This window comes from Chlorocebus sabaeus, chromosome 7 (assembly GCF_047675955.1).
Source record: "Chlorocebus sabaeus isolate Y175 chromosome 7, mChlSab1.0.hap1, whole genome shotgun sequence".
In the NCBI taxonomy this organism is placed as follows: domain Eukaryota; kingdom Metazoa; phylum Chordata; class Mammalia; order Primates; family Cercopithecidae; genus Chlorocebus; species Chlorocebus sabaeus.
In genome coordinates this window covers 8,072,011-8,144,099 of record NC_132910.1, presented here as the reverse complement: position 1 = coordinate 8,144,099, position 72,089 = coordinate 8,072,011, and positions in this window count along the sequence as shown.

Genomic DNA, 72,089 nt, shown 5'->3' with positions numbered 1-72,089 from the left:
TCTGGGAATGGAAAGAGTTGGAGTGTAAGGCCAATTTTCCAGCTTTTTGAAGGGCAGACCATGGACTGGTTTCTGTCTCATCCTACTAGGAGTGCTGATGGGACCTGGCATACTATAGATGGCTGAAGGCTGCTGAGAACAAAAACATCTTGGTTGCATGCTGTTGCTCCAGAGAATGTGCAGTGAGGCTGACAGAAGCCAATGTAGCTGAGCAGCTTCTCCCTCAAGGGGTAAAAAGAAGAGTGGAGCATGCATCCAACATTCTAGCATTTTTTGTTTGTTTGTTTGTTTGTTTGTTTGTTTGTTTTTATTATACTTTATATTCTAGGGTACATGTGCACAACGTTCAGGTTTGTTACATATGTATATATGTGCCATGTTGGTGTGCCGCATGTGATACATATGCTCATGTGATGCACCATACAATGCTTATATGATGCACCATCAAACAGAGGAATATACACAGAAAAATTCCAGAAGGAGAGAGAGGAAGGGAGTACAAAGCTTCTTTGAAGAAATAATGGCCAAAAACTTCTGAAATCCGGGGAAGGAAATGAATATGCAAATTCAAGAAGTCCAATGAGGTTGGGCATGGTGGTTCACTCCTGTAATCCCAGCACTTTGGGAGGCCAAGGCAGTGGATCACTGGAAGCCAGGAGTTTGAGACCAGCCTGGCCAACATGGTGAAACCCCGTCTCCACCAAAAATACAAAAATTAGCCAGGCATGGTGGTGCATGCCTGCATTCCCAGCTACTCAGGAAGCTAATGCAGGAGAATCACTTGAACCCAGGAGACAGAGGTTGCAGTGAGCCGAGATCACACCACTGCACTCCAGCCTGGATAACAGAGAAAGACACCATCTCAAAAACAAACAAACAGAAGGAAGCCCAGTGAATCTCAACTAGGAGGAACTAAAAAAGGCCCACAACAAGACACTTTATAATCAAATTATCAAAGTCAAAAACACAGAGAAAAACTTGAAAGCAGAATGAGAAAATCAACTTGACACAAATGAGGGAGTCTTCATAAGACTATTAACAGATTTTTGGCAAAAACCTTGTGCTGAGGGGAAAAATGCCAAACAACACTGTATCCAGAAAAACTGCTATTTAAAAATAAAGGAGAAATAGACTTTCTCAAATAAACAAAGGCTGAGGGAAAGCATTAGTACTAGATTTACCTTAGAAGAAATGCTGACATTGGTCAAGTTGAAATAAAAGGATGCTGGAAAGCAACACGAAAGCATATGAAGATATAAAGTTTACTGGTCAAGATAAATATGTAGGCAAATGCAGAATATTAGATTACTCTGATGGTTGCATATAAATCACATTTACTTTGGTATAGAAGTTAAAAAAAAACAGTATAAAAACCAACTGTAACTATAAAAAATATGTGAATGGATCCACAATATATAAAGATGTCATTTGTGGCATCAATAATGTAAAGTTTGTGGGAGAAGTAAAAGAACAGAGTTTTCACATGCCATTAAATTTAAGTTGGTATTACTTTAAAACAGATTGTTATCATTACAAGATGTTTTATGCAAGCCTCATGGTAATTAAAAACACCTATAAAACATACACAAAAGAAAATGAGAATGGAATCGAAGCATGTCACTACAAAAAATCAAAGAAACACTATGGAGGAGAACAAGAGAAAAACAGGAACAAAAAAGCTGCAACACAGAAAACAACAAAATGACAATAGCATGATTCTTATCAATAATTACTATAAACATGCATGGATTCAGTTCCTCCATTAAAGACATACAGTGGCTGAATGAATTAAAAAGAAAGACAAAATTATATGCTGTCTACAAGAGACTCACCTTAAATGGAGCACATGTATGCTGAAAGTGAAAAGATAGGAAAAGGTATTACATGAAAATAACAACCAAAAGAAAGCAGGGTGGCCATACTTTTATCAGACAAAATAAACTTTAAGTCAGAAACTGTCACAAGAAATAAAGACCCTGTATAGTACTGAAATAGTCAATTCAGCAAGAAGATTTCATAATTACAAATACATACACAGTAATCATCAGCTCACCCAAATGTATAAAGCAAGCATTGACAGAAGTAAAGAAAGAAATAGACAGCAACACAACATAGGGGATTTCAATACCACAGTTTTAACAATGGATAGAATATACAAATACATCAATAAAGAAATAGAGGACCTCAACAGTGCTATAGACCAAATAAACTTAACAGACATATACAGAACACTCCACCCAACAAGAGCAGAATCTACACTCTTCACAGCACACATAGGACATTCCCCAAAATAGATCGCTTTCTAAGTCACAAAGTAGACACTTCTCAAAAGAAGACATAAAAATGGCTAAGAAGTATATGAAATGATGCTCAATATTGCTAATCACTGGGTAAATGCAAATTATAATGAAATATCCCTTTACAACTCTTAAGATGATCATCATCAAAAAAAAATTAAAAGAAGAGCAGAAGAAACAAGTGGTGGTGAAGATGCGGATAACTGGAACCCTCATGCACTATTGGCAGGAATGTAAAATGGTGTAGACATTATGAAAAGCAGTATGACTGTTCCTTAAAAATAAAACTACCATATGATCCAGCAATCTCACTCCTGAGTATTTATCCAAAAGAATTGAAATCAGAATCTCAAAGATATTTACATTCTCATATTCATTGTAGCATTATTCACAATAGTCAAGAGGTGAAAACAATCAAGTGTCTATCAAAAATGAAGAAAGTGGTGTGTGTAAATACATATATATGGAATAAATAATGAAATATATAAAGGAATGGAATATGGAATATATATTATATATAATATTCCATATATGGAATATATAATGGGATAGAATATATTATATATAATATTCTACATATATAATAGATAATGGGATGGAATATAGAATATATATGTGTGTATATATATATATGGAATATTTTTCAGCCTTTTTCAAAAAGAAAATCCTGCCATCTGCAAAAACATGAATGAACCTAGAGGACATTGTGCTAAGTAAAATAAGCCAATCACAAAGTAAATCCTGCATGATTCCATTCATATGAAGTATATTATCGAAGTATAACATCAAAACGGAAAGTAGAATGGTGGTTACCACAATGGTGAAAGGGGTGGCAATGGGAAGTTGTTGTTTCATCAGTAAAGAGTTTCAGTCATGCTAGATGGAAAAGCTCTAGAGATCTGCTGTACAGTAATGTATGTGTAGTTAAATGCACACTTAAAAATTTAAGTGTAAATTTCATGTTACATGTTTTAGCAACAATGAACCAGTTATTTTGCCTAAATATCCTATTTAAATATTTTTAAATAGGATAAATGTATCTATGTCATAAATTTATTATGAGGATTTATTTGCTAATATATGTAGAACTCATAGAACAGTGCCAGGAAAGTTCTCAGATGTTAATTTTATATAAATGTATATATAAATATAAACAAAATTTATTGTTCATTTTTGTTGCTATATAAATTACTGATTCTTAATACATTTTGATGATTGATTGATAATAAAGTATTCAAAGATATCAATAAGTAATTGAACCAAGCACTAACAGGGATATCAATTAAACCAATGGCAAAATTCTCTAGCACGGTAAAATTTTAAAAGATGATTGAGTCAGTGTATATGGTAACCTATTATACTTTTATCATTTTGTTGTTGTTGTCTTTTTTTTTTTTTTTTTTTTTGAAATGAGGTTCTCACTCTTCCACCCAGGCTGGGGTGCAGTGGTGTGACCATGGCTCACTGCAGCCTCAACCTCCTGGGTTTAGGTGATCCTCCAACCTCAGCCTCCTGAGTAGCTGGGACCACTGGTATGCAGCACCACACCCACCTAATTTATTTTTATTTTTTGTACAGACGAGGTCTTCCTATATTGCCCAGGCTGGTCTCAAACTCCTGGACTCAAGGGCTCCTCCCACCTTAGCCTCATAAAGTGCTGGCATCACAGGTGTGAGCCACTACACCTAGCATCATTGTTTTTTGTTTTTTTGGGTTTTGTTTTTTGTTTATTTTTCTAATTTATATTTTTAATTCAACAGCTTTCGTGGTGCAAGTAGTTTTTGGTTACATGAATCAATTGTATAGTAGTGAAGTCTGAGACTTGCCATTGTTAATCTTTGTTCAAAGCAACTGGTAACAGATCTATTACTATTATTCATTATTTCCTCTTATATTAACATTCAATCCATTGTTTTATCTTACCTAACTTCAATTTAATGACATTCAATAATAAACTGAGTATATTAACACCATGCAACTGTGTAGCATTAACTGAGATTATATGTAGATTTTGAAGCAGGAGCAAGAACCTTGGAACTAGTGCTGGATTTTCCCTATTAGCTGTGTGGCTTCAGGCAAATTACTTAACCTTATCTGGCTCACTTGGAAAACGAAGGTGCCTTCCAGACAAGTGTTTTCTCCTGAGGAACCTCAGTACCCGGGCCTTGCTGCTTCTGCCTTGCAGCACATTTCCACATACCATCACATTCAACTAATAAAAGTTTCACATTCCAAATGCACTGAAATGTATTTTTACTCAAGTTTCTGAAGACAAAGGGAGGTACATTGCATGACACATAGTAAATGCTCTAGAATTTTTCTTTGCTACATTCTGTCCTCCAAATATCCCCTCTCTCTGACCCCATATTTTACTTCCAAAACTATTTCTTCTCAAACCTGCCTTTAATGAGTCAGCATTTGCTTTTGTTGTAACATGCTCTCTCACTGCTCCCTTCCACATTCAGTCATATGTTATGTAGATCAATTTAGTCTCTTCAGATTTCAATCAATTATTTTTATGAATTATTCCAATTGGCCCCACGGAACAAAGAAAACATTTATAAATTCTTTTCCTTTTTATCTGTGTGAAAATTTTAAAGTTTGCCAACAATTCTCTGTGTCCCAATTCTCACACAATCATGTATAACATTGAACATAATCCTAAGGAATATCCTTGAAAAGGGACTCATAGCTTTGGCAGTACCAAGAGCAGCATTACTGCCAGACACAAAATGTGTCATTAAAATAGAATGACACAATGCTTTTTTTTTAAGCAAAAATGTAGTTGTTTAAAGAATGCATTGCAGAGCTCAAATCTTGGCTATGAAATAGAAAATAATAAATGAGTTAGAGCTATCCTTTCTTCCATTTGCAGGAGATTCTTCCATTATGTTTGTGCTCAAAATAAGATACAATCTTCTTAACGATATTGCTTTTTGAAATAGATTGCAAAATTTGTTATCAAATATCACAATAAATGAATTACAAATACTTTCAGAAATAATCTTCCCATCATTTTTGGCTACTTTTATTTTTATTTATTTATGTTTATTAGATAAGAACTATTTAACTGTTGCTACATGTACTCAGAGACACAGTCTTAAAATAAGGAACTCCAATGATATGGAAAAACTCAATTGACTAAAAGTCATTCATTTATTATTTCAGAGAATAAGACACTGAAATGATATGGAGACTTACCTAAAGCAAAGGTTGAGATGCTAGTATTTCACATTTCACTCTCGTTGGCCAATCTTGTTTTTTTTTTTTTAAAAAAAAAAAAAAAAAAAAAAAAAAACCCACACAAAAAAACAGTAGGTGTAATACAAGTTTCAAAGATCTTTTCAAGACTTTTGACATTTCTAGGCATTGTAGTTGAATTTCCAAACTTACCAAATTTACTTCTCAATCATCATGGGCCCAAATAGCTAGAATATTATTTTTATCAACTCAGGTATACAGTGGCTTGTCCTTCAGTAAATTAAGAAGGCATTTATAGACTTTTCTAAATGGAATACTATTTTTGCTCTATATCCACAATTTCAGATTTTCAAAACAAGATATTTTGGTCCAATATAAGCCCATTAAAAAAAACAAAACAAAACGAAACAAGAAGTCATGCCTTTCTCCCACATAGTTGTAGCTACTAACCAGAAAAATACATACACACACACACGCATATGCACACACAAGATATAAGCACCTAACTATGAGTTTTTGGACCTTTGTTCTCTGGTAGTATTTTGCTTTTTTCTCACAGTTCTTTTTATATATTTTAGTAGAAATAACCAACCATAAGAAAAATGGCACATAGCTGTACCAGCATGCCAATTCTGATATCTGGTACTCTCATGGTTCCAGTTAAGTGAAACCATTTTACTCACAGCTCCTCACAAGGAGGTAGCTTTAGAAGGCTGGGACTTGTGCAACGTGACTTAGCTCTCTGTTGGCCAAACCAGAAACAGGCACTTAATTCAAGTTCAACAATAATCTATAGATTGTTGTCCAGTAACACATGATGTTGCCTGCTGAAACAAGGTAAGCTTAATTAAGCTGATTTTCTCTGGAATGTCTGCCTGGAAACAATTGAGTAATTAATAGATGGAGCTATAATTGAGTAATTAATAGATGGAGCTAAAGCTGAACAGATACATACACATGATCAAGAAGGTATAATCTGGGCTTAGATGCAGAAATCAAATCTGAGAATGAAGAATTACAGAAAGCCAAATTCATGAGCACACAGAAGTTATGAGCTACAGAAAAGTTGAGTAAAGGAAGGAGAATAAATACTGAGTCAGAAGCAAAGGAAATACCGAAAAAAGGAGAATAACAGAGTTAATGATTTGACACTCGATAAAAGGTATATGCCCGCTCCATTTGGAGTACCGCAATAGCATCCTAATTGTTGCCTTGTCAGGCTAGCTCACTAGGATCCACTTAGTCTCCTACAATAGCCAGTGTAGACTTTTAAATTAAGCATCCTTTCACTTGGCACCCTTGCTTGAAATCCTCTAAGATCTTCACATTTTACTGAGAATACAATCTAAGGTCCTGTATGAGCTACCCAGTTCCTCCTGCTCCAGCCCATCTTGTACCATTCTCTCTTCCTGCTCAGTTAGCATCTGTATTTTAAACATTTTGTCTCCAAATCTTCTCTGTATTCAGAACTCTGATCAAATGTCAGCCCTTCTCAGAGGACTTCCCAAACCGCCCATTCTAAGTGGTACCACTCTCAGATACCACCACTACCCCCCTAAACCCTCTACCGCTCACTTATACATAACCTAGTTGTATTCTCTTTTTAGTACTTGTCGCTAGCTGCAGTTCTCTTATATGTTTACCAGTGAAGGTTTTCAGCCTTTCACCTCCTAGGAAATGTAGGTAAAGACCTTGCCTGTATTCCCAGTGCTTAGAACATAGTAGTAACTAAGTAAAATGCTGAAGAAAGGAATGATGAAAAGATAAAAGGAGTAGAGGATGAAAAGAGGGAGGTAGGGAGAAATGAAGGGAGAGTGGGAGGACTGAGGAAATGTAATTCCTTTTGAAGAAATCTAGAGTGCTGCGTTGGAGTCTGTTTCTTATTGGAGTCTGTTTCTTATTACAGATACTGCTTTTCCTCCATGAGATCTTGAATTTTCTATAGTCCCGCAGTTTCTGCTTTGTCTGTGTCCTGATGGTCTACGTTTTCCTGGTCTTCTGATGAACCTAGAGCTTAATAAATTCGTACTTATACGAAGTAACTTGCATATATTTCAATTCTTCCTTTATAACAGAAGGAAGAAAATCTGATAAGAGTAGCAGTAATGGCAGAGAAAAACTGACCATTTAAGGATACAACAGTTCTACTTATTTTTTCACTGATAAAAAAGCAAAAAAAAAAGTTTAAATAATTTTATTTGGTTCTAGTTTCTATTATATCCTACAAATTATTTCATCAAAAGTTTCTAAGAAAAAGCAAAACTATTATAATCTTACCACCCATGGAATATTACTGATAATGCTTTTTGCATGCATTTTGAATAAATATTAAATCACAATGGCTGAAATTATTTGTAACCTGATTTTTTACTTATTAACATATCAATAATATTTGCATATATTTATTCTTCTGTATGCTTCTTTTTATGCCTATAGTTTATTTTATACAATGTGAATGATGTCATGTGGCTTACCATTAAGTTTTTCCTTTAGATTATGTTGAAATGTTCACAAGTATAAATAATACTGAGATGAACTTTTACAAAATTAGATTTTTATATACATCCATAATTTTTCCTTGGGATAAATTCAATGAATTACACTTTGCCATGTATTTTAATGTCATCTGAGTCACAATCATATAACTTTAAAATAACAAAAATTCAACAATCAAAATTCAATTGAATTACGTTCCTTGTTAAAAAATGGATAAGAAATAATATTTGTAGGCGGCATGAAATAGCTGACTCTTTTATTTTTTTTACATTATTGTAGCACAGTGCAGATATAATGACCAGTTTCAATAGCAGAGGAGAAAAATACTGCCTCAAAATATGCACACGAGGAACGTTAACAGGACTTTAATGAGCCGTTCTTAATTGTCTGGGTTTTAAAAGAACAAAATCTATAGTGAGGAAAGAAATATAAGATAAAGTTGCCAATCAAATGACAGATTGGCAGAATTCTTATTCACAATCATAGATGCCATTAAAGTTTGCCTATCAACATCCATTAAATACAATTTTCTAAAAAACTCTGAACATCCCCAGTGACTTGAGATCAGTGCCTATGTTCCTTCAATTAAAACAAGACAAACCAGGGGAAAGGAAGCAGAGAATAGATCCAGAAAGAATATATCCTTTCCGTCCATTTTTTAAATTAGCCCTGAGTTTGAAATCCACTGAAAGAACTGCCTCACATGCTGAAGAGATGAGGATAGGCCTTTCTTAATCAGGGATGACACAAAATCAAGACATTTCAGGGCAATACCTGCAGGAAAGGATAAGTATTCCGACAACGTCAATGTCTGCAAACATCCTCTAATGCCACCAGGTAAAAAATAATCACCATCAGCAGTATCCAATGCTTATTCAGCAAGCCATGGACCTAAATGACCCTCACTCAGTTTTCTGCTGTAAGATTTACAGAGATAAAGAAGCTGAAATTTAGCTTAAAAAGAAAAGTCACTAAAAAATAACTCAAAATCAGATATATGATCACTAATAATCAGTGGTGTCCAAACTGCCAAATAGAAGGCAGTCGGTATGCACCCTTTATTTATTGTTTCAGAACTTGCCATAGTGTCGTGAAAAGCATTTTGAAGGATGTAGAAACTGTATGTATACAATTAATTCTAATGGTGTGGTAAAACCAATGCCACAGCACATATCGACTGTCTCTTCCTAACTCTGTTTCTTTAGTGAAACCACAATGGTAGCTGAAAATTGGTCATGATGGAAGTATTTACATGAAAATTTCCAAACACTAGATATTGTAACTCTTTTTTTCCCATAATGCCAATTGTTAATATATTAGTACAACCTTGGAATCCTAATTGTATTTTTGTGGATTATACACTCACATACTATCTCCTGATGGATAAAGTTTACAATAAAAGAAGTAGTCATGGGCTATGTTGGTTAGTGATGTTCATATTAGGTACAGAAAATGAATTTTTGGCTGGGTGTGGTGACTCACACCTGGAATCCCAGCACTTTGGGAGGCCAAGGAGGATGGATCATTTGAGGTCAGGAGTTGGAGACCAGCCTGACCAACAAGGTGAAACCCCCATCTCTACTAAAAATAGAAAAAAATTAGTGGGGCATGGTGGTGCACGCCTGTAACACCAGCTACTCAAGAGGCTGAGGCAGGAGAGTTGCTTGAACCCAGGAGGTGGAGGTTGCAGTGAGCCAAGATCATGTCGCTGCACTCCAGCCTGGGCAACACAGTGAGACTCTCCCTGAAAACAACAACAACAACAACAGCAACAACAACAACAACAACAAAAACACATTTTTAATCCAGACTCCAGTGTCAGCCAAAGAAGCAACTTGATTTTTGCTTAAGTATGTTGTCTGTCTGCTGGGATGATAATTTGCAAATACAGTTTTTATGATTATATAATTTAATTGATGTGTATTTTACTTAATGTAAAATGCACAGATCTTAATACGGCTCCATGAGTTTTAACAGATGTATAACTCATGTAACTTACAATAAAATCAAGGCACAGAGAATTCCTATTATCTCTGAATGTTCTTTTGTTTCTTTTCCAGTCAAGAACCAAACTCATCTTGCTCAGGCAACCATAGTCTGATTTCTAACATTATAGATTTAGCTTTATTTGTTCTAGGACACCATCTAAAAGGGATATTATAGTGAGTACGTCTTGGTGTCTGACTTATTTCACCCAGAATAATATTTTGAAACTCATTCTTGTTTCTTAATGGAAATAAGACTTACTCTTGTTTCTTTTTTTAAAAAATTAATCTTTTTATTTGCAAGTAATTTTAAATTTACAGAAAAGTAACAAGAATTAGAGTAATACCACAAACAACTTTATGCCTATTAGCCAGATGTATATATCTGTTTTACAATTTGCATGTGCTCTCTCTCTTGTTTTATACATGTATATATACACACACATACATATACACACATACATAGTTATACATATATGTAAATATCTCCACATATATATTTTTATATAATAAATAGAACTTTTTTGAAACATTTGAAGAGTTACATGCATTATGACACTTTATCGATATATATTCAGCATGCTGCTTAAAAATAGGTTTTCTCTTAGAAAATCTCATTACATTTTCAACTTAGGTAATTTTGTTTTCAGCAAGGTTTTTTAATAAACTACACCATATTCTCATTTTTTCAATAGACCTGGTAATGCTCTATAAGCTATCCTTTTCTCCTATACAGTGTCCATTCTAGAATCAGACTTCTTTTTCATTGCAGAGGAGTATTTTTTATATGATTTAAGTTGTTTATTTATGCATTCTTAGAGAGATATTTGGTTTGTGTCAAGTTTAAGGCTATTATAAATAAAACTGTTGTAAACATTTTCGGCCACATTCTTTTCAGGACGTGAGATATCATTCCACCAGACAAATAACTAGCAGTAAAATTGTTGAGTCATAGGATAGATGTTTTAACTATTTAAGAATTACTACACAGTTTTCTAAAGTACTTGTGCAATTTTACAGACCCCAGAAATAAAAGAGCATTCCAGTTGCTCCATACTCTCACAAACATTTATTATTGTCAGTCTTTAAATTTCAACAATCTAGAACAATGTGAACTGGAATATCTCATTGTAGTTTATTTAACACATAGTGCCCTGATGACAAATAATGTTAAGCAACGTTTCATGGCTTATTGGCCATTTTTTATATTTTCTTTTGTAATAATCTGCTCAAGCCTTTTTTTCCCCATCATTTTGTTGATTTTGTTTTTATTATTGACTTGTAGATATTCTTCATATATCATTCATTACAGTCCTTTATTAGTTATACATATTGTGAATGTTTCCCCATTATTTGGCTTGCTTTTCTGGCAAAGATGACTTTTTATAAAGAAAATTGAAAATTTTTCATTAATTGCCCTTTTTATTTTTCTAAGAAATATTGTACTAATATAAGGTCTAGAACCTATTGTTTTTGCTTATATAATTAGTTCTATAATCTGTCTTAATTTTGGAAAATGTTATTCAAAACAGTCAACATGCTTCTTTTCCCCCATAGTTATGTACTTGTTTCAGAAACATTTGTTCAAAAGGTTTCCTTTCCCATGGTATGGTATTGGCACATTTTAAAAAAATACTTCATCATATATTGTAGAAATGTTTATGTACCTTGAACTATTTGTCTGTGCTAGTGCTAATACCACACTGTCCAGATCATTGGTAAGCTTAAAGCAAGTCTTGGACTTAGATAATATATATCCTCTCTATTCTTTTTCAATATTATTTTCTTTTTTCTTGGGTCCCTTTGTTTTCCTATACAATGAAGTATCAGCTTATTTTTTAAAGAAAATCTTATTTTCTGGGAATGTGATAGGATTTTCATTGTATCTGTAGCTAAATGTGAAGTGAATTTACATCTTGAGACTTCCAACTGAGTACTCTGCATATTTCTCCATTTATTTAGTGATTTTTAAATTTGTCTCAACAATGCACTGTAGTATTATGTAGCACTATGCAATGTATACACAAATTTAATTATCTTTTATAAATTGATTTTATGTCATAGGAAGGTGCTAAATTCAATCTTTATGCTTTTCATTTCTTTATTTTGACTGATAAGACCTCAAGAGCAATGTTGGGGGCAGGGCATAGCTCAACAAAAGGAAGCAGAAAGTTCTGCAGACTTAAACGGCCCTGCCTGACAGCTTTGAAGAGAGTAGTGGTTCTCCCAGTACAGAGTTTGAGATCTGAGAATGGACAGACTGCCTCCTCAAGTGGGGCGCTGAACCCCGAGTAGCCTAACTGGGAGGCATCTCCTGGTAGGGCCAACTGACACCTCATACGGCCAGGTACCCCTCTGAGACGAAGCTTCCAGAGGAACGATCAGACAGCAACATTTGCCATTCTGCAATATTTGCTGTTCTGCAACCTCTGCTGGTGGTACCCAAGCAAACATGGTCTGGAGGGAACCTCCAGCAAACTCCAACAGACCAGCAGCTGAGGGTACTGACTGCTAGAAGGAAAACTAACAAACAGAAAGGACATACATACCAAAACCCCATCTGTACATCACCATCATTAAAGACCAAAGGTAGATAAAACCACAAAGATGGGGAGAAACCAGAGCAGAAAAGCTGAAAATTCTAAAAATCAGAGCGCCTCTTCTCCTCCAAAGGAAGGCAGCTCCTTGCCAGCAACAGAACAAAGCTGGACAGAGAATGACTTTGACGAGTTGAGAAAAGAAGACTTCAGACAATTGGTAATAACAAACTTCTCCGAGCTAAAGGAGGATGTTCAAACCCATCACAAAGAAGCTAAAAACCTTGAAAAAACATTAGATGAATGGCTAACTAGAATAAACAGTGTAGAGAAGACCTTAAATGACCTGATGGAGCTGAAAACCATGGCACAAGAACTACGTGATGCATGCACAAGCTTCAGTAGCCAATTCGATCACCTGGAAGAAAGGGTATCAGTGATTGAAGATCAAATGAATTCAATGAAGTGAGAAGAGAAGTTTAGAGAAAAAAGAATAAAAGGAAACAAAGTCTCCAAGAAATATGGGACTATGTGAAAGACCAAATCTATGTCTGATTGGTGTACCTGAAACTGACGGGGAGAATGGAACCAAGTTGGAAAACACTCTTAGGGATATTATCCAGGGGAACTTCCCCAACCTAGCAAGGCAGGCCAACATTCAAATTAAGGAAATACAGAGAATGCCACAAAAACACTCCTTGAGAAGAGCAACTCCAAGACACATAATTGTCAGATTCACCAAAGTTGAAATGAAGGAAAAAATATTAAGGGCAGCCAGAGAGAAAGGTTGGGTTACACACAAAGGGAAGCCCATCAGACTAACAGCGGATCTCTCAGCAGAAACTCTACAAGACAGAAGAGTGTGGGGGCCAATATTCAACATTCTTAAAGAAAAGAATTTTCAACCCAGAATTTCATATCCAGCCAAATTAAGCTTCATAAGTGAAGTAAAAATAAAATCCTTTACAGACAAGCAAATGCTTAGAGATCTTGTCATCACCAGGCCTGCCTTACAAGAGTTCCTGAAGGAAGCACTAAACATGGAAAGGAACAACCGGTACCAGCCACTGCAAAAACATGCTGAATTGTAAAGACCATCTATACTAGGAAGAAACTGCATCAACTAATGAGCAAAATAACCAGCTAACATCATAATAACAGTATCAGATTCACACATAACAATATTAACCTTAAATGTAAATGGGATAAATGCTCCAATTAAAAGACACAGACTGGCAAATTGGATAAAGAGTAAGACCCATCAGTGTGCTGTATTCAGGAGACCCATCACACATGCAGAGACACACATAGGCTCAAAATAAAGGGATGGAGGAAGATCTACCAAGCAAATGGAAAACAAAAAAAGCAGGGGTTGCAATCCTAGTCAATGATAAAACAGAATTTAAACCAACAATGATCGGAAAAGACAAAGAAGGTCATTACATAATGGTAAAGGGATCAATTTAACAAGAGCATATATATATATATATATATATGTATATATGTATGTATACACCCAATACAGGAGCACCCAGATTTATAAAGCAAGTCCTTAGAGACCTACAAAGAGACTTAGACTCCCATACAATAATAATGGGAGACTTTAACACCCCACTGTCTACATTAGACAGATCAACAAGACAGAAAGTTAACAAGGATATCCAGGAATTTGAACTCAGCTCTGCAACAAGAAGACTTAATAGACATTTACTAAACTCTCCACCCCAAATCAACAGAATATACATTCTTCTCAGCACCACATCACACTTATTCTGAAATTGACCACATAATTGGAAGTGAAGCACCCCTCAGCAAATGTAAAAGAACAGAAATTAAAACAAACTGTTTCTCAGAACACAGTGCAATCAAATTAGAACTCAGGATTAAGAAACTCACTCAAAACCACTCAACTACATGGTAACTGAACACCTGCTCCTGAATGACTACTGGGTACATAACGAAATGAAGGCAGAAATAAAGATGTTCTTTGAAACCAATGAGAACAAAGACACAACATCACAGAGTCTCTGGGACACATTTAAAGCAGTGTGTCGAGGGAAATTTATAGCACTAAATGCCCACAAGAGAAAGCAGGAAAGATCTAAAATTGACACCCTAACATCACAATTAAAAGAACTAGAGAAGCAAAAGCAAACATATTCAAAAGCCAGCAGAAGGCAAGAAATAACTAAGATCAGAGCAAAACTGAAGGAGATAGAGATATAAAAAAAACCCTTCAAAAAATCAACGAATCTAGGAGCTGGTTTTTTGAAAACATCAACAAAATTGATAGACCGCTAGCAAGACTAATAAAGAAGAAAAGAAAGAAGAATCAAAGAGGCGCAATAAAAAATGATAAAAGGGATATGACCTCCAATTTCACAGAAATGCAAACTACCATCAGAGAATATTATAAACACTTCTACGCAAATAAACTAGAAAATCTAGAAGAAATGGATAAATCCCTGGACACATACACCCTCCCAGGACTAAACCAGGAAGAAGTTGAATACCTGAATAGACCAATAACGGGTTCTGAAATTGAGGCAATAATTAATAGCCTACCAACCATAAAAAGTCCAAGACCAGAAGATTCACGGCTGAATTCTACCAGAGGTACAAAGAAGACCTGGTACCATTCCTTCTGAAACTATCCCAATCAATAGAAAAAGAAGGAATCTTCTCTAACTCATTTTATTAGGCCAGCGTCATCCTGATACCAAAGCCTGGCAGAGACACAACAAAAAGAGAGAATTTTAGACCAATATCACTGATGAATATCAATGCAAAAATCCTCAAAAAAATACTGGCAAACCGAATCTAGCAGCACATCAAAAAGCTTTTTCAACCATGATCAAGTGGGCTTCATCCTTGGGATGCAAGGCTGGTTGAATGTATGCAAATCAATAAATGTAATCCATCATATAAACAGAACCAAAGACAAAAACCACATGATTATCTCAATAGATGCTGAAAAGGTCTTCAACAAACTTCAACAGCCCTTCATTCTAAAAACTCTCAATAAATTAGGTATTGATGGGATGTTTCTCAAAGTAGTAAGAGTTATTTATGACAAACCCACAACCAATGTCATACTGAATTAGCAAAAACTGGAAGTGTTCCCTTTGAAAAGTGGCACAAGACAGGGATGCCCTCTCTCACCACTCCTATTCAACACAGTGTTGGAAGTTCTGGCCAGGGCAATCAGGCAGGAGAAAGAAATAAAGGGTATTCAATTAGGAAAAGAGGAAGTCAAATTGTCCCTGTTTGCAGATGACATGATTGTATATTTAGAAAACTCCATTGTCTCATCCAAAAATCTCCTTAAGCTGATAAGCAAATTTAGCAAAGTCTCAGGATACAAAATCAATGTGCAAAAATCAAAAGTAATCCTCTACACCAATAACAGACAAACAGAGAGCCAAATCATAAGTGAACTCCCTTACACAATTGCTTCAAAGAGAATAAAACACCTAGGAATCCAACTTACAAGGGATGTGAAGGACCTCTTCAAGGAGAACTACAAACCTCTGCTCAAGGAGATAAAAGAGGACACAAACAAATGGAAGAACATTCCATGCTCATGGATAGGAAGAATCAATATCATGAAAATGGCCATACTGCCCAAAGTAATTTATAGATTCAATGCCATCCCCATTAAGCTACCAATGACTTTCTTCACAGAATTGGAAAAAACTTTAAAGTTCATATGGAACCAAAAAAGAGCCCACATTGCCAAGACAATCTTAAGCCAAAAGAACAAAGCTGGAGGCATCACGCTACCTGACTTCAAACTATACTACAAGGCTGCAGTAACCAAAACAGCATGGTACTGGTACCAAAACAGAGATATAAACCAATGGAACAGAACAGAGCCCTCAGAAAAAATATCACACACCTACAATCATCTGATCTTTGACAAACCTGGAAAAAACAAGAGATGGGGAAAGGATTCCCTATTTAATAAACGGTATTGGGAAAACTGACTAGCCATATGTAGAAAGCTGAAACTGTACACCTTATGCAAAAATTAATTCAGGATGGATTAAAGACTTAAATGTTAGACCTAAAACCATAAAAACCTTAGAAGAAAACCTAGGCAATACCATTCATGACATAGGCATGGGCAAGGACTTCATGTCTAAAACACCAAAAGCAATGGCAACAAAAGCCAAAATTGACAAATGGGATCTACTTAAACTAAAGAGCTTCTGCACAGGAAAAGAAACTACCATCAAAGTGAACAGGCAACCTACAGAATGGGAGAAAATTTTTGCAATCTACTCATCTGACAAAAGGCTATTATCCAGAATCTACTAAGAACTTAAACAAATTTACGAGAAAAAAATCAAACAACCCCATCAAAAAGTGAGTGAAGAATATGAACAGACACTTCTCAAAAGAAGACATTATGCAGCCAACAGACACATGAAAAAATGCTCATCATCACTGGCCATTAGAGAAATGCAAATCAAAACTACAATGAGATACTATCTCACACCAGTTAGAATGGTGATAACTAAAAAGTCAGGAAACCACAAGTGCTGGAGGAGATGTGGCGAAATAGGAACACTTTTACACTCTTGGTGGGACTGTAAACTAGTTTAACCATTGTGGAAGACATTGTGGCGATTCCTCAAGGATCTAGATCTAGAAATACCATTTGACCCAGCCATCCCATTACTGGGTATATACCCAAAGGATTATAAATCTTGCTGCTATAAAGACACATGCACACGTATGTTTATTGCAGCAATATTCACAATAGCAAAGTCTTGGAACCAACCCAAATGCCCATCCATCAGTGATAGACTGGATTAAGAAAATGTGGCACATATACACCACGGAATACTATGCAGTCATAAAATAAGATGAGTTCATGTCCTTGACTTTGTAGGGACATGGATGAAGCTGGAAATCATCGTTCTGAGCAAACAGTCACAAGGACAGAAAACCAAACACCACATGTTCTCACTCATAGGTGGGAATTGAACAGTGAGAACACGTGGACACAGGGTGGGGAACATCACACATGGGGGCCTGTCGTGGGGTGAGGGGATGGGGTAGGGATAGCATTAGGAGATATGCCTAATGTAAATGACGAGTTATTGGGTGCAGCACACCAACATGGCACATGTATACATATGTAACAAACCTGCACGTTGTGCACATGCACCCTAGAACTTGAAGTATAATTTTAAAAATACAATCCAAAATCATCTTTGCCTTTTTTCTGATTGTAAGAAAAATGCATTCAAAACTTCACTATTAAAACTGAAATCAACTATAGGTTATTGTAGATGCCTTTTTATCAGAATGAGGACATTCTGCTCTATTCCTAGATTGCTGGGGATTTTTACTATCAATGGGTAGTAAATTTTATCAAATCTGATGGTTTTTTTTTCTTTTTGCATCTACTGCAACAGCCATAGATTTTTCTTCCTTATTCTGTCAATGTGACAAATTACATTATATGATTACAATTTTAATAAGTTATAAATTTTTTTTTTTTTGAGACAGAGTTTCCCTCTTTCGCTGAGGCTGGAATACAGAATGAGGTGTAAATTACTTTTAACAATCCACAATATGAGTGTACAATTTGATGTGCCCCAGAATAAAGAGAAGGTGGCAAGTTTTATTATAAAGAAATGTTACACGCTGTTTTAGAGGAAAGTATGTCGACACTAGTAAAGTTTTGAAGAGGAGGCAAGCTCTGAATGGTTAGTCATGGCAATGAATAAAGCTAGTCTTAAAGTCTCAGCAGCTTGTTTTCATAGCTATTATATAAAACTGGTTTCAGATTATTACAAGGAATTTCAGAAGCTGGGCTTGCAGAGAGAATCACATTCTTGGAGTGATGTTGTGTACCTTGAGTGCTTTTTCCTCCTGGCCTCTTGACTCTGCTTTAGTTGGATATGACAAGAATGACCCAAGTCGTATGATGGACTTTCACAATGGAAATTTTCTATTTTATGATTGTGGTGGCTGTTACATGACTATATGTATATATTTGACCAGACTAGTTGGATTGTAATTTTTTAATTTAGAGATGAATCTTTATATTTTGACTTTGACACCACAAACTCAAAAAGTTATTTTGTGTCTAAGGTCTTTCATTTAGCATAATGCTTTTCAGAAAATACTATCCTTATTAAATTTAATTGGCATATTTGTCAAAAATCAATTAACCACATATGTATGGGTCTATCCTATTCCATTTATCTGTACTACCCTTAAACCAATGCCACACAGTGTAGATGCTAATCACTTTAGAATTAATCCTCAAATTATGCAGCCTAAGTTCTTCAACTTCATTCTTCTTCAAAAAAGTTATTTGCAAAGTCAAGATTTTTTACATTTTCATATTAACTTTAGCATTTGCTTGTTGATTTCTACAAAAAGTTCTGCTTGCATTTTGAATAGGATTGCTTTGAATCGATATATAATTTTCAGATAGTTGACATGCCAATAATATTGAGTCTTCCATTCCATAAAACTAGGAAGCTAACTTTAGTTTAATTTCTCTCAATTTTTCTTTGTATTTTTAGTGTTACATGTACTTCTCATAATTTGTAAAATATTTCAAAAAATTCTTGTTATTGATACATAGTGTTATTACATTTTCTTGATGAATTGACTTATCATAATGAAACTTACCTTTTAATCTCTGCTAATGTTCTTTGTTCTGAAATTTTCTTTCTCCAGTATTAATGTAAGCACTCCAGGTTCATTTTATGTATCCTTTTCTATCCTTTACTTTCATTCAAACTGTGACTTTATAAATAAAGTCAGTTTCTTGTAGGCAGCTGTTGGATTTTGCATTTTTGTATCCAATCTAACAATTTCTGCATCTTAATTGGATTTATAGATTTCTTTACAAATAATGTAATTATTGATATGATTATATTTCAATTTGTTCTCGATATTTATTTTCCATCCATCCCATCTGATCTTCATTATCTTTATTATTTGTTTTCTACCTCCTTTTGGATAAATTGAGGACTTAATTTTAACTCCACTGTTCACTTACTAGTAATATACCTTTTTTTTGTTTTCAGGGAAGTTTCTAGTGCTTTCACGATGGATAGATAGAACTTTTATCCTACCTGTAGGAAACACTATACCTTTTGAGATATATTGTGTAAGAGCCATATAACATTATATTTCTATTTTCCCTGCCATCTTTTGGATCTTATTTTCATACATTTTACTTCTACATATGTTATAATCTCCATAATACTTTGTTATTTTTGCTTTAGTCAATTACATTTAAAGAGACTAAAATCACATGATGATTTTTACATTCATCTAAATATTTACCATTTCAAATACTATTTAATTCTTCCTCTAGATCCAGTCTTCTTTTCTGACATTTTTCTTTTCATGTTAACTTTCTGTAACATTTTTTGAAATACATTTGTAATTCTCAAGTTTCATTTATCTAAAAATGTTCACATGGCCTTCATTTTTGAAAGATAATTTCACCAAAGTTTGAGGTAGACAGTTTTCTTTTTTATTTTAGCATTTTAAAGATATAATTCATTTTTTTCTGGCTTCCATTTTTTGTATGACAAGTCAAACGTAATTCTTTGTACTGTTCCCCATAGGTGATATGTTCTTTTTACCACTTGCTGCTTCCAAGTGTTTTGCTATAGTTTTGATCTTCAGCTATTTTAATATGACATTCTTATATTCTCTCTTTGTATTCATTCTATTTGAGTTTCACTCAGCTTGTTGAATCTATTTGTCATATTTTCCCAGTTTGAAAAATTTTTCTCTGTTTTCTATTTCCTATCTTTCTGAAATTCCAGCTTCATATACATTTGACCACTTGTTATAGTTACAAAGGCCACAAAGCTACAAATTATTGTTTGTGAATATATTATCTCTGTGTGCTGGAATTTATATAATTTTATACAATTTATATATTTATATGTACATTTTTATGAGTAAACATGTATAAATAAAATTTACCTATAGAGTATAATTAATTTATACAATATAGTTGCATTAGTCAATATTCAAGTTTACTCTTTTGCAGTGTCCAATCTGCCCTAAATTTTATTGAATAAACTTACTGCTGATACTGTAAATTATTGTTTTAAAATTTCTAATCTTGTTTTGCTTGTTCGTATATCTCTAATAATGTCCTGCAGTTGTTTACCCATTCAATGTTCTATATTATTTGAAGTGTATATAATAGCTGTTTTGAAGTTCTCACCAATAAATTGCAACATCTAGGTCATCTTTGAGTCTACTTTTTGTTTACCCATTCAATGTTCTTCTATATTATTTGAAATATTTATAATAGTGTTTTGAAGTTCTCATCAGTAAATTGCAACATCTGGGTCATCTCTGATTCTACTTCTGTTGACTTTTTGTCTCTTGATTATGGTAACATTTAATTGTTGGGTTTTTTTGTTTGTCTGTCTAGTAACTTTTGATTAATGATATAATATATTGTGGATGATGCATTATAGAAACTTTAGATTTTGTGTTCTTCCTTTAATAATATTTGTCTTTGCACCCTGGTTTTATGGAAGTTTAGTTTTAGTCTTTGCCAATATGGTTCTATGTTTATTTTTTCCTTAGTACTAGGGTATATACCTAACCTAGGTTCATTTCTACCAGAGTGTATATATGTCATTGAGTCACCTAGAGTAGTTGAGCTTACTACTGGCTACATCTTGTAGAAGCAAAACAAAAAACATAACAACGAAACCCCTTCTTCTTGCAACATACTTTCAGTCCACTTTACTGACAAGGTCTAACCTTGTGCCAGTTGGCAAAGAAAAAATATTTGCAAGGTCCAGCTCCAGTACCATAATACAGAGCAAGGAAGAATGGATTTTGATAACTGACACAGATGGTATAACAGTTTCTTAATTATTTTTAAAAAATAGAAAGTAATTATAGAAATGTTATTTTTAATTTCTAGTCATCTGGTAGACCCAAACTCCAATTGTTGTCCCTTCATCCCCTTAAGACTGTTATTTTTGTTTGAATTCTATTCATCCATGCAACATCCCAAATTTGGAAGTTCCTTATCAGCTAATTGCAAAAATCTGGGCCATCTGTGTGTTTGTTAGAACCTACTTGTGGTTCAATAGAAAACCTGAGGTTTCCACTGAGACCCTCTAAATTGGCAGGTCTAGACCTTCAAACTTTTCTCACCAACATCTCAGCAACAGCTCTCTATAGTCTCACCTCACCCTGTTGGGCAATATTCTAAAGAGTCTTGCTAACACCCCAACGGGAAGCTTCCCAGGCAGACTTACCACCAACTTAGTAGGCTGTTTCCTAGCACATTTTACTAGAACTGGAACGGAAAGATACCTAGAAAATTTCCCTGGAACTCTAGTGAGTGTTTTCCTCCTCACAAGTCTTGGCCTGTGACATCCTAGCAAACTTCTCCACCATTCAGGGTTCCACAGCCACTGCTTTTCTTTGAATACTCAATCTCAGCCATATTGTTAGGCACCTCTTTGAAATCTGTTCCTTCCTTGAGTACATTCCCTTAATCCTGCATATGGTATTCCAGTATTCTCTCAGATTCCCTTTACTCTGTCTTAGTAGTTAGTCTTATTATACTATGAATAATTATCTTCAAATTACTGGTATGGTTTCTGTCTCCTTAATGAAAACTATAGGTTTAACTTCAATGCATATGACTGAAGTTAACTTAAGAGCAAGCTAAGTTTGATGCCTGAAAATCTACAAATGGAATAACAGCAAGAAATCGATTTAAAGTGATTAAGATAGGGAGATAGGGGAGGCAATGTTCAACGTGAAGTCTGTGCACATTCTTCAAAAGTAGGGTCTAAGAAATATAATGAAGGCTTCAATGTACAATGCTCCTATGATGGTGAGCACTTACATTTTGTGATGAAGTTGAAAGAAAACAAACAAAATAATCTCCTTATTATGACAATCATCACAATCTTGAAACAGATGTTTTATCTGTAAACATAATTGAAAATAATTTGAGGTCATTTTAACAGCTAATCCAAAACTTTAAATTTGTACCCTGTGATAAGTGGGACTTCTACTTGATTATATATTTTTTTAACTTGTGAACATGGGTTCAAATACTTCTTTCAAAGTCTATTACTCAGAGTACCTGTGATTTCCTCACATTCTCTCCCCCCAAATGATTCATGTATTTCTCTCCCTTCAGTCTCACTGCTGCTCTTAACACTTGCTTTTGGCAGTGTTTATTCTTTGTTGTCACAGGTAGAGACTATGAGCCTAGAAAACTGGTAAGTACTGGGTTTTGTTTTACCCCTAGGTACTTGAAGCAACTAATTTCTTTTCCACTGCCAATAGGAGCTGAATTTTGGGAGATGCACTGCTGTTTGCTATTCTTGAAGCATATTGACTCTAAGTGTCTAGGAACCACCTGCTGTGGCTAGAGAATGTGATCTGGCTTTTGCAGTTTCCAATGAAAAAGTGTTCGTTTTGTTAGTGATAAATAGTTTCCCTCTAAAATATCGCTGAAAGATCATTGCCACCAGCTACTGCTCTTTTCAGGAAAGAGAACTTTCATTTTGGCAGCATATTGACTGATATAGAGAAATAAAAGGACCATATTATTAAGGGACCCCATAGGGCTTGCAAACTTGTTTATTCAGAATGATGGTAATTGTCAAATTAATGAGTATTCTGATTTATAATCATATGAAGTCATTGTGTTCAACTCAAAAGGTATTTATGAAGCATCTGGCATATGTTCAGCATCATATTAAAGAGGAAGTATTTGTAATTTTTAAAATGTTAAGGCCCTAGAGTCAAACTTTCTATATCTGAAATTTAGCACTTGCATTTAATACACGTGTAAATATAGGCAAGTCTTTCTAAGCCCCAGATTCCTCATCTATAGATAGAAATAATATTTTCTACCTTGAAGAGAGAATACATATTTCCCTAGAATTATTCATAATTATTTCAACAAGTTTTTAACAATATTGTGGTATTGTATGAAATTTTTCTTGCCCTCAATAAGCTTTCATAAAACAGAAAATAAAACACATAATAAATTGTCAGGTCCCATAAACCAACAATATAAATTATACTAATATAACTTATACAAGTATATGTGTTATATATATTATATATACACACTATAATATACATATACATATATATATATGTATATATATATCCCACAAGATATTAAGTGGTTGCTAGCCAAAAAACAAAATAAGAATTATTTCATTCCCCTGTGGATTTGGCTAAAATATTGGTAATAAAATCAAGCACAACTCCAACTGAAGACATTGGTGAAAAGCCAAGCTGGGTCTACAAGGAATCACATATTTTGAGACATATATTTATGCTGTTATTATGATCACTAGCATCTCACCGTATCAAGTAAAAAGATCATCACATCCTCGAGAGTAGGGCGTGTTTTGCAAGGGAATGATGTTTTTCTTTATTTTTATGCTTCTGTACTAATAGGTTGGTTCAGTAATATGGTAGACCATTGGTTTGAGTGAGGAAAGGGAACAGGTTGAACCTGCTCAAAAGAAGAGACCGACATATGTTACTGATGCTGGAAATTTCCCCAACTTTCTCTCTTTCTCAAGGTCTGATTGTTCATATTCTTCTGTCGATTTTGTGAGCGTCTCTATTTTCCATAAACTTCTTTTACTTAAATTAGATGAGTTGGTCTCACTTATCAGCAATCAAAGGTCCTTAACTGTTGCAAATCTGTTCAAAAAATGTTTCCTCAAGTGTTGATAGAAAGTAAAAGAAAGTACTCAGAACTTCTTTCAAGTTTTTTAATCCATGTACAATAAAATGCATATATGATAGAAAAAATTGTTACATCATTTAACACTTTCATGATCTCATTTTCTCTAAATTTGTAGCCACTGTTCTCAGGTCAGTCATTTATTATTTTTATTGATGTACATACCATAAAATTTACCCTTTCCAGTGTTTTTTCTTTTCTTTTCTTTTTCTTTTTTTAACTACAGTCACAAAGTTTCACAACCATCACCACCATCTAATTACAGAATATTGTCATGATGCTCCCCCAAAACTCCTCCCCCTTATCTGTCACTTCCCATTCCCTTTTCCCTAGTCCCTGGAAAACAGCAATCTACTTTTTTCCTCCCTAGATCTGCCAACTGTCAATATTTCATATAAATGGAATCATATAGTAAGTGTCTGACTTTTCTTACATGTTTTCCAGATTCATCTATGTTGTGGCAGGTATTGGTACTTTATTCTTTCTTATAACTAAATAATAATATTCTACTGTGTAGATATACATTTTGTATCCATTAATTCACTGATAAAAATATAGGCTGTTTCTACTTTTTCACAGTTTTGAATAATGTTGCTATGAATATTTATGTTAACATTTTTGTGTGCACTTTTGTTTTCAATTCTCTTGAATATACATAGTCATCTCTTGGTATCCATGAGGATTTGGTTAAACCCAGGACCCCACCAGATACCAAAACCCATGATTGCTCAAGTCCCTTATACAAAATGATGTAGTATTTGTATATAACCTATGCATGTCCTCTCATGTACTTTAAATCATCTCTGGATTACTTATAATACCTAATACAGTGTAAGTGATATGTAAATTGTTGTTATACTGCATTATTTATGGAATGATGACAAGAAAATGTCTATGCCTGTTCAGTCCAGAAACAATCATTCTTTTTTAAAACAATATTTTTTGATCTGAGATTGGTTGAATCCATGGACGCAGAACCCACAGATACGAGGGGCAACTGTCCCTAGGAATAGAAAGGCTATGTCATATGGAAACTCTGCATTTGACTTTTTGAGGAACTGCCAAATTGTTTTCCAGAGTAGCTCTCAGGTCAACTCGAATAGACAAATCAGTTTCTGAATATGATGTTTGCAAATAAGTAATTAGTATGCCAAACTCTGCATGATATATCTGAACCTAAAGGATTCCCAGATACCAGCTATATTGCTGTTAGAGTATTGTGATGGCTAATTTTTTGTGCCAAATTAACTGAGTCATGCGATGCCCAGGTAACTGGTTAAATATTATTTCCGTATAGGTCTGTGAGGGTATTTCGGGAAGAGATTAACATTTGAATTGGTACATGAGTAAATCAAATGGCCCTTCCCAATATGAACATGCATCATCCAATCTGTTCAGAAAAGAGGAATATCAAATGAAATCTTGAACTGAGACATTGATCCCCTTCTGCCCTCAGCACTGTAGACTTTCAGGCCTTCAGACATGGATGAGAATCCCTACCATGATCTTAGGTCTTCAAACTAAGCCATCAACTTTCTTGAGTCTCTAGCTTGTAGACAGCAGCTTATAGAATTTCTCAGCCTCCATAATTGTGTAAGCCAATGCATTAAAATATATCACTTCCTTGATATGTCTTTATATATGCCTTTTTGTTCTATTGAGGTCCTCAATAGATTGGATGATGCACACCTACACTGGTAAGGGTAGATCTTTACACAGTCTACTAGTTCAAATGATCATCGCTTCTAGAAATACCCTAATAATACAGAAAATACATACAGGAATATATGTAGATATGTCTCCTATTGTTTCTGTTTCTCTGGAGACTCCTCATTAATAGAAGTATCATGGTGGTTCCTTTTTCTGGACATGTAAAGAGAAAGCTTACTAATGAGAGACCGTTATACTCTGTGACTGATCAAGTCCTCAAAGAAATTACCTGATTTGACAATGTTTATTTACTTGCCAAGAAGAATCCAAGACTTTTTGATGTTTGTAAAAAAAATAATAACAAGTAGGATTTAGTATGATAGCATGAAAGTTTTTTCCCAGGTGACTAGTATAACTGGTTTGTCAAAAATGCATGAAACCCAGTCAGGGGATTTCAGTTCCAGTTCCTGATTCCCCTATGTAAGGCACCTAGGTACAGGCTCTTACATTCTTAGAAATGAGTTTTACACAAGAAGTATAACATTCATTCTGCTACATCTAATTCACAAGAGCCCTTTAACTAAAATAAGATGATTGTATTAGTCAGGATTCTCCAGAGAAACAGAGCCAATGTGATATAAATAGATATATGAAAGGAGATTTATTATGGGAATTGGCTCAGGCATTTATGGAGGTTTAAAATTCCCAGACGTCTCATGATGAGCTGCCTGTAAGATGGAGACCCAGGGAACCTGGTAGTATAATTCTCTTTGAACCTAAAGTCCCCAAAACAAGGAGCTCCAGTGTCTGAGGGCAGGAGAAGATAGATGTCCTAGCAGGAAAGAGAATTCAATTCACCCTTCCTCTGCTGCCTTTTTGTTCTATTCAAGCCCACAACAGATTGGATGACCACCCTACATTCGTTAACTGTGGATCTTCTGCACTCAATCCACTCATTCATATGATAATCTCCTCCAGAAATATCCTCACAGATATGCCCAGAAATAATGTTTAACCAACTATATGGTCACCACTTAACCCAGTAATGTTGACAATTAATTTAATATCATATGATACATAGACAACTTTTAAATAAATTATCAGTTTCTTTAAAAATGTTATGACCTATTATCATAACATTTTTTCCTGTCTTAAAAAGACAGTAGACAGTGTGATTATACCTTATGCTTTTATGGGTTTTAACACAGTCTACATTTAATTCAAGTAACCAGAAAGTATACAATAAATTATAATTAAACAGTCTGTCTAAACTTTTAAGATGAAGATTTTACTCAATGGTATTCAATATTCAAACAAACTTTAAGAAACCATAACTTCTGCTAATTTCTGGTATAACTTCAAGTATAAGAAGATAATTCCTCTAAATCTTTTGTTGTTAGAGCTTTTTTTTTGCATTCATGTTATATTTATATAAACTATTAAGTCCTTGGTTTCAGAGGCTGCAAAGCAAAGATGTTATATAATGGAGAGAGGATAGAATTGGGTACAAAAATCTAAATCCAGAGTCTGTTTCTTGCCACCTGAATGAACATGGGCATAGACTAATGCTCTCTGGCCCATAAATTATTCAATGATGTAAGGTATGCAATGATACTTCTCTCAAAAGAATGTTGAAGGAATTAAATAATATGCCATTAGCAAAAGTCACCTAGGAAAAAACTAAAAAAAAGGATATTCTTCCCTTCTTTCTTTTTGTAAACCTTAGGCTTTAGGGCAGCTCCTTATACGGTAAACACTCAACACAAAATGTATTGGGGGTGATAAAATTTGATCTTGCAAGTGTGTCACTGCTAGTTTTTTAATAATTATTTTTAATATATTCTCAAAGATGTGATAGTTGCTATTTTAATATATATTTATTCTGAAACTATTAATAATTAATATCAATGATCTATTGTTGAAAATACACTATTTTTTGAGAAGGAAAAGGTATTCATTTCCCCACCAAAACATACAATACTACTGTGATAATAATTAGTGCTGACCCCTGACATTGCTTTATTCTCCCCATAACAGGATGGAGAGATTGTACTTCTCTAACTCCTGGAAATTAAGTATAACCACGTTTTGGCCAACTGAATACGAGAAGTGGTATGAATCACTTCCTAACAGAGTCTGAAGCATCAACATGCTGTTCTCCACTTGCCTTTTCCCTCCGACTGGACAACTGGCAATGTTTTGAAGAGTACAGATTCTCAATCTGGGCAATTTCGCCCCCTCAGGGGATGATTACAATCTCTGGAGACATGTCTTGGTTGGATTGAGATGAGGAGGATGCTACCTGCATCTAGAGAGTAGTGGCCATGTCTGCAGTGAATATCCTACAATGTGCAGGATAGCCTCCTCAACCTTTCTCTGATCCTGGGGCAGTAAAAAATCATCCAGCCCAAACTGGAAATAGTGCCACTGTGGAGAAACCCAGCTTAGAGTAAAGATTTGGATCTTAGCCCCTAGTTGTTCAGAAACAGAGGAAGTATAATCAAGAAATAAACCTTAGCTCTTTTAGATCATTAAGAGTTTCAGGTTGTGCATTATCACAGCATAGCCTAGCTTTTCTTAACTGACAACATTTATTTTGCAATTTGGGTGAAATTAGAACACAATGCACTTCCTCAAGTAATGCTTAAATAATGTAGTTCCAATATTTTTGGACTTAATATCCATTTAATACACGACTGCTGGGCTGACAATTGAGGCAGGATTTATATAAAATGGAAAGTAAGTTGATCATTTCAAGTTTCAAGATAGTTTAACTCGCCTTTAGAGGAAAATTATTGTTCATCAGAAGCATCTGGCTTTCATGCTTAATGTCATTTCTCTAAGATACTCAAAAATTCAGGCAAATATTTGAAAAAAAGAGATTATAAAATTTGATTTTGAACACGAGACTGCAGCTTGCATGCTTATTGAAAAAAAAAACTTCCATATCATTTACAAATAGTTTAACAATTTCTACTATTTGCCTATGAAATAATTCAATGTACAAGTTGAAATAATCATAAAATGGCTATTTTGATGTATACCTTTATGAAAGAAATTAAGAAAAAGAACAAATTTATAATGACAAGAATTTTTTACATAATAAGTATTTCTCTTAATGAAAAATATTAGTTGTGATATTAGGCAGATGTAAACAGGCAATTTTAATTTCTGCTCTCAAAGTCACATACCTTCTCTCCTCCAGACATTTCCTATGATTCCATTTACTTTTTCATTGATTACTTTAGTTAATATATTCACCTAAAGAATTAAAATGTATATAAAGATAAGTAGTAAAATGTTTTCCTCCCAATCAAGCCAGCCACCTATGACCACATGGATGGTTCATGGCTGCTCACGAAGGGCACCACCTAGAACTGGGCACACACTCACAACACGCGCAGCCACCCCTCATTAACCTCATTCACAGTAACCTTGTTATTAGATTCATATGGATATGCATATATTCATTTACTTATGCATCTATATGCATATATAATATATGCATAGTCATATGCAATATATGCATGCAAATATAGATACATCCATATGCATATGGAAATAAATGTAAATTAAATTGTTATCCCCTTTTTACTGTTTTTCTTACACAAAACACATGGCAGGGGAGAAAGTTATCTCCATGTCCATTCACAACAAAGGGCTCTCAAAGAGAATACCAGATTGTTCTACAAACCTTAGGAAAATAAACTCCAATAAAAGTCAAAGCAATTATTTAGGCAGACTGAAGTAAATGTAGTTTATGCTTGGCAATTTCCAGCATCTCATTGAAGAATCTGTTGTCCTTCTCTTTACGTATACTTCAGATAATATATGTCTCCTGCCACTCAAAGCCTCTCATTTTCAACTATTATTTTTGGCAGTACTAAGTAATGAAGCTTTGCTTCATTATTAATGACATTATCAAGGTCAAATATCCTGTTGAGCTTGTTAGCACATATTTTATATTTCCCCAGTGTTATACATCTGATGATCTGATGCATAATAATGTATTAATTATTGATAAATGCTACAAATGCTACCTTTGGAGATAAATATATACTGTGATTTATTATTACTAAAATATTATATAAGGCTGCATTTCCAAATGTTTTATTATTTTAATAGTTTGGGGGGAACAGATGGTATTTGATTACATGGATAAGTTCTTTAGTGGTGATTTCTAAGATTTTGGTGCACGCATCATGCGAGCAGTGTACACCATACCCTATGTGTAGTCTTGTATCCCTCATCCCCCTCCAACCCTCCCCGCTGAGTCCCCAGAGTACATTATATATTGTTCTAATGCCTTTGCATCCTCATAACTTGACTCTCACATATAACTCAGGACACACAATATTTGGCTTTCCATTCCTGAGTTACTTCACTTAAGATGATGGCCTCCGACTCCATCCAGGTTGCTGTGAAGGCCATATTTCATTCCTATTTATGGCTGATTATTATTCCATGGTATACATATACCACATTTTCTTTATCCACTCATTGGTTGATGGGCATTTAGGCTGGTTCCATATTTTTGCAAATGCAAATTGTGCTGCTATAAACAAATAACTTCTTTTCCTCTGAGTAGATATCCCATGGGGGGGTTGCTGGATCAAATGGTAGATCAACTTGTAGTTCATTAAGGAGTCTCCATACTGTTTCCCATAGTTGTACTAATTTACATTCCCACCAGCAGTGTAAAAGTGTTCCTTTTTACCACATCCACGCCAACATCTTTTTTTTTTTTTTTTTAATTTTTCTATTGTGGCCATTCTTGCAGGAGTAAGGTGGTATCACATTGTGGTTTTGATTTCATTTCCCTGATCATTATTGATGTTGAGCATTTTTTCACGTTTGTTGGACATTTGTATATCTTGTTTTGAGAATTGTCTATTTATATCTTTAGCTTACTTTTTGATGGGATTATTTGCTTTATATTTATTTATTTATTGAGAGAGATGCTCACTCTGTCATTCAGTGTGAAGTACAGTGGAAAGATCTCAGCTCACTGCAACTTCCACCTCCCAGGTTCAGGCAACTCTCTTGCCTCAGACTCCCAAGCAGCTGAGATTACAGGCACCTGCCACCACATCTGGCTAATTTCTGTATTTTTAGTAGAGATGAGCTTTCACCACATTGACCAGGCTGGTCTTGAACTCCTGAACTCATTATCCGCCCACCTCAGCCTCCCAAAGTGCTGAGATTACAGGTGTGAGCCACCGCACCTGGCCTATTTGTTTTTACTTGCTGATTTGAGTTCCTTGTAGATTCTGGATATTAGTCCTTTGTTGGATACATAGTTTGCAAGTATTTTCTCCACCTCGTTGGGCTGTCTGTTTACTCTGCTGATTATTTCTTTTGCTGTGCAGAAGACTTTCAGTTTATTTAAGTCACATTTATTTGTTTTTGTTGTATTTGCATTTGGGTTCTTGGTCATGAAGTCTTTGCCAAAGACAATGTCTAGTTTTTCCAACATTATCTTCTAGAATTTTTATGTTTCTAAATCATGGATTTAAGTCTTTGATCCATCTTGAGTTGATTTTCATATAAGGTGAGATAAGGATCCAGTTTCATTCTTCTACGTGTGACTTATCGATTATCTCAACACCATTTGTTGAATAGGGTGTGTCCTTTCCCCACTTTATGCTTTTGTTTGCTTTGTTGAAGATCAGTTGACTGTAAGTATTTGACTTCATTTCTGGATCCTCTATTCTGTTCCATTGGTCTACATGCCTATTTTTATGCCAGTACCATGCTGTTTTGGTAACTATAGCCTTGTAGTATAGTTTGAAGTTGAGTAATGTAATGCCTCCAGATTTATTCTTTGTGCTTAGTCTTGTTTTGGCTAGGCGGGCTCTTTTTTTGGTTTCATATAAATTTTAAGATTGTTTTTTCTAGTTCTGTGAAAAATAATGGTGTTTTGATGGGAATTGCATTGAATTTATAAATATTGCTTTTGGCAGTATGATCATTTTCACAATACTGTTTAAAATACTGCATGTTATGTTTGAAAACTTCATTTTTAAAACATTTGGAAATTTTTAGAAATCACAGAATTTAAATCCTACCTTCTAGATATTAGAAGCCTTAAAATACAGAAAATAAACATTAACCTTAGAAATGAGGAAGATATTATCCATATACTAAGATAATCAAGGTATTTCTAAATTATGTAATGCAGATTGTCCCAGAGTAGGAGCCATATAGGACCAACTGGTCATCCTCACTCATATGAAAGAACAATATACTCAGAAAATAAATAAAGAAGGACTTGACAATAGTAACCTCTAACTAAGATAGGCGAGGGCTTTGACTCTTGATCGAAACAATAAGCTACTACAGTGGCCTAGTGGCTTACTACACAGGAAACCACTGAAGCAATGGAATGATACCACAAGAAAGGAGAAAGAATCCATCCTAAAGAATAAAAAAAAAGGTGTTTTCTCTATGTAATATATTTACAATAAGAAATTCTGTTGTCAGAAAAATATTTATTTTTGATCCTAAGTTTTAAAATATGCTGTAGCAGAGCATGATTGAGAAAATTGTCAATGTTCCACCTTAATAAGGATTACTTTTGTCTGTTCAACTGGACATACACACCTCATCCAAAATGACACAGTGCAGAGCAGAAGAAATGTGACCTAATGATGGAGACTATTTCCAAGTAACTAAATTTTGAGCAGAATCATGCAGGGAATGACTACAGTTTAAGCTGACATATTTGATGACAGTCTCTGATGACCAAGTTCTTGAATTTTTCAGTGCTTGTTTATTCAACTTGCCCTTCAATTTTCTAAATTAGCTGATATTTCCAATGAATCTCTTTAAGTGTTTCAGTTCCTAAAACAAAATAATTTAATTGAATTTTTATATCCACAAGATCAAAACACATCTTTAGTGTTAGAGCAAATAGTCATGGGAAAAGAAAACCAATGAGAGCTTGAAAAACTTGTAACGAGAAACATCAGGTCAAATTTTAAAATATGATAGAAGCCTCGAAAAACAAATTAATAACTGAAGAAGATCTATTTAGCAAAAATGGAAGACTACTGTCAGAAATTCAGCCAGTATTCTGACAAGAACAATAAGCTATAAAAAGTAAATGACTGTTATTGACCAAATGTTTGTACCGTTCCAAAATTCATATGTTGAAGCCCTAAACCTCAGTTTAGGCTGTATTTGGAGATGGGGCCTCTAAGGAAGTACTTAAGATTAAATGAAGTAATAACATTGTGACTTTGATCTGATAGGTTTGGTGTCCTTATAAAAAGAGATACCAAAAATTCTCTTTCTTTCTCTCTCCCCATCCCTCTTTTTCTCATGCACTGAGAAAAGCCATATGAGAACCTAGCAAGGAAGTAGCCATCTGCAAGCTAGTAAGAGAACCCTCACCAGAAACTAAATCCTATAAACCTTTTATCTTGCATGTCTAGACTCCACAAATGGGAGAAAAAAATTATCTATTGAAGCCATCCAACCTGTTGTATATCGTTATGGCAGCCCAAGCTGACTGATAAAATGATGAAAGAAAAAGGGAACAGATCCAGGAAATTCAATCTACAAGAAAAAAAAAAAAAGAGCCTAATGAATTCATGAATATACAAGGCAAACAGATCCAAAATAATGATCAGAGAAATAATATAAACATTCCTGAGCTGAAAATGACCATTCATTGAATAGCTAAGGTTTTCACCAAGTACCAAAAAGAATAAGTTTAAAATAAATAGAAATATTTCTATGAACAAAGACCATTTCTACAGATATCAAAAAAAGTTACTCACAAAGAAATTTTAAAATGAAACTGTATTCATGTGACTATAATAATTAAAAATTTAAGAATTGATTAATGTCTGCAGTGTTTTGAGGAAATATTATTGATACTTCAGAATGATATATCACAACTAACATTTTCATAGGACAATATACTAGTTAAGTTGTGCTGAATGTTGTAACTAAATACCTCAACATATAAGTTAATTAACACAATCAAGATTTATTTCTCCTTCAAATCACAATTCATCTTAGCTTGAAGATGATCTGTTCTATGCATTTCAGGGACTCAAGTTTCTTCTATACTTAGTCAGAAGAGACATATTATTTCCTTAGATTCCAGGGATGAGAACTGGCAACAAGGTCAGACCTCGAAGGAAGGGGATTCAAAAATATATTTAACTGCACACCCAGGTAAAAGAAACAAGTTTGACAAACATTTAGGCAGCACTGTCCAAGAGAACTTATGAAAATAAAAATGTTCTATTGTGCTGTCTAATACGGCCAGCACTAGCTATATGAGGCTTTCTTAGTCTCTTTAGTGTTGTTATAAAGGAATACCTGGGGCTGATTAATTTAGGGAAAAAAAAAAAAAGAGATTTATTCGGCTCACTTTTCTGTAGGCTGTACAAAAAGGATGGTGCCAGCATCTGCTTCTGGTAAGAGACTCAGGCTGCTTCCACTCATGATGGAATGCAAAGAGGAGCTAACATGTGCAGACCACATTGTGAGAGGGGAAGTGAGAGAGAGCAAGCAGGTACCAGGCTCTTTTTAACAACCAGCTCTAGGAGGAACTCTCATGGGAACTAGCAGAGTGAGAACTCATTCATTACCATAAAGTTGGCCCTAAGCCATTCCTGAAGGAAGGACTCACTCCTATGACCCAAACATCTCCTACCAGGCCCCACTTCTACCACTGGAGGTCAAATTTCAACATGAGACGTAGCGGGCCAAACAAACCATATCTAAAGCATAGCAGAGGTTACTTAGCATTTGAAATGTTGCTAAAGTGACAGAGAAACTATTTAATTTTTCTCAACATTAACACATTTAAGTTAAAATAGTCACACGTGACTAGCAGCTTTCCTATTGGAGAGGGCAGACCACCCGTCTCTGCCACAAAGTAATAGAATGTGTGGTCAAGGATGATATTGAGAATTATTGGTAATAATAAATACATGGGGGCCAGGCACAGCGGCTCACGCCTGTAATCCCAGCACTTTGGGAGGCCGAAGCGGGCAGATCACTTGAGGCCAGCAGTTCAAGACCACGCTGGCCATCATGGTGAAACCATCTCTATTAAAAGTCATAACAACACAAAAAAAATTAGCCAGTCATGGTGGCATGTACCTGTAATCCCAGATACTTGGGAGGCCAAGGCACAAGGAATCACTTGAACCCTTGAGGTGGAAGTTGCAGTGAGCCAAGAGTGTGCCAGTGCATTCCAGCCTGGGCAACAGAGCAAGACTCTGTTACAAAAACAAAACAAAAAATAAATATGTGGAGACAAAACAAGTATCTACCAAGTTGGGAATGTGTGATATTACCTCCTCAGTGAATGGTTAAATTATTACCTGTTGAATCTTGTTGCATAGTTCATATGCCTGTGCAGGCTAGAAATTTAGGAGACTTTGGGAAAAATATCAGAATATCAGCTTGAGCTGGCTTCCCATAAAACCACCACAGGGTTCTGCAAATAGTACCATGCTTTGGTTTGAGGCAGTAGTCCTCAAAGTATGGCCTGGAACCAGCAGGACCGGCATCACCTGGGAACTTATTAGACAATGAAATTTTCCAGCCCCATCCCAGACCTACTGAATCAGAAATTAGGGGTGGGGTCAAGCAATCCGTGTCTAATAAGCCCTCATGGTAATACTGACACTTGCTAAAGTTTGAGAGCCACTGATCTAAGGCAATAGTTCTCACTCTAGCTGCTCATTAGAATTAGCAAGGGAACTACAAAAAGTAGAGTTGTCATAGTTCCATCCTCAGAGATTTTTATTTAATTGTTATGTGGTAGGGCAAAGTATTTTTAAAGGCTCCCCGGGTGATTCAAATGTACAAACAGAATTGAGCACCAAAACTGAGGAGACCCAAACTAAAAGCAGAAAAGGAAACAGAATACAACTCAACTTTAATACAAAAGACTTTTTTCTGCCTGTTTCCCGTGGTGCAAAGCTACTGAAAGCCAATCATGGATTTTGGATAATTATAATAGCTCGATTCTCTGAAACATTTTAAATTTCACATGAGCGAAGACAAGGGCAATAACAGATCAAATAGAAGAGAGAGCCTGGGCCCTTTGTGGTGTCAGGAAATTGAGAAAAGTCTGAAGAAAAGTCTGAACTCCCTGGCCCGGCCTGCTACACAATCCGCCTGATAAAGCCTCTCTAAGGTGAATCCTGGAATATTATTCCCTTAGACTCCTCTCTTACCCTAGTACTGCTCACTGCTCTAAGAAGCCAAGGCCCATTCTGGAAGAAGTGTGGTCAGTGTGGTCACATGCACAGACATAGGAACCAGACTGCCTTGAGAGGACCCTGTTCTACCTCTTGTTAGCTGTGTAACTTGGAAACATAAGCGAACTTCTTTATGCCTCACTTTTCTCTTCTAAAATAAAAATACATGATTTTACCTACATTATTGGGTTGCTTAAAATGGTGGATGAATGAATGCATTGCTAAAACACTTAAAACAGTGCCTTACACTTATTATTAGGGCCAGAAATAAGATTAAAATACAGAGTCCATGCTGGCTTGTTGCTAAGAAACAAAAATCAGAAAGGCAAGTGAATGTTAAATGACCATGAGTTAGACATTGGTTATTAGCTATAACAATGATAAAAAAAAAATGCATTATATATTATATGAATAATTACATGTGTAGAAGCATCAATAGTGTATTAATCCATTCTCAGACTATTAAGAAATACCTGAGACTGGGTCATTTATAAAGAAAAGAGGTTTGATTGGCTCATGGTTCTGTAGGCTGTACAGGAGGCATGGCAGCTTCTAGGGAGGTCTCAGGAAACTTTCAATCATGGTGGCAGGTGAAGGTGCCACAGGTACATCTCACAGGGCTGGAGCAGGAGGAAGCAGGTGGGGTGTGTTGGGGCGGGGGGGGCGGTCAGGAACTACACACTTTTAAACAACCAGATCTTGTGAGAACTCTACCACCAGAGTCCCACTAGTGGGATGGCGCTAAACCATTAGAAACCTCCCCCGTTTTCAATCACCTCCCACCGGGCCCCATCACTAACACTGGGGATTAAAACTGAACATGAGATATGGGTAGGGACACAGATTCAAACCATAACTGATAGACCAAAAAAACTAGATGATAGATGATGATGGAGTGCCAGATAGACATATAAATAGATAGATATACAGGTAAAAATATTTCAGGTATCATTCTAGAAAACAGCAATGAACAAAATGGAAAAAGCCTTATAGTGAGATTATATTCTAGTGTTTCAGAGAGGTGACAGAAAATATACAAATAGATATATCAGATAAATATAAGCACTATGAATAAAAATAGAGAAATAGAAATAAAAGGAGGTGACACTTAAGGAGCAACTTGAAAATAACAAGGAAAGCTTTGCTTACATCTGGGGACAGAAAGATAAAGGCAGAGGGAACTGCAGTACAAAAGCCCTAGGGCATTACAAGTTTGAAGTGTTCAATGAACAGCAAGCCAATGTGATTAGAATGGACTGAATGAGGTGAAACCCATTAGAGAATCAATAGCCCAGACATGTAGAGCCTTGCAGAGTATGTACAGTCAGGAGTTCACATTCCATTTTATAATAATGAGAAGACAGAATTATTTGAGCAAGAAAGTTTGCTTTATCAGGCATATAACTTTAAAATCTACTCTATATGTACGTGATGACTTTATATTACTGAATGAGGAATAGAGAAGGGAGGCTAGTTATGAAGTTTTTGCATATGAAGCTTTTAGACCACACAAGAGATTATACTGGCTTGAACCAGGGTGATGGCCGTGGAAACGGTGATAAGTGGTCAGATTCACAGTCAACTTGGATTTGTGAATATGATTAATGAAAATGATTGGCCTGAGAAAATGGGTGAATCATTAAGTCCATTAAGTGAGAAAACCCAAGGGTTTGACCTTGTTAAATTTGAACTGCCCACATAAAGATTCCAAGGAGGAGTTGGGTATGCAAGTCTGATGCTCAGGGGAAATATAGGGGCTAAAGATATTAACTAGAGTTCACAAACTTATTTACATTTTTAAGAATACATGAGATCACCTAGGAAGTATGTGCACATGGAAGAAAATATCTAACTGCCTGGTAGTCCCACCAGCTACTTAAGTGATATTTGCCATGCAGGCCTATGACTACTTAATCCCTAAAGCAATTCCAAGATTCCCTAAACTTATATAAATAGGAAAAGTATTTCTAGTGTAGTACCATCCACGGATGAGAAATCCTCCCAATCTCCTTCTGAAAAGTGATTATGGAGGACTTTGGTCAAGGGAGGCACTGTATTAGTCTGTTCTCATGCTGCTAATAAAGACATAGCCAAGACTAGGTGATTTATAAAGGAAAGAGGTTTAACTGACTCACCGTTCCACATGGCTGGGGAGGCCTCACAATCATGGCAGAAGGTGAATGAGGAGCAAAGCCATGGCTTACATGGAAGCAGGCAAGAGAGAGCTTGTGCAGGAGAACTCCCATTTATAAAACCATCAGATCTCGTGAGACTTCCTCAATAACATGAGAACAGCAGCGGGGAAACTGCCCCCCATGATTCAATTATTTCCATCTGGAGACAATAATCACCTGTCTTTGAACACGTGAGGATTATTACAATTCAAGGTGAGATTTGAGTGGGAACACAGCCAAAACATATCAGGAACCGACCATTTTCAACTGTGGGAAATATGGCTGCTGCTTGATAGGAGTCACTCTTCAGCCATGGGGGCAGAAATTACTAACCATTCTCTACCACAATAAAATCTGCATTCTAGAGCTCTAATTGTTGTACGTTGCTTTCCATTTTTCTTGTTTCCAAAGGGAGTTCTTATTGTGCTTATATTGTCTTTCCACTTTTATTGTTAAATGGTTTTATCATTTAGCCCATAAATGGCCAGATCACAAAGTGGTACATCCAGACCTCACTGAGAAAACTGAACAGAACTCAGAGATTGTAAATTCAGTAACTGAACAAGATTTCAGGTTGTGTTCTGATGAAAGAGACGAAATGTGTTTCCAGTTACCCAGAAACTATTTGCCTTGTTTTAGGTATGAACACTGTTGCAAACTTATGTATCCTCAGGATATAATGTATTTATCAAAGAGTAAAATGCAGTGAATATTTTAATTTTTGCCTATTTAAGAACTCCTTCCCTTTTCTCTCCCCACTTTTCCTTTTGAGAACTACTCCTTCAATTCAACAGTATTCAACAACCTACCTTCTAAGTTTAAAAGGAAGGTATATGATCCAGGCATATGACAAACTGACATATGATCCAGGCATGTGACAAATTGACAGTCAATTTGTCAATTCACCTGGCTGTGGTGATTGGTCCACTCTTCTTATATGATCGAATGCAATACACACAGATCCCTACCCTGAGATGTTTGCTTAAAGCAAGAGGAGAGGGGTCATTTGGGGTCATGGAGTTTGAAGAATGTGAATTGGTTGCTACTGGAAGCCATTATCTCTTATTCCACATTGAAAAAAGCTGTCTGATATAAGAAAAAATGAAGTCAAGCAGAGGTAATTGCAGATGAGAAGAAGCTGAAGGGAATCCCAATTGTGTCAGGTCCCTAGTTCTGAAGTCTGACATCTCAAGATCTGTTCTTAATCCTGAAACTCTTTGACTCTATGACCTTCCAGTTTCACCAATTGATAAATACCCTTGTATAAGCAGGCTTCTGTGGGATTTCTGGAACTGGTAACTTTTAATTAATACAGGTTAATTAATCTTAATTTTATACATTAATCTATACAACTAACCTTAATTCTATATCATTAATGCTGAATATATATTTACATTACAAAATTTAAATTATGGGTAAAAAATAGTAAAGGAAATCACAGTGATTACATTCACATTAGAAGTCCTTAGGAGAGAATGCTGTATGAGACATATGCCCATGAGTCACAGGGACTGAAGATCCATTTCAGATGTAGGATGTGACCTTGATTTGGGATATAAATGCCCTGATTTTATACTATACCACGTTTCCCAACTAGTGACCCCACACTGGTGGCTTGCATGAGGTTAAATGTGCTACCAAAAATTAATTGTTGCTTATATAAATGTGAACAGTTAAAATTTAGAAAAAGAAACCAGTTTATTTTCTGTAACATTTCTCAAATCTTCTAATTACATTGTAATTCTTTACTGTGGTATAACATAACCAGATTACCATCTAATCAAAAAAACACCATTATCATCTTTTAGCATCTCTGCAGAATACAGTTTGAGAAATACTGGACTAGTCTTATGTTGTAGATAGGGAAAATTGTCCTTAAGACTCTTAACCTTATCTTATTTGTTCTGATTTTAAAATCTGAGAAAGTAAGAAGAATGGGGTGAGAAGGAAAATACCATTTTTCCCCTGTGCAAAAATAGTTTCAGATAAGGATGCCAAGCCAATTCAGCCTAGCTGCCCAACATCTAGGTTGTTAAATCAAATCACAGAGAAGCAAAGCCCTAAGCCAAATAAACAAATCTCTAGTGATGGAGACATAGTGACTTTGACAGGCAAATCCGAGAATATTCATGAATAAGAGGAAACTTCTTAGTTCCAAAAATGACTGATATGCCTGTAGTCAGCTGTCTATGAATCCTGATAGACATCAACCCTCTGATAAATAGCAGTCTAATCTAGCTGTTTTAAGTGTTAAGAATTTTCTGATAGCTATATAGTTATGAAATGATAGTGATTTTTTTGAGGGAATGATGGTATCTTTAGTTTCTATATTAATCCTAAAATATAAAGGAATCATCTTTAGTCTAAAGATAAACTAAAAAGGAATTAAATCATTTGTTCTCAACTGTTAAGTTTAGTCCTGGCCTGAAAGCATGAAGATAGACTAACAGCCTTGAAAATCCCTGTGATTCATCTTCTTTTAAGGTAAAATGCGGTGATATTTTGCTAACCAATGATGTTGAAACCATTTTACTTTGGCTTTTTGCAGTTTTTGAAAGTGATGAGTAGCATTTAAGAAGAGAAAAAAAGTTGACATATACAGTGAGAATTTGTAATTAAAAGAATTAAATTGACCCCAAGATTCCAATTTGTACAATCCATATGAAGCCAATGTTGGTAGCATTGGCAGAAATAAACCTAGAAATTGTCTATCTGTATGTGACTAATGTGTATAGGAACACAGAAAAACTAAGTGAAGTTGATTTAGGTGATACCTCAGGAAAGTTGGATTGTGATTTCCAAGTTCAAATTTGGAAACAAAATCATTTCGAAAATGATTTGATGAAGACAAAGGCAGTAGCGGAAAAGGGGAAAATGACGCCAAATCAGCCTCAGGTTTACAGTGTTTTAAAAGTACTGTGCGGGTCCCGGTGTAGTGGCTCACACACATAATCCCAGCACTTTGGGAGGCTGAGGCGGGCGGATCATTTGAGGCCAGGAGTTCGACACCAGCCTAGCCAACATGGTGAAACCCCACCTCTACTAAAAGTACAAAAATTAGACAAGTTTGGTGACATGCACATGTAATCTCAGCTACTTGGGAAGCTGAGGCACAAGAATCACTTGAATCCATGGGGTGGAGGTTGCAGTGAGCCAAAATTGCACCACTGCACTCCAGTGAGACTCTTAAAAAAAAGAAAAGAAGGAAAGAAAGAAAAAGAAATACTATACAGGTAAAACAGGTATAAGTGGAGATATCACCCATCGGGGTTCACCATGGCCCAAAAGAAACATACCTCAAAATCACATATTCTAGTAGCTCTCAGTCCATGCACAATAAGCTATTTTCAGATTGCCACAATGACTTCCCATATATGACAAGAGAAGCAGTACTCTGAATAGAAGATGAAAGAATCCAAGAACTGGAAATGCCTGCTCCCTATGGCAATGTAACCCATGTTTACCAGGCCACTCTAATCCAGGATTTTAAATGAAGATGTATTAGTAGTAAATTCTATTGACTCTTATTCTGAAATGTAATTTCTCCAATTCTTAACACAATCTTTTTCAGTTATATTGGCAAAGCCCCAACAGCTGTCTTGTACGTGCTCATAAACAATTCCATTCAGTGACCACATGACATCACCATTTTCCTGTTATTTGTTTGGTCAGCCTCCAGACATGAGTAGGGTCACTACCTCCATCTCTGCTGAAAGGCGGGAAGGCATTTCACCTCTGTCGTAGGTTATGCTCCCCAGAAACAGAGCCTGAGCAGTATTTTGGAAGAGTGCATTTATGAAAAAATGGGATAAGACAGGCAGATACAGCAAGGAAAAAATGCTAAACAAGGATGTGTCTCAGCAGGAGACTAGCTGTACTCTGATCTCACTGTGAAATTTCAAAGTTTAAATTGCATCACAGAGGTATACCCACCTTAAGACAAGGAGCTGCTTTTTTGAACACGTATGTCCTACAGTCACTGGCTAAGGTCTGTTTGCAAAAGATGATGGAGGGGGCCTTCTGTTTGACCAATAATAATCTTTGGAAGAAGGGGAGAGCTAAGGGTTCTTATTAACCAACATTCATAGCCACAGGAAGATGGGTGTATGTACTAGTGAAGGGATCTGTGTGATGCATCAACAATGTGGATTCCTTGCATCACTCAGATCCACTTGTCACATTAAATGTGTCCCATCCAAACATAGCTTCTCCAGGATTCTGGCTGGTCTCAGTTGCTGGGAAAATTTACAAGAGAAAGGCTAGTAGGATGAACTTCATCCACTGTTGCTGTGGCTGATCCTAAAGCCTTAACCATAATTCATCACGTCCCTCTTCAACCACCCTTTCTCGATTCTTCTGCTAATTGTCTAGCATTTCTGCTTGTCAAAATCTCTGGCTTACCTTGTAGGATAAGCAAGACTACCATCCCTGAGAACCTTGAGCTCCGATTTAACTGGCATTTTTCAGATCATCGTTACAGCACTTGCCCATTTTCAGTTACAACTATAGAGATGCCCCAGTATGGAGTAGCAACCGTACTTCCTCATGGTGATCAAAATCAATTATCCCTGACAGTATGTTAACTAATTTCTTTTCTCGTTTTTTCGTGATCTACAGGTTGAAGATATATAAAGAGGTCAATCTCTTTTAGATTTCTTTGGTGTGAATCTGACTGTGTTCTCTAGTAGAAGTGAACTATTCTACAAATCAGAATCTGAGGACCAATGAGCCTAAAGTTGCAGGAAGGGGAATCCCAAATTCCTAAATGGATCCCCAGTAGAAAAGGTGAACCACTCTTATTTTCTGGACCCATATATTCTAACTATTAGATACACAGTTTAATATACTAGCCATTAGTTTAAGATAAATATTATGTCCTAGACGACAGCACTCCATTCCCTCAGGGGTTCATCTCCAAACTGATTCAATCAGGCCAGCAACTTTTGGGTGGCATCCTATGTGGATTTGATGGCCAGAGTGTATTGATATAACTTATTTTCCAAAATGTTTATAAAAAATAAGTTTCTTCATCCAAGAAAGTGTTCTATGAAATCCTGCATTGTTGGATCAGACACTGTAGCCCTTAAATAATGTGGAAGGGTGAGGCACCACAGGAAAAGAAAGGTAAACATATACTTGAATTCTATGTCAATCACAGTCAAAATTATTTCCCTTTCCATAGTTTAGCGGGTCTGATATAAACTACATGACACCAAGTCAATGATTGGTTTCCTCAAGAAGCGTTGCCATGTGGGGACCTCAGTTTTATGTTTTGTTGTGGGCAGATTAAATATTCAGCCTTGATGAGAGGGAGCCCATGCTGTCAGACCCATGCATAGTCTCTTTCTCCACAACCATAGTGCACAAGAGCTGGGATAGCCAAAGACAGAACCTGGCTGGCATCTATTAGCTGAGACATCTTGAGCATTTGTTTGTTTAATGCCTCATTTGCAGTGGATGCTTTCTGTGAATCAAAGATCCTCAAACTTTGTGTTTACTCCTATGTGTCCATCCACATGCCTTTTCTTCAGACATTCTTGTCCTTAATCTACCAATTTTTCTCCTTCCAAGCTACTGACCACAAGCTACACAAGTTGACACTGGCCCTGTGTCTGTATATACTCTTGCCTCAGGCCACTTCTTCACAATCACTGGATAAGGTATTACTCTTCAAGATTCAGTACATACCTTTAATCAATGGCAGTTTTAAAGTGGTATGTCCCCAGTATTTAGAATACATGGGTCTGGAAACCAACAGCTAGAAATTGAAGTGACCCAATTGTGGAATTTGCTTCCAGAAAGCAAAGAAATGAGTATCCACACTAGCAGGACCCTGATCATGGGTTACTGCTTGTCTTCTGTTGCATATTGAGAGCAAGGAGAGGACAATTCTACAGCTAAGGGGTCATATATGAGTTAGAATCAGAGAACATTTACAGCAACTGAGGCATGAGTATAGTACCAGTCAACAGGATCTGAGACAGGCAAAACAGCATCTACTATGATTATTGCCTCTAGCATCTAGATATAAATAAACTGATTTCTACTGGTTTACCCACTTCTTCCTGGTACAAACTCTTCTGCTAGGCAATGTAACCACTTTCAATGCACACTGCCACCATGCCTCTTCTAGGCAATAATAATGCTGCCTCTGATGTGTCAGCACTTCCAGAGAGCACTGACTCATCTGTGACCAAGTCCACCTCTTCCTCTGGATACTGTACTATCACCTCACCCAAGCACAGCTGCCTCCTCACTGTATACTATCACCTTTTGAGAAGCAACTGGCCCTTCTAACATGTACTGCTGCTGCCACCTGTCAATACTGTTGATTCATGGGAGACATTGCGAAGCCAAAGCTCTCTTATGGTCTTTGGCTACATGAGAGAAAATGTCTCTTCTCTCTTTGCATCACATTCTCTTAAAGAAGAATTTAAACAACATTGCCATGATCCTAACATTTTGAAGGGTTTACTCAAAGCTCTCTTGACTTAGGATTCAAACCTGAGTTCATAAAAAAAAGTAGGCTCAGAATTAACTTATGTGAAAGAAACCATGTTCTTCTCAGAATCATTCCTTCTATCTGATAAGTGAGTCTGAGCTCCTTTATCCCTTAGGATGTGTTCTTTTTTTCCTAGAAGCCCTCTCTAATTTCTCATACAATAGTTTGCTGGAAGCCCTGCCTGGCCAGTCTGTCTGTTTGACATTTCCACATGTATCTGAGTCCCAAGAATGAATATTGCTTAGGCTTAAGGCGGAACAAAATATAGAATAACTTGGCCAATATTGTATATACTCCAGTGTCTTCTAAATCTAACTGCCTTACCTGTCTCCCCAAGTCTTCTCAAAAACCTATTGAACATTAAGTTTACATCCTGAACCTTCATTAATTCAACAAGGTAACACCATTCCATAAGACCTTACTGGAGATGGCAATCAAGATTTCTACTCAAGGTACCCCAACCTTGACATTGCTTCATTTTCTTCCTTATACAAATACATTTCTTATTCTTTTTGTATTTTTTCATGCTGTTCATAAGAATGACATTTGTATCACTTTTTATTTGATTTTTAAAGCAGATGCAGATTATAAACAGCAGCAATGATTCAGAAGCTCCTGAAAACAAAATGCAAAGGTTGTAAAACACATGCTGCATATGCTTTGTAAACATTTTCATTTCATAATCGTCTCTATGAAGAACTGAAATGTTTGAAACGTGGTTGAAGTTGATGGGATTCAGCAGGCTCGAAATTGATTTTTTGTTCTGCTTTTCAAATATTAGATTGCTATTACCTTATGTGTTTTATATATACACTCTTTAATAATGATTAAGGCAACAAAATATGTCAGGTAATAAATGTAAATTCTCCCTGTAAAAGAGACTTAATTCATTTTTAGGTCACTCTAGGTACAAGATTTCCTGTAATTTGTTTTCAATTGTAGATTGTATACTTTGGTAAGCAACATAAGAAGCATGCTTTCTCCTATGAAATATATGGTTTTTAACTTCATGACAAATAGTATTCTGTGACTAAAAAATTATGAAGTCTATGAAATGGAAATAAAATAAGGTTACATAATTTGGACTCACATTTCATTGCTCAATAGTTTACTTGAAAAGAAGAGAATGTGTTTTCTATAGAAGAATGCCATGAATATTGCTGTTTGCAAATCGATGAGAGGGTTCATGCTATTTTAGCACTTGTTTGAAGTCAGGAAATCTGAATTCTATTTAGGAATCTGATTGACATTATCAGCTAAAACCAAACATTTCACTCAGTCTTCCTGGAGTTTCTATAGCTGTACCATCAAATGATTATTACTGTGCTTAATTATAATAGTAACAGAATGTTCTTGAAGTACATTTGATACTTAGAAAGTGAAGCACATATTTTGACAGACCCCACAGTATAGTTGTATCTAGCATATATTCTGCAGTCGGAATGTATGAATTCTAATAATGGCACTACCTCTTATTATCTTACAACTTTGAGCAATTTATCATTTCTCTGCCTCATTTTCTTCACCTATAAAATAGGGATAACACTTGCACTTATCATGTGGGGTGGTTATGAGGAGTCAAGCTGTGAATATCTATAAAGCTTTTAGAACCATAGTTTACACATAGTAAATGATGTATTTGTTAAACAAATACTTTTCAGGTAACTATCATAAAATGCAACATTCTTTATGTTACATACATGGGAGGGGGAGTCTCAGATAATTTTTAAAAAAACTTCAAAATAATACATAAAATGACATTCAGCAGTAGCCAATAATAATAATAATAATAATAATAATAAAACAGTTAAGTCATCTTAGTAAAAGACCAATTAAGTGGTCATAGTATAATTTTTCTTTTATTATTATTTTCTTGAGATGGAGTCTTGCTCTGTTGCCCAGGCTAGAATACAATGGCACAATCTCTGCTCACTGCAACTCTGCCTCCCAGGTTCGAGCAATTCTCCTGCCTCAGCCTCCCGAGTAGCTGGGATTACAGGCGTGTGTCACCACACCCTGATTAATTTTTATATTTTTAGTAGAGAGGGGGTTTCACTATGTTGACCAGGCTGATCTCAAACTCCTGACCTCAGGTGATCTGCCTGCCTTAGCCTCCCAAAGTGCTGGGATTACAGGCATGAGCCACCGAGCCCAGCCTAATGTTTTTGTCTATATAGTGGAAATATGGTATATTTAGGACTTGTCTTAGATTTAAAAAATAAAATTTATACAATTGGTTACTCCTTTTAGTATCAGTTTAACTTTTAAAACATGATGCAATTCTGAATCCTTCTTAAATAATTTTAAAGCAGGCAATTTAAAAATTCAGAATTTCAGAGATGGAAGAGCCTGAAGTTTTCACTAGCAATAGCACATGGAGTTTAAGGATTAATTATCTTGCTTTGCTGGTAGGTAGGTGTATCTATATAACTAAGTTCTGACAATTAAAATCTAAGCATGAGTGTCATGTGAGAGTTTTCGGAAACCTGCTTAAAAGGACTCTGTTTTGCCCTATCCTATTCCTGTAATAAAAAGGTAATGGCAGGAGTTCCAACAGCAATCTTTGTCTAGGAGGCAACCCTAGGAATGGAGGTGGTGCTGAGGGTGGTGGAGTAGAAAGTTAGAGGGAGACTGGGGCCCTAGTATCTCCACCAAATCAACCTGAGTCACCTACCTTGTGTCTTTAAGTTTGAGAGAGAGAAATAAATTTTTACACTATTTAAACCAATTTTATTTTTATACTTTTAAAAAAACATGCAGCCAAATGTAGTCTCAAATGAAGCCTGCTCCCATAGAAAGGACATAACCTGTATTTGCCTCTCCCCCTACTCAGTAAAATGTGGAAACATCTGAGAATTGTATTTGTATGGAAATGGTGGGTGTTGAGGAGGTCTGTAATCAAGCAAGCATTGTCCCACTTAATTTGGTGTGAAAAATATAGCTTGGTAAAAAGGAATGTTCTGGTTATCCAGCTCAACTTACTCAAATTTTCTGCATTGGGATTTATGGAAAATCAAATTAGAAAACTTGTTTCTTTATTAGCAGTCTTCCTGTGGATGGGGAGCAGGATTTGATATTTCTGGGTTTCTTTTCTATAAATTCATTTAACATTGTAGATGCTTCCTGTCATCTCCGTAGACCCAGAGCGTCCCACCTCATCTCCTTACCCGATGCTGATTAGAGCTCTAGCATCTAGTGAGCAAGGAGAGTCTCTGGCAGTGTGCACGTGCTAAAGACTTTGCAGCCTCCCCTTGAGTAATGGTAATTGTTCAAAAATATCCCTTACAGATGCCAATCTGTTATCAGAGAGGGAGCTATTTTAAAAATGTATATTTAGAGTAAAGCTGTAAGCAGTGCAGAATTGAGCAAGAAGTTTGAGGGCATGTGTCTGATTTTATTTTTCCTTTACATAATGCAAAATAGTTTGCCACCTAATGTATTAATAATGTGCAAATCCCAAAGTGATTATAAATCACATGGAGTAGTTGTTTATTCAATAACTAGAACTTTGTTCATTTTCTCCACTACACAAGATTCACCAGATAAATACATGTTCCAGATAAATAATTTCTAATACTAGGATGAGAATTATAGATCTAATCAAAATGAATAACATTATTAGATGAGAATATCTTGAACGTAAATAGCTTGGATAATCTCTTAAAGCATTTCTTTTAAATATTTTCAAATATAGACAATGCATTTGCAATACATTTGGTCAATTCTTTATCAAAAAACACAATTCCTATTATTTGTTTGGCAATAACTGAACTTACAGAATTCGGAAAATCCATCAACATATGGACCTCCTGTCACACAAAAGAGTGTTTGGGGTTTGGGGGATTATTTTTGTTTTTTCTTAGAGAAAGAAAGGGCAGAAGCTGGAAATAGAATATTATTCCAGAGACACAAAAAAAGTGATGCCTAATAAAGATTGCTTTATTCATAGACAGGACACAATTGAATTAATCTCTCCATGTTCATAATCCACTTGATAATATAATCACTTTCTGGGATTAATGGGATGTAGAAGTAACATATCCTGAAAAATAACCTGTAAAAGAGTGTGTCACACACTGGGGAAAACCCAAAGTCTAATACAAATGACCAGGATGTAGTGTCAAGAGGATACAGTGGATAACTAAACTCATTTTCATGTCTAAATTGGATAGGAGAATGTTTTAACTCTAGGGGGTGGTCTGCATGATGTTTAGAAGAGCCAGCCCAAAGAAAGAAAAGTTGGTGTATTTATGCATTGTTGCCCAGGAAAACGGAAACTAGATCTGACTAGAGAATGAACTTATTCTAATCAATAAAATGCATTCTTAAAAAATAATTTCACCCTGCTTTATTTAAAATGTAGTGCCTAAAAAGGTGGCAAGCTATTACGATTAAACCAAAGAGGAAAGTGGAGAAATGCAGCCTTCAGTTTAATTTTATCAAAAGGCAGACCACTTCTTTGAACATCCGTGACTGAAAGAGTCACCCACATTAAAAGAAACATAAGAGAAAAACAATGGCTAGAAACCAAAAAGATACATCTCAGGGAGAAGGGCAGTGAGAAGCGTCTCACTATAAAAAGCAGTAGAGTACCTTTTTTTTTTTTTTTTTTTTTTTTTTTTTTTTTTTTTTGAGATGGAGCTTTGCTCTTTTTGCCTAGGCTGGAGTGAACTGGCACAATCTCAGCTCACTACAGCCTCCGCCTTCCAGATTCAAGTGATTATCCTGCCTCAGCCTCCTGAGTAGCTGGGATTATAGGCATGCACCACCATGCTCAGCTAATTTTGTATTTTCAGTAGAGACAGGGTTTTAACATGTCGGTCAGGCTGGTCTCAAACTCCTGACCTCGGGTGATCTGCCCACCTCAACCTCCCAAAGTGCTGTGATTACAGGCTTGAGTCACCGTGCCTGGCCAACATTTTCAATACAATTTTATCAGCACCTGCTTTCACCCAATCTCATTTCTATATCTGGTCTGGATGGAGGAGAGAGATGTAATTCAAAATGTTATAAATGGAGTGTCTCGTATGTAAGAACTACTTCTCACTCAAATATATTTGGTTCAAGTTCACTTATTAGACTATAAGAATCTGTGTGTGTGTGTGTGTGTGTGTGTGTGTGTGTGTGTGTCCATTTCCAAATAAGCACTGGGGAATAGATTGAGGACACAGGATTCATCACAGACAAGATAAAATTTCCCTCAAGAATACCCACTCATGCCTGTTATGGATATCTACCATTGCTACATGAGCAATTTCTCAAGTATTCTGACAGTAAGGAGGTGTGTGAGTATTGCAGTTTTTGAATGTTATCATAAATTTCTTAAATATACTAATCAATTTTTTTTTTTTTTTTTTTTTTTTTTTTTTGAGACAGAGTCTCGCTCTGTCGCCCAGGCTGGAGTGCAGTGGCGCAATCTCGGCTCACCGCAAGCTCGCCTGGTGGGTTCACGCCATTCTCCTGCGTCAGCCTCCCGAGTAGCTGGGACTACAGGCGCTCGGCACCACACCCAGCTTTTTGTATTTTTAGTAGAGACAGGGTTTCACCATGTTAGCCAGGATGGTCTCGATCTCCTGACCTGGTGATCTGCCCCCCTCGGCCTCCCAATGTGCTGGCATAACAGACGTGAGCCACCGCGTCCGGCCCCTAATGAATTTTTTTAAATGTTTACTTGTGAGTTTAAGTAGTATGGAACCCAGATTAACTGAAAGTTACTGAAAGGCAGAGTCTGTGTCTCATTTAATGTTGCATTGCTACTAAATGTGGTGGCTCCTGCCTATAATCCCAATATTTTGTGAGACCGAGGCGGACAGATCACCTGAGTGAGGCCAGGAGTTCGAGACCAGCCTGGTCCACATGGTGAAATCCCATCTCTACATGGTGAAATCCTATCTCTACTAAAAATACAAAATTTAGCCAGGCCTGGTGGTGCACACCTGTAGTCCCAGGTACTCAGGAGACTGAGGTGGGAGGATCACTTGAAACTGGGAGGTGGAGGTTACAGTGAGCTGAGATTGCTCTACTGCTCTACAGCCTGGGTGACAGAGTAAGACTCATCTAGAAAATATCTATATATTGTTTCACTAGCTGTGTTAGTTAGAATTATGGCCCCTGGAACCTGTGAATATGTTATTTTACCTGTTATCCATTATCCAGGATTAAGCAGGTGGGCCCAATCTAATCACGTAAGTCCTTTAAAATTGATTTTTTTTTTTTTTTTTTTTTTTACTCAGAGAGGTGAGATAGAAGAAGAAGGTATCGGAAGATAGAGCTTTCCAGAGAAAGGGGACTACCAGTCAAGGAATGAAAGGACTCTAGAAACCGTGAATGGCCCTCAGCTGACAGACAGCCAGAAAACAGGGATCTTAGTCCTACTCAAAGAACTGAATTCTGCCAACAGTGAAATGAGCATGGAAACAGATTCTCTCCGATAGCCTCCAGTAGGGAACGTCATCTTGCCAACACCATGAGTTTAGCCTAGTGAGACCTGTGTCAGACTTCTGAACTACAGAACTATGATAATAACTTTTTTTTCTTGAAGCCAATAAGTTTGTTGTAATTTGTGACCAGCATAAAATGTTGATTACTAAACATGTGGCATTGAGAACATCAGAGCCCGCAGGTACTTTGTGGCAGTAGAGGGAGGGTAATAACATGCATTGAAAGAACGAGAGAGAGAACAGGGATCCTCATCTGATTCATAGTTCACACTAATACAGTAAAACCTCCAGGAAATTCTGAAACAATAAACTTTATACACTGTATTAGATTTAGTGTTTCTTCAACTTATTTGACTTCAGAAACCCTCTCTTTTCATGTCAAGTACTTTAATATCCTCTGGAATAAGATAGGGAACTACCATCTTAAGCAAAACCCTGCCACTTGCCTAACTTGAATTTCTTTTCTTTATCTTATAGGAGAATCAGTAAGTCTGAAGGAAGAAGAATGAAATGATCAACATATCTGGCAATTGTAAAAGCCATATGGTTACTAATAATGCCAAAAGGATAATGTTATGAAAGAGCAGGCTCTAACCTTACAGGTCCAATTGTTTTTTTAGAAAATCACACTTATAAACCATTTAGCTTTAACCGTTTTTTGTGGCAACTTTAGTTCTTTATATATGTATAGAACTATTGTTATTAATAAGTTAAATACCTCTAGAAATCCATGCCTTTGACCTCATGATAATATTGTGTCATTAAAATGTCTAATTTTAAAAGGTTGAACATTTTATAAAATCTCAAAGATGGTGATACATAACCAAAAGTAAGAGAAAATATTTTTATATTTTTCCTATTTTCATCTCTTCCAAGATGACTGAGGATTTCTATTGGGGAACAAATGTTCAATAACATAGACTAAAAATCTTATACTATCCTTGACAATTAAAACTTCAGTTCATTTTTACTCAGACATTCATTCAATAAGTGAGGTTTAATGTAAACTAAAAAAAAAAAAACCATCCTGGTTAGCAATTAGACTATTAAACGTTATTTCAAATCTACTAAATAATTTGAAGCCTAGCTAATCAAACTGGAAACCCTAAAAATTAAATTTTGTCTATTCTGTGATGTGTTTCTTTAAAGCAGCCTTGCCTTCTTCTTTTTGTTTGTTTGTTTATTTATTTATTTATTTGAGACAGAGTCTCCCTCTGTTGCCCAGGCCGGAGTGTAGTGGCATGATCAGCTCACTGCAACCTCTGCGCCCTGGGGATCAAGCAATTCTCCTGCCCCAGCTTCCCAAGTAGCCGGGACCACAGGTGCCCGTCATCAGGCCCAGCTAATTTTTGTATTTTTAGTAGAGATAGAGTTTCACCACGTTGGTCAGGCTCGTCTCCAACTCCTGACCTCAAGTGATCCACCTGCCTCGGCCTCTTAAAGTATTGGGATTACAGGCATAACCACTGCGCCTGGCCACCTTGCCTTCTTCTAAAGGAGATTACTAATAATGGGAAGACAAGACTTTCATCCATAATTTCTTTCAACTATTGGTCTCATTAGAATTGATTTTACAATTCTAGATCGCAAGGCAAAAAACTTTTATTGTCCCAAAATTCAAACGTCCACTTTGACAACGTTTACCGTAAATATTCTATCTGATATTAAGGACAGCAAAGCATTGTTAAAATCATTGTTACCAAAATTCCAGCGTTCCAGCACTGTAATATTATGATACTAGCATTAGAAATAGTAACAAAGATATAATTCTAAATCGAAGAGTGTATATGTTTAAAATTCCAACTGAATGTTAGGATGTAAAAAGTTTTAATTTGTAAGTTGAAATTTTTCATCATGATTGCTTCAATTTCACTTTAGCCTGGAATTTTGGCTCCTCTTCTCATCACATTATTTAAAGTCTTGTCTTTACATATGAAATATATGAATTGTGGCACAGTCAATCCATTATTTCAGCAGGCATAACAGCTGATATCAACCACTATTAGGCTGATGTAACTTACATCTATCATGAACATCGCTAAAATAGACGTTTTTTTCAGGACCTGGTGTCATGATGATCATCAACTAAAAGCAATGCCTGACTGTGGATATCTCCATGTGTAAGCTAAAAACAATTAAACTGTAGCTGGAGGTAGAAATGGGCACTCCTGAAGGAACAGTTATTTTAAACACCTCAAAACGTATTCTCTACAAGATAGGAATAAACTTCTATGAAATTTCTATGAAATTAATGTTTGTTATACATAAGAGAATTATTAGCCTAATAATTGCCTTTATTTCTTATCTGTTAGAAACTTGATCAAGATGATTTAGGAACATGAAAAGGTCATCAGGATGAGTTTTTGAAAAGAAAAATTCCTTTCTCTCTCGGAAAGTTCATATTCCAAACACACGATAAGCTGAGTCACATACTTGACGGAGTCCTTATAAACTGGAGATAACAATTAGCCTTGTCCTTCCTTTTCCAGACTTTGTGCTCTATCTATACAAGTCTGCACTTCAACAAGACCCAGCTTAGTAACCTTAGACACTGTTTTCTCCTTTTCTGTCTTGTATGAGTTGTGAGGATTAAACTGCCTGTTCAACTGCAAGCAGGCCTCCCAGAGCCCATGGAAACTGGCTACAGCTGAGTGTTTAAGCCAACAAATCCAAGCAAAGGATGGAGGTGGTCCACCAGGCCACTGGTCCATTCATCCAGAAAAGTTGTAACAGAAGTCCCAGAACCCAGCCTTCCTAACGATAGCGGGGGAAAGTCTGGTGCTCCCCCACCTTGGAGGTAGCTAGAACAGCATGGAAACCAGTTTTGTCATTTAGTGATTCCGCTTTTACCTCCCAACCTCTGATCATATGTGCCATGGAGGAACTGGTATTTCCTAATTATGATGCTGAAAAGACCCAAGGCCACAAGTGAATAGCAATGACAGATACTGTTCACTGTCCTTGAATCCCATGATCAGTAGTGGAGCACTGTGGATCTGGTTTCCGTGAGTGTCCCCCCACCAACTGTTTTCCAAAAGGCCTGCTCTGTGTCTGCTCTGTCTTCCCATTTACTCTTTGTCTGACTTGCCCCATCATCTGAAGTACCATGAGCTGGTCTTTCTTTCTTACAAGCTGGAAATGCACAACTTTAATACCATTTTACTTAGTTCAAATAGAACCAAATTTCCAGACATTTTTTAATGAAAACACAGATCTTGCCAAGAAAACAGATATTGGCAACAGCGGAGAAAGAACTTAAGATGTTACTGGCAAATTTTAATGTTAAGAACCTGAAATTTCTCTGGAGAGTTATTTCATATTTAGGGTTTCTTACCACAAAACAGTATGTATCCTCTTTTACAAACTAGAGGGCAAAATGATGTCACCAAAAGAGCTTTGGATAAGAAGTCAATAGACACACATTGCAGACCTGGCTACGAAAACAAATCAACAGTGTAACTTTGAGCAGGTCACTCAATATTTCTAAAACTACTGAAAAGAGACTTTGTAAGAGAAAGAATGAGAATTGGCATAGCAAATGAGAAAACCTAAGTTGTTTGCATCTTGTGGCTTGAAACTTTGAACTAGTGGAAAGCATGTATTAACATAGTCCTGTGTGGTCAAAGAGGGGCACTCAGATATTTGCATTTTGAAAGGCTCACCAGCCAGGTGTGAGGGCTCATGCCTATAAATGCAACACTTTGGTAAGCTGAGGTGGAAAGATCACTTGAGCCCAGGAGTTACAGACCAGCCTGGGCAACACAGGAAGACTCCCATCTCTACAAAATATTTAAAAAATAAAATTAAGACAGGCATGGTGCACACACTCGTGGTCCCAGCTACTTGGGAGGGGATGCTGAGGTAGAAGGATCTCGTGAGCCCAGAAGATCAAGGCTGCAGTGAGCCATGATTGCATCACTGCACTCCAGCCTGGGTGACAGAATGAAGAAAAAAAGAAGAAAGAAAGAGAGAGAGAGACAGAGAGAGAGAGAGAAGAAAGGAGAGAAAGAAAGAGAAACAGAGAAAGAAAGGAAAGAAAGAAGGAAGGAAGGAAGGAAGGAAGGAAGGAAGGAAGGAAGGAAGGAAGGAAGGAAGAAAGAGCAAGAAAGAAAGAAAGGAGGGAGGGAAGAAAGAAATGGGAAGGGAAGGAGGGAGGGAAGGAAGGAAGGAAGGGAGGAAGGAAGGAAAGAAAAAGAAAGAAAGAAAGAAAGAAAGAAAGAGAGAGAGAGAGAGAGAAAGAAAGAAAGAAAGAAAGAAAGAAAAAAGAGAAAGAAAGAAAGAAAGAAAGAAAGAAAGAAAGAAAGAAAAGAAAGAAAGAAAGAACAGACAAACAGAGAGAGAGGAAGGAAGGAAGGAAGGAAGGAAGGAAGGAAGGAAGGAAGGAAGGAAGGAAGGAAGGAAGGAAGGAAGGAAGGAGGGAAGGAGAAAGAAAGAAAGAAAGAAAGAAAGAAAGAAAGAAAGAAAGAAAGAAAGAAAGAAAGAAAGAAAGAAAGAAAGAAAGGGAAGGAAGGAAGGAAGGAAGGAAGGAAGGAAGGAAGGAAGGAAGGAAGGAAGGAAGGAAGGAAGGAAAGGAAAGGAAAGGAAAGGAAAGAAGGAAGAAAGAAAGAAAGAAAGAAAGAAAGAAAGAAAGAAAGAAAGAAAGAAAGAAAGAAAGAAGAAAGAAAGAAAGAAAGAAAGAAAGAAAGAAAGAAAGAAAGAAAGAAAGAAAAGAAAGAAGAAGAAAGAAAAGAAAGAGGGAAGGAGGGAAGGAGGGAAGGGAGGAAGGGAGGAAAGGAGGAAGGGAGGAAGGAAGGAGTTTTTTGGAATGAGATTTTGAAAAGAAAAATTCCTTTCTCTCTCAGAAAGTTCATATTCCACACACACAATACGCTGAATCACATACTTGACTAAGTCGTTATAAACTGGAGGTAATAATTAGACTTGTCCTTCCATTTCCAGACTTTGTGCTCTATCTATACAAGTCTGCACTTCAGTGAGACCCGGCTTAGTAACCTTAGACACTATTTTCTCCTTTTCTGTCTTGTATGAATTGTGAGGATTAAATTGCCTTTTCAATTGCAAGCGGGCCTCCCAGAGCCCATGGAAACTGGCTCAATTTTTCTTTCTCAATTTTTCTTCCTCCAAGTCTCATCTCTCTAACCATCCTGGCAAGGTCACAGATGCTTTTCCTTTCACAGACTGGGAATTGTTGGGAAATGATGGTTTATATAAACACTACTGTGGAGGAAAACAAAAACACACCCTAAGGAAGAGGACTACAGTCTTGTCTTGACAAGATAGTGGCAGCAGAAATTGGTTCTGTGTCTCTTCAAAGAACGATTTTAACAGTGTTCCAGAGTCATGCTATATCTCTGCATCATATCAGCATATTCTTTCATGACAATATCCCTGCTGGTGTTTCTGTGCTGGAAGGAAGGAAGGAGAGAAAAAGGAGAAGGAAGAAAGAAAGGAAGGAAGGAAGGAAGGAAGGAAGGAAGGAAGGAAGGAAGGAAGGAAGGAAGGAAGGAAGGAAGGGAGGGAGGGAGGGAGGGAGGGAGGGAGGGAGGGAGGGAAGGAGGGAGGGTGGGAGGGAGGGAGGAAAAAAGAGAAATAAAGAAAAGCCCACCAATTTTATATATATATATGTATAAATTATATATATTTGTTATATATATATATAATTTTATATGTATACACATTTTTTTTTTTTGAGACCTAGTCTCCCTCTGTTGCCCAGACTGGTGTGCAAGTGGCAGGATCTTGGCTCACTACGACCTCCACCTCCCGGGTTCAAGCGATTCTCCTGCCTCAGCCTCCTGAGTAACTGGGATTGCAGGGGCCCGCCACCTCGCCCAGCTAATTTTTGTATTTTTAGTAGAGATGGGGTTTCACCATGTTGGCCAGGTTGGTCTCAAACTCCTGACCTCAGGTGATGTGCCCACCTCGGCCTCCCAAAGTGCTGTGATTATAGGTGTGAGCTACCACGTCTGGCCTCATAAGTATAATGAAAATGTTTTTATTGTCAATAGTTTAATGTCAGTACATCCAATACTGGACCATAAAGTAGAAGAGGACTGTATTATTAACTTTTCCTAACTAGAGATTATCCAGCAACTTCACAAAATGAAATTACTTTAGAATAAATCTAACTAGTACATTTCGAAAAGCATAAAAATAAAAACAAGTAGATACTACCTCTTCAATTATTACCTAACAAGTTTTGAGAAAATATTTAGATCCAAAAAACATTTTTGAAATGTGTCCAGACAAAAAGTAATAACACATTAATCTCACATATCATTTTGTTTTCTGAAGAACTCAAAAAGTATTTTTAAGATTCATCCTTTTGAAAGCTTTTATTTCTAGTAAAGAAAGGAAGATGTCCATATAGAAAATAGCTGTGCTAATTAACAATATTAATGAGTATTACTCAAAGGAAGCATTTCAGGAAGAAAACTTTCTGGAATACCTGTCTCTGAGAATTTTTGTTTTTTCTTTTTCTTTCCCCACCTGTTCTTTGTGGGAATTTTGTTTTTCGTTGAGAAGAAGCTTTTCCATGTTATTCATTTTCCAAAATTATTACTTGTAATTCGTATGTAATTAATGTTTTTAAAGTTTCATAATTAATTATGGTAAGTACCGAGATGTTTTTATTTTAAGTTAGGAGATTTTTAGTGATTTTTAAAAATTATTCGAGTGACTAGTAATGTCACAGAGCACTGTCCCCCAAGTGTACAAGGAAGTCTTGTTTTATTGACATCCTAGACTTGCTCACTGCTCTTTGTCTTTTTGTGTTTAATCAGGAAGGTGGAGGGTAGAATGCAGACAATGGAAGTGGTGATAACCAGCACAGTCAGGAGGAAAGATGTCAGATGTATGTGAATATGTATGTGTGTGTTCCTACAAACCTTTGCAGCCACTAATTGCCAACTCCTTTCTTTCTCAATTTTTCTTCCTCCAAATCTCATCTCTTTACCCATCCTGGCAAGGTCACAGATGTTTCAGACTAAGAATTGTTGGGAAATGATGGTTTATATAAACACTACTGTGGAGGAAAACAAAAACACACCCTAAGGAAGAGGATTACAGTCTTGTCTTGACAAGATAGTGGCAGCAGAAATTGGTTCTGTGTCTCTTCAAAGAACAATTTTAACAGTGTTCCAGAGTCATGCTATATCTCTGCATCATATTAGCATATTCTTTCATGCCAGTATCCCTGTTGGTGTTTCTGTGCGGTAATTAAATGTTAGACATTCTAGATCTGTTTACCACATTACACAGTATTCTGCAGATGTATAAAACAGTATGAAAAATATTTTCATATGGATTAAACTGAGCAGCATCTCTTCAGTGCCTTCCTTTAGATAATTTTTTGTCCCAATATAAGAGTGATAGTTTTACATTGTTTTATCTTTAATAGAAAGGATATTATATCCTAGGTAGACAGCAAAGAAATGAATCACACAGCTTTCTATTTTAGAAGATATGACAATCGTCCTAAATTCCTGATTCTCTACAAATAAATAGCAGAGTTCTCAGAAACTTATTTATCTCTTTAGAAGCCTGAATTGCTAGGTGATAGATAAACAAATTACAATGTTTTACAAAAATCCAGAGTGGGTTCAGACACAATAACCTATTTATACTGTAAGCCTCATCCCCTGATTCCTTTATTGGTCAATTCATGGCTTCATTATAAGAAATATTGAGCATATTGGTTTGTACAGATAACTGCATTAGATGTTAAAAGAATGAAACAGGTACTTTCAAAAACTTAACAGTCTGCTAGGCAGAAAAACAATAATATTGATAATTATAACATAAGATAGAATTTGGAAGTAGGTACCAACAATATTTTAATAATATAGAAATGATTAGAAGAAACATATAGTCACTCAGGCGGAATCATGAAAAACCAACTGAAATGGGTCTGGTAATGTTGATATCATTATGGTATCTACAGATAAGTGGAGGAAGGCATTTCAAACACCAAAAATTGAATAGGCAAAAGTTCGGGCGATGTAAAGGCTTGTTTACTCTACTGTGGGCCAGACACTGGACTTAGCAGTGGCAATACAATGATGAATATTAAGTTTCCACATTATGGAGTTCACAGTTAGGGAACAATCGGGGAATAATGAGTAAAGAAGTATTGCTTGTAATACCAGTACCAGCCAATGGAATCACAAAGTAAAGAATATTGAAAGCCAGGCTAAGGAGTTTATTCAGTGAAATGCTGGTGTGTTTGTGCACGTGTGCGTGTGTGTGTGCATGCGCACTTTAAGCAAGAGAGAGACAATCACAGTTGTGATTTAGGATGATTAATTTGGCAGAAAAAAGATGATACAGGGTTGGAAGAATGGAAGTAAAGAGGCTAGGGAAGAGTGTACTTTTGCATATCAAGTTCACTCTTTTTTAAAGCAAGGTTTTACATTTCATCTCTCTCCCCTTTAATCTTTTTTTTTTTCTTTTTTTAATGTGAGATGGATGACGGTGAGCAAGGTCACTTGCTTTTCCTCAACCTGCCACCTGCTAGGATTTCTCTTATCATATGTATTACATGCACTTTCTCCACTTCTCACTGTGTTTATTCTTGCATCTGTTGTCTTTTCTCTAATCTCCTTTGTCCCTGATGCCAATTCCAAATACTCAAAGGCTGACTAAATATATTACTGCCCACTTTCAAACTCTGATCTTTAAGTTCTTATATGGATGTATGTTTCATTCAGGTTGGCAGTTCAACTTATTATAAGCAGAGCTTATACTGACAGAATCATATATTCAGGTCTTTTCATTTAAAAAATATAAAAGAAGGGAAACTGGTGCCTCAGATAAAAGGACTGCCCAATTACAATATGGGACAGGACCAGATGTATGAGTGTGGAGAAAAGGGATCAGGAATCATAGTAGATAAGATGACAATGAGTCACTAGTGTGGGACTATAGTTAAGAAAGGGAACATGATAGTGGGATACATGAGTAGGATCATAAAATGTAAGAACCATAAGGTACTCAGCATTAATCAGGCCCAATGGATCTGGGCTTAACACCAAAAGGAGTGTGATGACAGGGTCTGCCTAAGGCACAATCATAAGGTAAGTGAATTAGACTTTAGCAGCAGCTGCAGACCAATCTTTTCCATACCCTGCGTATCCTCACTGAGGCCCACACCTCCAGAGAGTGAACACTCAGTATTGTCACATGGGGCCACCACCCAGGCACCCTCCCACATTCAAATACCATCCGCCTCTCTTTCTACAATGCTGGAAATTTGAGATCTGGATCCCAGAGTTCTGACAAAATACTGCAGACAATGAAAGTAGTTGTATGTTCAAAGGAGAGGTTGGAATAGTAAGTCTTAAACTCAATGCAATGACCCTGCAATGGTGCAGTTTCTGGCAGTATGGCATGCCATATAGTGATACATCGGGATGGGAGATGTAGTAAGGAAGGCTTTCAGTTTTCTTCTATAAGGAATATTTAAACCAAAACCGTGTTATGCATGCAGCTAGTTAACATAACACATAAATCTGGCATAAAATATTTTAGAATGACTTTAGGTAACTAAATGAGTAACACACACACACACACACAATTCATTTAATCCCAAAGCATATTACTCTGCATTTTTTTCCTGCTGAATTTCAATCCTTTTCTCACCAATTCTGCAAGTTAATAAATATGATTTAAATTCATATTGTGCTCTGTAAGTACTATAACCATCTAATAATCATATATAAGGTGTCATAAGCAAACTACATATATGTATATATTTATATATTCTCCCAGTGTGAAATTCAGTCACTCACTAAAATATTCAAAAACCCTAAACCAATTACAGAGCATTTAATTTCATTTATCCCCTTTTTCTGCGCTGATAAATAACACTGTATATATTGATACAGTCAAACCTCTCAAAACACTTACATATATCTCACACTGCATAAAAGTCTTCAGGACTATATTTTGGAAGACATGATCAGTAAGATGATTTGCCACACATCAGTATTAAATAACTGAGGAGTAAATCCTTTTAAACCTATGATGTTTACAGGGGCTTCTATTTAAAGGAGGGCTTCACAGTGTGCCGTTATTCTATTTTTGTACTAGTTAGGTCAAAATCTGCTCTCTAAATGTGCACATTCACTCATTCATTCATTCAACAATTTTTTTAATGTTTTATATGTGCCAATGTAAATAAGACCAACAAAATCTTTGTTTTCATGGAAATTAAATTTTAGTTGAATGGGAAAGAAAATGAACACATAGAATAAATATCAGATAAGGATAGGTGCTATGAAGAAAATAAAACATGGTGCTTGGAGAGTGAATAGGTGATGCGATGAAACTTCAGATAGAAGGGAAGCAAAAGGCCACCTTCAGGATGTAAACTGTGAGCTGAGACCTCACTTTTGCCAAGGATTAGCCATGCAAAGATCTGATGGAGGAGCATTTCAGACACAAGGAAGAGAAAATTCCAAGGCTCTAAGATAGGGAACAAGCTTAGAAAAATTGAGGAATAGAAAGAAGGTTGATGCACAGGCACAGGGGCACATGTCTAAAGTTCCAGCTACTCAGGAGGCTGAGAAAGGAAGATGCCTTGAACCAAGGAGTTTGAGGCCAGCCTGGGCAACACAGCAAGACCCATATCCCCTTAAAAAAATAAAACTGATAGGACTACAGTATAGTGACCAAGAATACAAGAAGAAAGATGACCAGGGAGAAACCGATAGGGGCCAAATGAGGTAGTGCTTTGCTGGCCTTGGTAAAGAACTCAGATCTGATGTTGAGTTAAAGCAAAATCTATTCAAGAGTGTTATACAGAAGAGTAAAAATGCCTTATTTTTGTTGTTAAAAGGTGAATCTAGCTTTTGTGTGGAGCTTAGATTGCAGGGACAGGAGTGTAGAAACAGACAGTGGGGAAACTATTGCAGTTCCCAGGCAGAATATCCAGGGTGGTAGTAGTTTAGAAAAAGAACAAGGAAAAATTCAGGCTATATTTTAGTAGCAGAACCAACAGAGCTTATTTTCTATTGCCGGTAGGGGAAAAGGGATAAAGAAAGAGGACTCAAGTTTAACTCTAAATCCCAGTCAAGCAGGAAAATGTAAAAACTTATGAAAGAAAAAAAATCATGTAAAAAAAAAAACACTAGATGCATATTAAAGTCACTTGTTAAACTAACTCTACTGAAATCTAAAAAAAAACTCCTTTAATTTTAACAACAATATTCAATTCAAAAACATTTCTTAAGTGCCTACTATGTACAAAGCACTTCGATCAAACTTACAGATAATACAAAAAGATGCAGTTCCTGCTCTCAGTAACTACTAAAAATAGAAGACATATAATTAACCAGAGAATTAATTTTTGGATAACGCTTTCAAATCAAGAAAAACATTTATTGAATGCCTACCATGAGCACAGCACTGCTAAGAATAAAAAGTGGTTATATAAAGATGAACAAAATGTGCCATTGGCAGCAAGTAATTTAAAATCAAAATGAAATACATAATTTCTCCTGGAATTAGCGAACAGAAATTATAAAATATACATCTATCCATTCCATCTTCAATAAATTGGGAATCATCACTACTTCACTTTTGAAATCCATCTTTATACTTGCCCAATGGCATCTGGTAGTCATTTTCCCTTCCTCTTTTATATTATGTCTCAGCAAACATGCTGAAGGGACTATAGCAATCAGCACATTGTGTTTTTCTTATAGTCATACTTTGCTCGGCTCATGCTGTTTTAGGTAGAGAAGCTGCACTGCTAAATTAAAAGGCTATGTACTCACAGCGAGTGGGTTCTGATGACCTAAATGATTGGAGGGAGAGTAATTTGCCATGCCATCTGAACTCTGAGTGTACAAAGCTGAGTCGTGCATGGGGCACAGCTCAGCTTTTCTGTGCATTCATGCACTAGGACTTCCCATTTCACATAATTAGTCACTTTATATTAAAATAATTAATAAGAAAGGGGTTTAGTATCTTGCATGCTGCTAATGGTCTGTTGCCATTAGCATAAAAATGCTTCAAACGTATCTTTGGAATATAAAAATGTTTCAAGCAAGCATGGTGCATTTTCAGAGCTGGGTGAGAGAATAGTGACAGAGTGCTTGTGTTTTTCAGAATGACTGAAACTACCTCATCTGCTACTTATAATTGTAGGTGTTAAATGCCAATTGTCTGTTTTCATTTGGAAGGGAAATTTTGTATTATGTCAAAGTCAATGGTATGTTTATATTCATGAGATTTGTGGCAAAGGTTGGTGAAAATGCTTAAGGCATGGAATTTTTCCATATGGGAGCAATTGAAGGGCAAAATGCAGAATCTTATAGAACAAGTCGACTTTCAGGGTATTCTGAGTACAGCTGACTTCTCTATGAGTTCAGATGAGTACCTAGAGGCTGGATCTGGCCCTCGTAGTGATAAAAATAACATGTTCCCACACTTATGATGATAGACACCTGTTATTTAGACAATTTCTACCAACAGCAAAAAAAAAAAAAAAAAAAGTGAAAATCTTCATTGCCAGCGCTTCCTTACTCACAGCTGCTTTCATCCCATACTAATCACAGCAAAGCAGACACCCATCTTAAAATTGACCATAGAATGCAAATGGAAATTAAAGTCACTAAAGCATCTGAATATGATAACTGTCTGGTGACAGTACTAAGGCAATTAAAAAAAATAAAGCAAACAGAAATAGAAACAGACAGAGATAAAGAAAGAGTTATAACATTGCAAATCGTTAAGTCATCAGATTTAAATGTCCTATACGTGTATACATATAAAGTAAAATATGTCTGAGCATAAATGTCTGTTTATCTTTTTGAAATGACACTACATTATTCATTTAACATTTAGACAGTATCTATATGAGAAAGAATAAAGAGTTCAGAATGGATTTCATGGAAAATGATGGTATTTGTCCTGTGTCTTAAAGAAAAACCAGACTCTGTGGAGGACAAAGATGGAAGATGATAGTATTGAACTAACAGTTCTTGTCATCCTGTGAACATGTAGTATTCATCTCACTGCCGTGAGTGTCTCATCTATGCCTCGCGAAGCTGCATTCTAGACTCAAGATTAGTCCTTTCTGCCAGCATAGCTGGTCCAGTCCTCACCTTGATTGCCAATTTTCCAGCTGCAATTGCTCCTGAGTTATCTAGAGTTGTGCTTGTGGGTTTAGGATTGTACAACTCAGAATTCCATCAGCATTTTCTCCTGCCTTTCCCATAATTGTCCCAGTGGAAGTCAGAACAAAGCAAGTGCTCAGATATGCTTCCATCTTCCACTTTTTACATATGCCTCATTCAGCATGTGAGAATTATGAACACTGTGGTTTCAGTGCTCAGAAAGTGGCTGTGTTCTAGGGCTAAGCTGTTGTTTGTATTGATCTTGTCCTTTCACTTGATATTCACAAAAGCGTAGAGACTCTAGTGTCATGAGGACACAGAAGATGAGCGAAAATGACTACTTTGTGGATGTTTCATTTCCTGTGAGGTTTACTGAGCATTTGTAAAGATAACTTGCAAACTAGAAAAGTCCATACAAATGTATGAGAGCAATTACAACGGCATTATTATGCTGTTGGCCTTCCAAAGAACACACTGACCTTAAGTCATTTTTTTCTCTTTTTCAGTGATAGCACTATTAAAAAATCTACATATTTCTACATGCTTTTATATAACTTACAGCTAAACCCTATCAGCCACAAGTGGAGTTTGATTATTGCAACTTTGAAGCACATTTGGCTCACTGAGAAACTTAACATACTAAGGCCGTATTTGATATTGTCAGCATAGACACTGTCTAACCTGGACCACTCTCTAAGAGTGAAGGGAAAAAGCTGTGTGTGAGTTTCAGTCTAAAGCTCATGCTGCAAACAGTAAGCAATTGACACAAATTCGTTGAAAGGAGAGGAGACGTGTTTTGAGGCACTGGTATATACTTCCTTGTCTTTCTCTGGTTCATTTGCCATTTTCCCAGGTGATTATTTCACCACTTCTCTCTCTTCAAGGCTAGACTTCTCCAAAATTGCTGGTGTCTCCATTTGCCCCCAACCCTAAGATCTGCATTCTCCCCTTCTCTGCTCCTCTGTCCTCTGAGAACTGACCTATAAATGCCAAAGGAACCTTAGAGACCATGTGTTTGACAGATCCCAATCTGGAATCTATGTTGTTTCACATATTTTCTAAAAATGATAAGAGAAATTGGATTTTTTTCCATATAATGATATCACACATGGAAACAAACATATGTTTACTTGATTTTCATTGGAATTCTGTGAACATGTGATAGAGCAATCAATAAAAAAGGAGTCTTCGGTGAACTATTAGTCAATTAAATAGTTAATCAAGTATTAACTATTTTCATAACAACTGATTTTGAAACAAATCAAGTTATTAACTTGAAAGAATCTCCCAGTTATCTCCTGTCTTGCCCTCTTTCTGGCACATGTTCCAAGCCACTACATTGTGACATTTCTTACAAAATTAAACCTGATCAAGAACTTCCTCATTTGTACAATCCCTTAAAGATCCTCATTTGCCTAGGGAACGAAACCAAACTCTTTATCAGCACATAGAAGACATTCAGTGTCCCAGCCCCAGCCTACCTTTACAGCCTCATTTCTCACTTAGCTTCTCATTTCCTTCTACCCACTAACACGCCCACTCTTCCCAACCTCAAACCATACAAAACTGCATGACTTGCAGTTCCTCAAAAATGCCAGGATATTTCAAGCTGCCTCGCCTTTGCGTACACTGCTGCTTCTGCCAGGAGTGTTCTTCCCATCTTTGTATGCCTAGCAAACAAACACCTACTCATCTTTCAAAATTCAGCTCAAGTATTACCTTTCCTAGGAAGTTTCCAGATTCCTCCCTCCTGGATGTCTGCCCCAGTAGAATTATCATTCCCTCATTTAAAGTGTAGATATCATAGTACATTTAGCATCAGGCACATATTCTCACTTACATGCCTGCTCTGGTACCCTCACTCCATTCAGTCTCCTTCCTGCCATTGCCTTGATTGTTCTAATGGCCAGGAAATTTACCTTATCTTAGCACCCCCAGTACTAGCATCCTACTATTTAGTGTTTGTGAAAGGAACAGAGAAGGTAGAGATAAAGGAAGGGAAAGAAGCAAAGCCAGAGAGTCCTAGCACCTCTACTTAAAATTATATTTCAAATCTAATAACTCAGCTGTCCAGGGGCATCTCAGCTGCTGCTACTCTCATCCAAGCTGCTCTCATCTGGACCCTGCAGCAGCCTCTCTCTGGTCTCTTTCCTTCCCCTTTGGCCATATGATGGTCTATCCTTCACACCTCTGCCAGAGTAATCTTTCCAAAAAGGAACTTGGATCATATTGTTTCTCTGCTAAAACCTTCCACGGTTTTACAAGTTTTCTTTTAAAAAAAGCACCTAAGTGTTTCATGTCAACTTACTTCTCCAATCTCATCTGGCATGGTCCCTCTCCTACTTCAGTACCATACAGCCACATTGCGTTTATTTCTTTCTCACCAAGACAGCAAAGCTTTCCTTCCCCAGGGACTTTGCACTTAATATGTCAGGAATATTCTTCCTAGATCTCCATATGACTGCTTCCTTGAGATAATTAAAGATAAGTTCAAATGTAATCTTCAAAAAGAAGTCCTCTCTACCACATTGGTTAATGTAGCCCCAAACCTACCCCAAATACTATAATTGTATAAATAGAATGTATCATTACCTAGGGTTATCATTTATCTATTTGTTTACTGTTTTCTGCCTGTTTTTCCCATTGGTAGAATGACAAGAGATTTGTCTTGTTCATCACTCTATTTCCAGGGCTTAGAACAAGTCAAGGTACATCCTGCAAGCAGTAAGCACTTAAGACAGATTTGTTGAAAGGAGAGGAGACATGTTTTTAGTCACTAGTATAATCTTTTTTGTATTTTTCTGGTTCATTTACTCTGCCATTTTTCTAGGTGATTATTTCACCACTCCTGTCTCTTCGAGGTTAGACTTCTCCAAAATTGCTGGTGTCTCCATTTTCCCCCACCCCTAAGATCCACACTCTCCCCTTTTCTGTGCCTCTGTCCCCTGAGAATTGACCTATACATGCATCATCTAGGGTGCCCTACTGCCTGACTGCCCAGAGTTTGTCGATGGGAATCTTTGGAGGGATATCAAAGGGCAGAAGAAAGAGATCATGATAGCTGCTTCCTGCTCCCTGCCTGCTGTGGACTTTGGTTCTGGCATTTGCTGCATCCTTAGAAATACACAGCTTCTGAAGGGCAGTTCCTCCCCTTAACTTCCCCCTGTCGGCATAAAAGTGAACTCATTTACTGCTCTTGTTAGTCTCCTTTGAGTTTTCCTAACCTTCCCAATACATTTAAAAGCTTTGAACCATCTGAGTTAGATTCTATTTTCTGGTGTGGCCTGGACTAAGGCATTCATCCTAAGCCAATTGCTTTCCACTTTACTAAGAAAATTGTGACACTCAAAAGAGAATTCCAAAGACCTATCCCACTACATCACCAGCATCTGCTTCAATATCCTCTGCCATCTTGCTTAAGAGTCTAGAGCTGCTTGCCCAATATTGTAGCCACTAACCACAATGTGGTCATTGACCAGTTGAATGTGGCTAGTATGACTGAGAAACTAAATGTTTGATGTTATTTAACTTTAATTAATATAAATTTTAAATTAAAAAACATAATTCCTTATTGACAAATTTTAGCCATGTCTTGAACACATGGATATACAAATCACATTCTGGAACAATACACTTTTCGAAATCCAAACACCAATCATATATTAATGATGAAAATTTTGTAACTACATTGAGATGAGGTGTAAATATAAAAGAAAACAGAATTTTGAAGATTTAGCACAAAATAAAGAATGGAAAATAACTCATTAGTGATTGCCATGTTATCGTATGTTGAAATAAAAAAACATTTACTATGCAGAATAAATATGTTATAAAATTAATTTACCTGTTTATTTATTTTTTGTTGCTTTTCTAGACACAGGGTCTCACTCTGTTGCCCAGGCCGGAATGCAGTGGTGCAATCATATCTCATAGTAACCTCAAACTCCAGGCTAACATGATCCTCCCATGTCAACCTCCCAAGTGGCTAGAACTACAGGTGTATGCCACCATGTCTGGCTAATTCCTTTTATTATTATTATTATTTTAATTTTTTGTAGAGACAGAGTCTTGCTATGTTTTCCAGGCTAGTCTTGAACTCCTGGCCTCAGGCAATCCTCCGACCTTAGCCTCCCTACACAGCTGGTACTACAGGTGTGCTTCACCATGCCCACCTAATTTAAACATAAATTTTTTGCAGAGATGGGATCTCACTATGGAGCCCAGGCTTATCATATACTCCTGTCCTCAAGTGAGCACAAAGCTCAGGGATTACAGGTGTGAGCCACCATGCCTGGCCCTATTTTTTCTTGTTTTAAATGTGGTTACTGGGAAAATGTAAGTTACATGTATGGCTTCTATTATTTTTCTATTGCACAGCACTGCTCCAGATCTATTCTCTTTTCCCCTAATTTAAGAAAATTGATCCCTCGTGTACTAGCTTACATACCTCTTACCTACTCAAACATACCCTCCAGCAATTCTTTCTCTCTCCAAAATTATCAAGGTCTCCGCTCAGTTCAATTTTTCCCCTCTGCATACAGACTTGTAATATTTTTCCATTCAAGAAAAATCTTCAACCCATTTTAATCAATTTCACTTACACCTCTTGGTGTCAAAATTCCTTGAAAGTACTGTCAATTCAGTCTCCAATTCCAGTTCTCTTATTCTTTTTGAATCCTCCACTGAAACTGTTCTTATCAAAGTTACCAAATGCTTTTACACTGCTCACTCACTGGTCCATTCTAAGTCCTAATGTTAGTTGATCTACCAAATGAACTTCAAAATGTTGCCAACTCCATCCTCTTTGTTTTGTTTTCTTTCCAGTAGTTTTCTTTTCTTTTTTCCTTTCTTTCCAGTAGTTTTCAGGGCATCACATTCTCTTGGCTTTCCTTCTCTATCACCGGTTACTCCTTTTTGAGCCTTCTTAAATTAATCTTTCCTCATTTCCCAACCTCTTATCATTAGACTGCTCCAGAATTTAGTCCTTGGACTCCTTTCTCTTTGGTCATTTATTTGGCAATTTATATTGTCTTGTTGCTTTATGTGTCTTTCATATGTCAATAACTCCAAAATATATTTATCCAACCCAGAGCTCAACCTTGAATTTTGACTAATAGTTCTTACTACCTACTTGACATCTCAAAATTGAACTCCAGTGTTCCCAATCTCCATTATTAGAAATTCTATCCTTTGAGTTGCTTGGGTCAAAAACTTCAGAGTCATCTTGGATTCCTCTCTTTCTCTATTCCCTAAAGCACTTCTCTCATGAAATCCTATTGGCTATAACTTCAAAATGTGTCAAGAATCTGACCACTTTTCATCAGCTCCACTGTTACCATGCTGGTACAAGCCCCTGTCATCTCTCACAGAATTATTGCAACAGCTTTCTAACTGTTCTCTCTGCTTCCTTTAACCCCAACCCCCAGTAGTCCATTTTTAAACAGCAACCAAAGTAAATATGATAATAAGAAAATCATATCTTGTATTTTAACAGTTCAGGAAAATCCAAAGATTCCCCATTGCATTTGGAGTAAAAACCAGACCCTTCACAATGACCGGCAAACTCTTATGTGATATGACAAAGACAATGTGATAATCACATCCATTTTTCTCCTCTTTTCTCACTCTACTTCAGATACGCCAGCCTCTTGAGTTCTTTTTAGAGCACACCAGGCATGCTTCCATTATAGGCCCATGCTCGGATTTGCCTCTGCCTGGAACAACTTTCCTCAGGATATCCACATGCTACTTCTTTCACATACTTCAAGTCTTTGCTCAGAATTCACCTGTCCTTGAAAGCCTGAGCTGACTCCTTACTTTAAACTGCAACTCTCACCTAAATCCTATCTCTCTTATCCTGCTGTTTTATGTTGTTGTCTCCTAGTACTTACCACCTTTTTATGTATTATATGTTCTATTTATTTTTATCTTTTTTTAAATTTCCCACTTCACTAGCATGTAAATTCCACAAGGCCATTTGTGGCCTGGCATATAAGAGAGATGTTCATGAAGTATTGATTGAATAACATCATCCTGCAACTCATTCCTTTAGTCTTAATAATATAATTCTTAATAGATGTGTTTTCCAATGCATTAATGACCCCAGTTATAGTTTAAGGAAAAATCCATCTCAGACTCATCTTGCTTAACCAAGAGGTAGATAAGCCCTAGATGTACTTGTAAGTCCACACAGAGATCACAGTATGAAAATAACAATATTAAGAAGATAGAAGAGACTAGGCGCAGTGACTCATGCCTGTAATCCCAGCATTTTGGGAAGCTGAGGCAGGTAAATCACTTGAGGCCAAGAGTTTGGGACCAGCCTGGGCTAACAGTAAAACCCTGGATCTACAAAAAATACAAAAAAATAGCTGGGCATGGTGGTACACGCCTGTAGTCCCAGCCACTGAGGTGGCTGAAGTAGGAGGATCACTTGAGCCTAAAAGGCAGAGGTTGCAGTGAGCGGAAATCATGCCACTGCATTCCAGCTGGGGCAACAGAGCAAGATCCTGTCTCTCTCTCTCTCTCTCTCTCACACACACACACACACACACACACACACACAAAGATAGAAGATAGGTGAGGTTGTTGTTGTTGTTGTTGTTTTTCCTGAGATGGTGAATTGTAGGCTTTTAACATGCATCATCTACTTGGAGATAGCAAAACAGGCAAAACAGTGTGTAAAGATCAACACTGTGAGATTTTATTCAAGAAGAAATATGGGAATTCACCCAAAGGGCAAAGAACATTCCAGATTCTGGAGAATACAAGGTTTATAAGCAGCCTGTGTGACAGCATTTAGTTGATTAAAAAAACAAACAAACAAACAAACAAACAAAAAAAACTTGGTGCAGCCATGGCCTCTCTTCTTTATACATGAAGGAGAAATAAAGTATTTCTCATACAATCAAACACTAAAAGAATTCATCTCCACTCTACCATCCTTACAAGACATGCTCAGAGGAGTTCTAAAGAGGGAAACAAAAAAGCAATACTCATCATCATAAAAGTATATGAAAGTATAAAACTCACAGGTCTTTTAAAACAATTACACAATTGAAACTTCAAAGAAACTAGGTAATAATAAATACTATGACAGGAACAAAACTTTACATATCAATACTAACCTTAAACATAAATAGGTTCAATGCTCCACATAAAAGATATAGGCTAGTAAAATGAAAAACAAAATCAAAAACAAACAAACAGCACAAGTTCTAACTATATGCTGCATACCAGAAACCAACCTAACTGGTAAAGACATTTCAAGACTCAAAGGAGTGGAAAAAGTTATTACATGCATACAGAAACCAAAAGCAGGTAGGAGTAACTAGGCTTATATCAGATAAAACGGACTTTAAATCAACAATAGTTTTTTAAAAGAAGCAAAAAACATCATTATTTACAGATAAATGGATTAGTTCAACCAGAAGATATAACAATTCTAAGTATATATGCACTCAGCACCAGAGCACGCAGATTCATAAAACAAATACTAATAGACCTAAGAAAAGAGACACACATCAATACAATAATAGTGGGGAACTTCAATACCCCACTGACAGCACTAGGCAGATTATCAAGGCAGAAAATCAACAACAATAAAAAAAAACCTCTTGACTTAAATTAGACTCCGGACCAAATGAACCTGACAGAGTTTTACAGAACATTCTACCTTACAACAGAATATACATTTTTCTCA